The sequence below is a fragment of the Nicotiana tabacum genome, chromosome 1 (assembly GCF_000715075.1).
Source record: "Nicotiana tabacum cultivar K326 chromosome 1, ASM71507v2, whole genome shotgun sequence".
NCBI classification, from domain to species: domain Eukaryota; kingdom Viridiplantae; phylum Streptophyta; class Magnoliopsida; order Solanales; family Solanaceae; genus Nicotiana; species Nicotiana tabacum.
Window position 1 is genome coordinate 129961592 of NC_134080.1, and position 72089 is coordinate 130033680.

At 39.5% G+C, this 72089-nt stretch overlaps 2 protein-coding genes across 2 annotated transcripts; one reads left to right on the plus strand and one right to left on the minus strand.

Moving 5' to 3' along the window:
- The first annotated feature begins 28205 nt into the window (after positions 1–28205).
- LOC107793241 (ABC transporter B family member 2) lies at positions 28206–39309 on the plus strand. Its single transcript, XM_016615554.2, has 12 exons — positions 28206–28889; positions 29030–29084; positions 29181–29356; positions 31441–31641; positions 32260–32519; positions 33399–33939; positions 35653–36032; positions 36277–36716; positions 37110–37351; positions 37431–37678; positions 38118–38530; positions 38622–39309. Exons 1-12 carry the CDS (start codon positions 28614–28616, stop codon positions 39170–39172), a joined length of 3783 nt encoding a protein of 1260 aa, XP_016471040.2. The 5' UTR covers positions 28206–28613; the 3' UTR covers positions 39173–39309.
- Positions 39310–54005: 14696 nt separating this feature from the next.
- LOC142164007 (uncharacterized) lies at positions 54006–56554 on the minus strand. The gene is made up of 3 exons (XM_075221171.1): positions 55669–56554; positions 55051–55390; positions 54006–54606 (listed from the first exon to the last, which is right to left on the minus strand). The coding sequence occupies exons 1-3, from the start codon at positions 56552–56554 to the stop codon at positions 54006–54008; spliced, it is 1827 nt and encodes a 608-aa protein (XP_075077272.1).
- Positions 56555–72089: the final 15535 nt, after the last annotated feature.

Sequence of the window (72089 nt, forward strand, 5' to 3'; positions counted from 1 at the left end):
TAGGGGATAATACTGGTTGTCCTGAGTTTGGAACACAGGTTCACTCGGGGATCTATAGAGTGCAGCTGGTAGAGATGCCACAAAGACAGGGGTGACTGGCGGAGGAGGGTATGAAATTGATTTTGGTGGTGGAGCTTGTGGCATATGAGAAGTAGTGCCATGGTAGTGTTTATAAATGGGAAAACTTAGATCGGTGGCGGGATGATCCTGAGACTGAGCTAATGGTGGGGTAAAAGCCGGGTTGGCTGGGTAAGACGGCGGTGATTGCCCTTTGGACCAGTCTTGGTACATTTCGGTCATCTGTTGCTTAATTTTGAGCATCTCCTCTTTCATTTTATTGACGTCCAACTCCTCTACCTCAACACTAATGTCGACATCCGGGATAGACATGATTTCTGGTATTGGTCCCTTTGATCTGGTTTGGTAATGATAATGTGCCAGTATCCTCTAAATAAACTAACTGCTTTAATTCTCTGGAAAACAACAAACTTGTTAGTTCTTAGAGTTTAACACATAAGCAATTACGCGTTGGGATGCAATGCACCTAGGAAATTAACCATTTTCTATCATGCATTTGCTTCGGTTGCGTGCGTCATTCCGGCCTCTCATAATTGTGCCCCTTCTTTTAAGCTTCATTTATTCTATCCTTCTTTATTTCCCCTTTTTCTTTTTAGTAGTGATCGAATCCTATAGAGATTGCCTACGTATCATGTCCCCGCATGAATCAGATCGCGCGTAGTTCTATCAGATAACTGTGAAAGTAAATAAAATATTTTTGGGATTTTCAGCTTTTATAAAAACAGATGCTTTGATCACAAAGACTCAATACTAACAAATTTCAAAAGACTAACAGACTCTGATGCAAAGACAAAATACAGACTCTGAAATTAAGCTATCATACTTTAAAGAAATACAGACTTAAAATAGAGAGAAAATATAAACCCAACATGCCTTACAGACTCTGACAGAAAAGGAAATACAGACTCAAACTAAAAATCATGAGTACATCAATGCTCCTGGTGTCCATGGGACATCATTCGGTCTCGCCACGGGCCTATGTGCAAGATCCCTTTGAAGTCGGTCCAAGCTGTACATTATTTGTTTAACAAAGGTCATCACCGCTGCAAAGAATGTAGTGCGAGTCATATCCTCACAAATGTGGCACTTCATAATGATGTAGTCAGCGATGTTTCTAATTCTCTCTCTTATGACGCCCTTTTCTTGTAACAAACGCCCAATCTGTTGGGCCCTGGCCTCCAAAATTTGCTTGGCTGCATAGTTTTGTTCCTGAAGTTGTTGCAAGTCTATTTCTAACTGCGCCAATGTCGTGTAACAGTGTTCCCTTTCAACCTTGAAGTCTTTTGCCTGCTTGATCATTTTGTTTCTCGTGGCGATGACCCTTTTCTTCAACCCCGCGACCTCATCGTCGTACCTTTCTCTCAACTGCTTAACCAGGCATACCCGTTCATCTGCAATTTTAGCCAATTGTTTTTTATCCCCGACTAGTTCACTTTCTGCTTTGTTCAAATAGAAACTATAGTTACTCACTTTCTACCTTAAGTTAGCTACGAGCTTTTCATCTCTGTTACTTTGGACTAGATTTTCTGCTGCTACTTTTAGTTTCTGAATTTGGGCTCGAAGGGCCTCATTTTCTTTGGCTAGCCTTTTCTTTTCACCCTCATCCGCCGCTGCTTGTAAGCCATTCTCAAATTGAAGGTCTTTGACTTGCTTCTCCAGCTTTCCTATCGCGGCCCTATACTCGTTTTCTTTGGCCAACCAAGCCCATGGTTCTTGCGATTCCTCGACGAATTCCTGAATGTGCTGTTTTTTGGCCGATCTTTCTGATTCGGCCCTTGCAGTATTCTTCTTTCTATACCAGGCAAGGTAGGCGGGTGAGACCTCTCCTTTATATAGGTTCCGCACTCGGGTGCTTGCCGTCAAATATTGGCACTCATTCCAAATAGAACGAACTGTTTCTTCGTGAAATTGGCCGTCGGAGCTAATCTCAACTACGTGGATACTGAGATCTTCATCTGGATGCATCACCTGACACCTTCCTAATTGTCTTATCACTCGGTAGGGAGCGTAAGGCTGAATACCTCGAAGACCCATTTGGAGGAAGTAAGGACCTGTGGCGGGTATATACACAATTTCTTCAACAGGAAGCCAACCTAGTGTCCATTCTATTTGTCCCGTAGTGATGACGCGAAGGCGGGCTATCCATTCTCCAAACCCCTCCGGTAACTTGAACCCTGAAACCTTTGTGTTGAATTCTTCAATGCATCTTTTCTCTGCGGATCTATAACTCATATACTGAGGGTGGTGGCACAAGTGTTCGATCATCCACATTTGTAGTAGCAAATTGCATCCCTCGAAGAAGTCTGCCCCAGCTTTACAAGCTGTGAGAGCTCGGTATATCTCAGACACTATCATAGGGGCGAGAGTGCTCTTGGCATTGGTAACCAGGACCTTGATGACTCCAGCCACCCGCAAATCGATATTCCCGTCTTTTCGGGGAAACACCACAAGGCCTAAGAATGCTACCATGAAAGCGAAACACCTATGCTCGTCCCATTTTGTTTGGTTCCCTTTACTGCAAACCCCGCTTTCCGGATCATTGAACCCTCCTACATGCCCGTCCTTCTGGTATATAAAACGTAGAGTGGAAAAACCCCCTTCCAACTCGGAATATAGGATTCCCTTGTTTATCTTTAGCAAATCCATGAATTTGTGAGAGTTAACGGCCCTTGGAGCGATCAGATACTTATGCCTCAAACCTGCAGTACTTTTCATATAACCTGCTATCTCTTCCAAGGTCGGGGTGAGTTCAAAATCCGAGAAGTAAAATACGTTATGGGCCGGGTCCCAGAACGTAACCAAAGCCTTTATGATGTCTCCTCTAGGTCTGATCTTTAATAACCCGGTGAGACCCCCCAAATGTAGATTGACCTTATCTTGCTCTGACTTGCCCAGATCTTCCCACCACATACGCAACTCCAAAGGGATCTTGCTCATAACTGCTATCGGCAAACTTTGACTTGTGCTCATTCTGCACATTTATTAGGGTGATTAAGCAAAAATCAAGACTCATTTGACTCGAAGACAAAATTGACACACTTTTTCTTTTCCCTTTTTTCCAAAAAATAAAATCCGATTTTGCAAATACAGCCTTTCAGCACCTCGAAGACAGATTTTAAGGTTGTGTTTGCTAATCAGTGAAAACCTTGAAAAATGACCATAGGCAGCTATTTTTTGTAAAAACAACCTTCCGGCGCCCTTTTAGGGCCATTCGGCTATTTCTGACAAGAATGGAATCACCCTAACTATTTTCAAATAAAAAGTAAAATTTTTGTTCTTTTGGATTATTTTTGCAAAAAAGAAGTTGGACCCGATGGGGGTTGCCTACGTATCTCACACCCTGTGAAAATCAAACTAGCGTAGTTCGGGCAGATAAAACAAAACTATTTTTGAAAAACAAGCCCCATTTTTTCTTCGTTTTTCATTTCATAAAACAAACTATTTTTGAGAGCAAACCCCCCCTCCTTTTTCAAAAATTCGGCAGAGTTTTGGCACTATTTGGACATTCAGAATAGGCGATTAACTCTCTTTAACCCTCATACTGCTATTTCTCTTTCCAAACTCTTTTCTTTTATTCAAAAGCCGGTCAACATGCAAATCCGAAGCAAATAAATGCACAAGTAGCAAGTAAGATGAATCAGGATGGTCTTTTCACTTTTTGTACACCTGTCCTAGACAGACCCAACCCCTGTGTTGAGTCTCCAAAGTCAAAATGCACGTGATGCAGACAAACATTCCTACTAGGGATCCGGCATGAGGTCTTGTTATACTAGGTTAAAAACCTGGGTTTATTTGTTCTAGACCTGGCTTACCCGAGCGGAAAAAAGATCTTTTGGCTTACCGATAACCAAAAGATCATCCGGCTTTGCAACTTGTCCGAACCTCATTCTATTTGGGATATGACACTAACAGAAAAAAGTCACGACCAGCGTGCACTCCTCGGGAGAGAAAAGAGAGGGGTTTCGTAGCCGTTTTATATATACAGTTCAGACAATATCAAAGCGGTAAAAAGCAACATTTAGCACATTAGGCTCAAACATGTAATAAAATCAAATAACAGATAAAACCAAATATAACAATTCATCTAAGCTCGAATTCTTGAACCCTGAACCAGAGATTCTGGGTTCGGTCCCCAGCAGAGTCACAAGAGCTGTCACAACTCCTTTTTACCTACACCCCCGGAAGGAGGGTATAAGGGAGTTTATCCAATTAAAGGACAATCGAAATAGGATTATTATTAAAGATTCAAAGTCGCTACTTGGGAGATTTATGGTGTCCCAAGACACCGGTTGAATCCCCAAACGAGGAAAATATTGACTCCGTTTAACAGTCCGCGAACCAAAAGTCTGGGTAAGGAATTCTGTTAACCCGGGAGAAGGTGTTAGGCATTCCTGGGTTCCGTGGTTCTAGTGCGGTCACTCAACTGTTATATTCGGCTTTAATTATCTGATTTTAAATAATTATGAACCTATGTGCAAATTTTAACTTTAACCGCTTTTATTCATTTTTAAGAGAATTGCAACGCCATCAAAACACGTCTCGAACCACGTCATATAAATGCACCCGTGATTCTTGACGTATTTCAACATCATTGAGATCTTGATTTGGGTCACATAAATGCGCACCCGAGTTTAGGAAAGTAATATTATTAAATGGCGTGCCTAAAGCAACTACGCATTTTTTAACTTTGCGAGGGCTGTGGAAATTTAACTAAATGGCATGCCTTGGTTTCTAAGGATTAAAATTAATTACACAAGGGCCATGGATTATTTAATAAAAATGGCGCACTTCAAGTTTTCTATAAAAAAAACTAACTAGCTTTGCGAGGGCCATTGATTATGGAAGGTCAATATGGATAAATGTATAAAGATTAGTTTCTGACATGTACATCAAATGGATTCTACCAACATGGATCCTGAATTCCAAAAATCCTTATACACTTTGTATTTTTTTTAAAATCAAAATAAAAAGAAACTGATGATATCATGAAACAATTGTATAGCAATATTACATGAGCCAGAATATACAAATAACTTGTACAAGAACTAATACCCAGTTCAACATTTGTTAGGTGCGTGAATAGTCGACTTAAATGATTATACTGCCAATTCACGCAATACACTTTCAATGCTTGAAATTAAAAAAAAACTCATGTGCTATTGACACATACAACTTCAATTGACTTTTCGCTAGAATTCCAATTTTTATACACTACCTACCAGTTATACGAGAACTCATGTAAATCTTTGAATACAAATGAGATCGCAGATAATCATGAGAAGCCTATCAAACATTCGTACATGGAAACAAGAATAGGAAAACAAACCATCGGACAATTTGAATCACTTAGCATGAGTACATGCTTGTCAATTTACAACTGTGACCAACTAGTGATTACAACTGCTAAATGATCAGTCCCCTGCAATGACTAAACTCCACAATGCCATACAAATACACTTCTATTCTGATTAGCATGACTCAATTTTAAAGAATTAACTGACAGCAGGATTCAATGAACTAAGATTCAATTCCAGCATCAAAACAAACCATATCATCATAAAAGTCCATACATTTCAGAAACTCATACGAGAGTAGGAAGCAAAATACTTATTTCCTTCGACAAATAAACCTTGGAACAATCTTAACTAGTACATATTTATCAATCCAAAAGATCCTGAGTTAGCTATATTCAACCAGGCTCAAATCCAGACATTAAAGCAAAAACAAGCAACCAACCGGATATATTTAAAAAGGCTTCAACTAAAAGAGATACCCATCAAAACTATCATGTAATCTACAATATTCAGAAAGTTATTCTCTTGATCACATATTCAGGGGTGGAGGGGTGACGATCAAAACTACCTAAATGAAACAGAAACAAACAAGTAAACTAACACAACAAAAATCCTATTCAAAGCTCCATAAATCCATCTTTTATATATTCCAAGCCAAGCTTTACATTAGGTGAAAATAGAAGAAAATACCTGGAAAAGAGGGTAAACAATGAAGAAATGAGATTCAGCAAGCTCAAACAATCAGCAGTACAACAGATAACCTCAGATTCAAACCAACAGGTGTCGAGATCGACCCCAGAAACCCGTATAGTATCTACTTGTTCAACCAACTTCACATCCCACTCAAAACGAAATCCATTCTACTTTAAACACTCGAATGAACTAAACTAGACTGGACAAATTGAAAATTTGAGAAAGAAAAATCGAAACAAGAGAGATTAATGAAACAGTGAACTAGGATTCATTTCAGGAATTCGAAATCTAAGAAATTACAAAGATAACTTAATGAAACAATAGTTTTCTACAGCTGCCTGGTATTTTCAGAATTTCTCCTCTCAGTATTTTTAGAGTATCCGGATCTCCCTCCCTCCTATTTTAGAATATCCAATTGTTGTGTATATCTTAATGCTTATCTCTCTCTATCTCTGCCTCTCTCTCCTCCAATGTTCTCCTTTTCCTACAAAGTCAGTCCTTGCTTCTTATATATCAGTGAGTATCCCCCTTTTAAGGTGTATTCTATCCTTTTTCTTATGTTCCCCTCCCTTTCCAGAATGTATCCCCTTTTACACCTGTATTTCTAGTCTTTAATGATATCCCCCATGTTCTCTGATTCCCAGCTCCTACAAGGGCATTAAGCCAGCCACTTCCAGTCCCCTTTTCATTCTTAATTCATTCCACTACTTAGTGCTTATAATTAATTCAGTAGTGCATTTCCTAGACCCTACCACTATTGAGAAGCCCTCTAATTAATTATTGACAGGTTTCCCTGCCTTAATTACTCTCAAGGCTTCTGTTATTCATACCCCCTAAGTTCCAAAGTACTACAATTATAGTAAACAAAAGACTAAAACCTTTAACTAGATTGAAAAATCAAAATCGCTATTAAATTACTTAACGACATACATGAATATGCATCAAAGGTAATCGAATGGATAATTCACAATTTTAAACCTAATTCAAACCTAAGAAGAGAAGAAGACGGGGCAGAAGTGGAATAATAACAAGAAAAGAAAAGAAGTAGTGTTAGATACTCACCAACTAAACTCGAAGTTAGAATCTTATAACTTGATTCATACAAAACTAATACCAATTGCTTTTTTTTCTGTCGAGAAAGAGCGAATGGCATCAATTTTGTAACGAATCAGCCTTCCCGAGTCGATGCATGCCACCAGTTTTGACAGTATCGAGTTGTGAGTTTTTAGAGCTTAAATTTGGATCTAATATTCGAGGAGTTCTAGAAAGATTCGAAGGAAACCATTCTGGGATTTGTAAAGAGGGGGTCAAGGTGGTCATATGGTATTAGTTTGGGGTTGATTGGGTAACCTAGGGTTCGGGTCTGATCTTCAATCTGAAATTCGAGGGATTTAGCTAAGATTTGAAGGCAATGGTTCGGGGATTTGAGGTGATGGGGTGAAGGAGAATCAGTGGTGTTAATTTGGGGTTGTTTGGGCCACCGGAATCGCCGTGAGGCGATTTCCGGTGGGCGGAGGGCGGTGGTGTGAGGCGGTGAGAGACATGGGTGCCTCTGAAGAGACGAAGGAGACTGGGTAGGGGCTTTAGGGGGGGCGAGTGTGTTACACATATATATACAGGTTGTGGAATTGAATCCAAACCGTTGGATCAATTGAGATCAACGGCGTGGATCAATCCACTTATGTAAAACGGAGTCATTTTGGCCGGTTGGGGGATTGGGTCGGTTAGTGGGGTGGACGGGTCGGGTTGCAAGGATAATACTGGACCGTTCGATCGAATGAAATAAATGGTTCAGATCAACAAACATGAAACAACGTCGTTTAATCGATGCTAGAGACAGACCGGGTTTGGGCTGGTTTTGGGCTGGATTGAGGTGGGTTTCCAGTGCATTTTATTTGGGCCTCTTGAATTAAATTGAATTTGGCCCAAATTTGACTTCCTTCTCTTTCATTAATTCTTTTTCTTTTCTTTTCTTCTTTTTCTTTCAAAAATTAAACTTAAAAATCCTAAATTAAACTATAGAAGACCTAAATTAGCTTTAAAATATTAATTAACTTTAAATAACACCTATAACAAATAATTAAACACTTAAATTAAAAGAAAATCACACAATTTGACCAAAATACAAAAATATGTTTGTATTTTTTTTTTGAATTTTCATTTTTGTAAAACACCTAATTATTAATTAATTCTAAAAAATATAAAAATCAAATCTTAAATGCAAATGCTATATTTTTGTATTTTTGATGCATTAATAAAATTAAACATGGACACAAATACATGCGAACAATTAGGAAAATCACACAATAATTCCTAAATTAATACATAATCAAAGCCAAAACCTAATTTTGGGAATTATTTTGGAGTAATTCGTATGAGGCAAAACTCACGTGCTCACAATTATCTGTATATGGTCGAAATCAGGTATGCCTGATTTTTCGAGCTCGAGGGGTCGCCTTAAGCCCGAATTCAGGATAGATCGAGTTTGAGTTTGATGGACCAGGTTCGAGCTCGATGATAGAGTACAAGACTCGAAGAATTAAGTATTCGAGGAATGTCAGGGCCTAATATGACTGGCCTCGAGATAATGCCGTTATGGATTTGTAACAGACTGAACAAGATTCCTGCCACGTCCCCAAGATCATAACGTAAATCCCGGAATAGATTTGTACGAATACTAGGCGGTTACAAAGCTGTCCCAATAAGATTCTTTACTGTAAATAGAAATGTACCTTATTTACGGTTCCCCTATTATATAAAGGGGACCCCAATCATTTGTAGACATTGTCCTTTTTTTTTAGCAAACAGGAATAATATATATTAATAACTAGTTGTTGCGTACATAGCCTTCATAGTTTGTGTCATTAAGTACACTTTGATTTCCTAAGCTTGCTAGGATATTACAAGCATCATAAGATAAAGACTTAATACAAACATATAGTTCTTTTTTGTCACTTTCTACTAGAGAGTTTACATAGCATGGTGGTAATACAAAAACTTGTTTTCCTTTCTGCCTTGCCTTCTTTGCCAAGTGATGTGCAATCCTATTCCCTTGCCTGAAGGTGTGCTGGAGGATCACCTTCTGTTGGTGCATGAACAACCTGCATTTATCAATAATGTTATTATATAGCCTGTTCCCTTGATGTAGTTAATGAATAACCTCCATGAAGTCCGTCTCTATTTCCAACGGGAACATTCCCCATCTTGTGCTGTTTTTAACCCCTCCATGAGTGCTTTTATTTCTGCATGTAGTGATCCATTAGCTAGGGTAGTCTTAGCAAATCCAACTATCAAATTCCCATAGGTATCTCTGATTATTCCTCCAATGCCAGTTCTATCATTGTGATTTTTAAAACTAGCATCGATATTTAGTTTAAACCACCCTCTAGGTGGCTTGTTCCATTTAATCTGAATGGGAATTTTTGTACGAGTGTTAGGGCCTTTTTTAGTGAGGAAAATAAATTCAATTGCTTTTTGGATGATGTGGTTAATATTGATAGGAAAGTCTGTGTTATTTTGATTGTTATTATTTCTATTGATCCAAATCTGCCAAATGGCAAAAGGGAAAAAGAAATTCTAGTTTAGAAAGTTATTGGAGAGGGTGAAGGCTAAGCTTTTTATTTGAAGGAGCCAATGCTTAGTGGACTTATTTTCCAAATCATCCCACCCTAGTTTTTCCCAAAAATATTTAACCGCCTGACAGTGAAGAAAAATGTGGCTTATAGTCTCTTCTTCGGGCACTTACAGATAGGGTACAAAGGGTCAATATTCATGCCAATTTGTGAGAGGTATTTCCGGCATGGAAGTCTATTATGGAGACATTTCCACATGAAGAATTTAATTTTATTAGGGCAATTTAGGTTCCAGATCCATGAGAAATCAAGTTCATTGGGTAAAGGAGGTTCTATTAAGGCATAACACGATTTAGAGGTAAAAAAACCTTTTGTGGTTAAGGACATATGGGGATATCTTTGTTAGGTCCTTTCTTACGAATTTTTGTATTAAAGATATTATCTTTGATATTGTCAGGAAGGTCTAGGCTTATCTTATCAAAATACCAAGATTTTTTGTCCCAAATATCTCTTATTTTTATTGAAAGATCAATTGTGGATAGAGGATACGTTACTTCCCTTCTAAGGTTTCCCATATTAGTAATCCAGTTAGTTTCCCAAATATTCATGTTGTTGAGATAGTGAGGGGACCAAGTGATACCTTTAGAGCATATATCCCAGCCTTTTGGATACTTTTCCAGATGAAGGATTTTATATTATTGGTTTTGTTTAGACAGTAGGAGGATATGATTAGTCGGGCCCAAGGGGTTATAGAATTTGTTAGAAGTCTCCATGAAAGACTTGCTAATGTACATAAATTCTTTGATCTGGCACTGTGAATGCCTAAGCCGCCATTATTTTTTAGGTTGACACACAGTAGACCAATTTATAAGGTGAATTTTTATTTTTTTTCAATCGTACTACCCCATATAAAGTCCCTCTGAGTTTTGTCAATCTTATTGAGGGTAATTTTTGGGAGAAGGGTGTACTGCATATAATGATTGGGAATAGAGTTAAGGCACGAGTTAGCTAGGGCAGCTCTGCCTGCCATACTAATGAATTTTAATTTCCACGAAGCTGGCTTAGATCTTATTTTGTCAATAATAAATTTGAAATCTCTAGGTCTTGGACAATTATTAAGAATTGGGAAACCTAGGTAAGTACCGAAATTATCACAAATCTTCATTCCTAGTGTATTAGTAGTAGATTTGATAAGGGAAGGGGTGCAACTTTTAGAAAAGACAATTTTTGATTTGGTGTTGTTACTACATTGCCCAGAAAGGCTACAAAAAAGGTCTAGGCCATTTTTAACAGCATGACATGATTTGTTATTTACCTTGGCCATTAGAGTAAGATCGTCAACAAAAAAAGGTGTGAAAACTTGGGTTGTTCTTCCCTAAGGTAATTGGATCCCAATTTCTAATGTCAACTTGGTGATTGATATATCTAGTTAGCACTTCTAGGCATAGAATGAAAATATAAGGTGAAATGGGATCACCTTGCCTGATGCCACTACTAGGCTCAAAGAACCTTGTGATAGATCCATTTATTAGAATAGATATACTACTTGTTGAGATGCAATTAAGTAAAATCTTAAAGAATTTAGGAGGGAAGTTGAAATATTTCAGAGTGTGGTGAACAAATGACCATTCCAAACGGTCAAAGGCCTTTTCTAGGTCAATTTTTAGAATCATTTGGCCTTGTTTCCCCTTTATTTTTTTAAATTTTGAAACTATTTCTTGTATGATGACTGCATTATCATCAGCTCTTCTATATTTCATAAAGCTAGTTTGGTAGGGGCTTATTAAAAGATCCAGGAAAGGCTTTAGTCTATTAGAAAGAACTTTTGTAAGAATTTTGTAGATGGTGTTACATAGACCAATTGGTCGAAAATTCCTAATATTATTGGCATTAGGAATTTTTGGTATAAGGCATAGGTAGGTCTTGTTGATCTCTTTTGGGACTACTTGTGTATTTAATATGTTGTGACAAAAATTTGTTATAGAGTGCCCTACGATTTTCCAATATTTCTGAAAAAAGAATGGATGTAGACCATCCGGTCCTGAGGCCTTAAAAGGTTTGAAAGAGTATATAGCCCTTTGTATTTCAATATCTAGTAAGGGTGCATCTAAGGATATAAGGTCTATCTTTGGATATGAGAAAGTGCTACCTAGAGGGGCATTCCACTTATTAGAAGAGTGGGAGGTTGTGAAGGAATTTGTAAAGTAGTTAAGGACATGAGACATAATATGGTCGTGATCATTAATCCAGTTTCTATTTTCATCTTTAAAGAAATTAATCTTGTTTCTTTTTTTTTTCTATTAGTAGAAGTGATATGGAAAAATCTAGTGTTTGCATCACCTTTGTTTAGCCATAAATCCTAGACCTTAATTTCCAGTAGTCTTCCTTGATTTTTAGGATATCATTATACTCCCTTTTTAAGTCTGGTTTTAATTGTTGAAGAAAAATACTAGTAGTTTAATTGATGAAATTTTGGATCCCTTGAAGTCTAGCCAGTAATTTTCTTTTTTTTCCCCATTATGTTGCCAAAAGTACTATTCTTCCAAGGCTTGATTTTGTCTATAAAATTTTGACTGCCTTTCAAATAGTCATTCCTTAGCCAATTGTTTTCTACAATAGTTTGAAATTCTGGATGCTTGCACCAGAACGTTTCCAATCTAAAGGGTGCATTATGGTGTAACTTATTTTTAGGAATTAATTCAAGAAGTAAGGGGTTATGGTCCGAGTGTATTTTGGGTAGATGAATTATAGAGCTTTTTGGGAATAAATCTATCCAGTCTTCATTTCCTAAAATTTTGTCTAAACGTTCTATGATGAGACCCTTGTTTCTATGCCTAAGGTTCGACCATGTATACGTACACCCTTTGAAACCTAAATCTATTAGATTACAAGAATTTATTTTAGACCAAATAAAATTAGCTCTACTATCTTTGATAGGTCTACCACCAAATTTCTCATTAGAAGCTAAGATATCATTGAAGTCACCTCCAATTATCCAAGGTCCTTTGTAAGTTTTGCTAATGTGCTCTAAGTTATCCCACATCAAATTTCTATTATGAACATTAGTGCTAGCATAAATTGAAGAAAAGAGCCACTTTTCTCGGATAGGAATTACCTCTATTGTTGCATGGATTTCCTGGTTTCTACGAACTGCATTATGGACACTAACCATCTCGTGATTCTACATCATAACCATGCCACCTGACTGGCCCTCCGCTGGAACCTCTATTAATTCCGTAAAACCAAAGTCATTGAGCAACTGTGCATGGTTCACCATTCTTGTTTCAAGAAGAGTTACTAAACAAGGTCTATGGGTATCAACCATCTCCCTGAAATTCCTTCTAAAGTTGTCATTGTTTCCTCCCCTTATATTCCATATAATGATGTTGGTTGGGCGATTCATGGCTTGATTAATGGTTGAGTTTGCTGGTTTCCCGTTCTCCCTGATCCCTCCTGGAAACACAGGATTCCTTCTAAGTGATGGCACTAGGATCATGGCTCTGTTGCCCACTATTGGATCCTGAGGTAATCTGATATCTATCGAGCACTTGAAGAGTGCCAGTGGGCAACTGAGCACATGCCTCTTCTATTGCATCTCCCTGAAGAGAAATACCTTTTTCCCGTCTAGACATGAGAACTCTAGGACTCGCTCTAAGATTAGGTTGATGGGTTCTTCCTCCTCCTCCATTGCTGCTTCTACTTGACCTGGTATTTGGTTTTTTTATTCCTGAGGAGGTGGAGCTTGTTGCTGCATGGGAGGGTGTGGTTGTTCTTGGGGAGCTGGGTTGATCTCCCATGGCAGAAAGATGGGGTTCAGGTGAGTGTACATTTTGCATTGGAAAGAAGGGCATATCCAGTAGAGCATTTTGTGGGTGAATTGGGTTGAACTGTGGAGGCATGTTCCATTGATGCATCATTGCATGAACCATTTAAGGGTTTAAGGAGGGCATCCGTTGTTGAAGGATGTTGTTCAACCACATTTGGTTTAGATAATTATTCATGGAAAGCCTTATTCCCTCTATTACTAGTTGTGCTAGGTATTGAGTGTTATGAAGTATCACAATCGCTTCTTGTCCATTGATTTGAACATTAAAGGAGATTGCATGGCCCGTTAGACCTAGTTCCATTGACGAGGCAGGTTGATAGTCCTGTTCTGTGGGGGTACATACACAATTTGTGGGTTCTCGAGTGGTGGAAAGAGTGGAAGGTTCTCCATGGATTGAATTCTGTGTTGTCGTAGTATTTGGATAGGTTTGTTCCTTCTTCTTAGGGTTGAAGGAAGTCTTGGCATCTTTAATGGTGGATTGAGAGTTTAAGGAAGTGGTAGTAGGCGTGGGGTTTAGGCTACTGTCAGTAGGCAAGTGATTGGGGGTTAAGGGAAAGGTAGGTGATGATTACAAGACCTTTGGTTGCCTAATGCTTTGTTTTATACGGATATATTCCATGGATATAGTATCCGTCTCTTCCTCAAGGTCGTAGGACATTTGTCCATTGTCAATGGTGTGAGTTGCCATTTGGATTGCATGCCCAGGAGTAGATATGTTTCCATATCTAAGGGAAAGATTTTGTTCAATTTTTTTGTCCAAAGAAGGATTATTACTGGAATTGTGGTTTTGTCTCTTAATAGTATTAGTAGGGTTATCATTAGTAAGAGGGTTATTCTCATCCATTTGTGTGTCATTTTGCATGGCCGTTTTTTTAATATTATTTTCGTTAGTGATATTAGTTGCCACGTCTGTATCCAACATGGCTGGGTCCTTGTGCTGAAGGGACAAGTGTTCACAAGTATTTAGATTAATATTTTTTAATTTGTTCTTAATTAGAAGATCAGTGGTATCTCCCAAAATTATTTGCTCTACTTCCAGAAGGGAAAAATGGTTTTCCATAGCCAAGGTGGTTTGATCTGTGTTTGTTATGACCGGATTCTTACTAGGGTGGGGATAGTTAGATGATTCTTTAGGTTTGTAGTGAAGTAATTGAGTATTTAAGAACTTACCTGTATTAGCATTGAAGAGATTTACAGAGATACCTGGGCTCTTGAAATAATTGGTTGGATTTGTGAGAACTGGACGAGTATTTCTTGCACCATGTTTTCTTCCTTTGCTAAATGAGACTGTTTTCCATCCTTCCTCCAGGTTTTCTTCTGTTTGAATAACTTGATCTTCGGATAAAGTTGTATTTTCTGGGGATTTTAGGACATAGCTACAGTGTTCCATTGTGTGACCAGATCTTCCACATTTTTTGCATAAAAAATTTTCTCCTTCGTAGTAAATATATTATTTATGAAGGACAATATAGAGAAAAGGTTGCACTGGTATTTCTAATGGGATTTCTACACAAATTCTTGCATAACGTCCCCTTAGAGTGGTTGATGTACAAACATCAATTTTTAATAAACGTCCAATTGCATTCCAATATTTTCTAGAATTTTTGAATCATAAAATTATGTTGGTAAATTGGGTATCCTAATCCATACTGCTGAGGTGGTTAGTCTCTCTTTTGTAGCCATGAAATTTGGTTTCCATTTAGAAATTGACAGGAAGTGGCCATTGATGAACCAAGGTCCTTGGTTGATGGCTTTCTCCATATTCTCCCTTTTTCTAAATTTGATAATGTAGTAATCTTCTCCAAGATCTATAAGGGAAAGATCTTCTGTTGGATGCCAAAGTTCCTGAATTTTTTTTAAATATTGGTGTAACATTCGATTTCCAACCAATTTAACAATTATCGAGCATTTCCATGGCTCATAAATACGCTGCATGTCTTCTTCCATTAAAGGAATCTGCTTGATGCCTTGTGCAGTAGATCTTGATAAGTGCATGGACGTTTCATCTTATATGGAGATTTTTGTCAGGTCCATGTCGGTCTGTCCTAGGTTTGGGGCGAAGCTCATTGGGTCAGAAGCAACTAGCATGTCCTTGAATGAAGATTTGGCCATTAATTCATTTGAAGTAGTTTTGTCAAGTTTAATGTCTGGGGGTTTTGGTGGTATTGAGGATTGAGATTCATAGGGTTGAGGATCCATGGTGAGTTAGTTTAGAGAGAGAAATAAAGCCAAAGACTCCCAAAATGTAGACATTATCCATCATTGGTAAAGAATATACTCTCTCTTACTTTCTCGCTCATTGTTCATCAGAATTGTCTTTTAGCTTTCTTATCCTTGCTTTGTTGTTCTTGACTCATCTCGAGGCCACTTTGACTCGATGTCGATACTTCCTAGCAATACTGGTTTGATTTTTTACTTATTTCCTTCATTTATACGTTATACTTCTTGGTTATTAATTAGTATTGAACCAAATCACATATCTTTAAAATCACAAATCAAGTTTAATTTTTACTCGTATTTTCGAGGTAAACAATAGGATTATCAAATATTCCACTTGTTTTACTGTAAACTAAAATTTCAACAAAAAATTAATCTAATTAAACTAGAAAGAAATACTAAGCACATGGTTTTCGTAGATCACCTTCGGAGAAAAATCGAAACAGGATGGTTTTCCTCGCTGAAAAACTAATTAAGAGAGGATATACCGTTTAACAATATTGCTATTTATGAAAATTTCAAAACATGATATTACTATTCAACTTTCTATAACTATCAATAATGCTAATTATAATGACCCAACCGGTCATTTTAAGTATTAACACCCCGATCCCCTATTAATTGTTTTTTCCGTATTTATTTCTGCTATTTTGATTTGCCGGGATGTTCGGTTTAGAGTTTTGGAGAGTTATGGGATACTTAGTCCCTAAATGAGAGTTTATGTTTTGGAAATTTGATCGTGGTCGGAACAGTATGAAGACGGCCTCAGAATGGGATTCTAATGGTTCTGTTAGCTCCGTTGGGTGATTTCAGGCTTAGCAGCGTGTTCGGATTTGTGTTTTGGAGGTCCGTAGCTAATTTAGGCTTGAAATGTCGAAAGTCGAATTTTGAAGTTTCCGGTTCGATAGTGAGATTTTGATCCGAGGGTCGGAATGGAATTCCGAAAGTTGGAGTAGCTTCGTAGTGTTGAATGTGACGTGTGTGCAAAATTTTAGGTCATTCGGACAAGGTTTGATAGACTTTTTGATCGAAAGCGTAAATTTAGAATTTGGGAGTTCTTAGTCTTGAATCTGTGGTTGATTCATCATTTCGATATTGTTTTAGGTGTTTTAAGGATTGGTAAAAGTTTGGACAGTGGTACTAGACTCATTTGTGCTTTTGGTTGAGGTCCCGGGGGCCTCGGGATGATTTCAAATGGTTGACGGAAGGATTTGAAATTTAGAGTTGCAGCTGAAGCTGTGACTGATGTCATAACTGCATCTGCGGTTGAGAGGCCATAGGTGCGACTCCCGCAAATGGGGAATCAAGCCTCAAAAGCAGCCAAATGAGGAAGGGCGAGGAACCGCAGAAGCGGAAGATGTATCGCAACTGCGTGACCGCAAATGCGGATTCTGAGTCACAGGTGCAGTGAAGAGGTTTTAAGTGGAATTCACAGGAGCGGTCCCCTTGATCGCAGATGTAGAAGGTGGACCGCAGATGTGGATTTGCTAGGCAGAACATATAAATAGTTTCCTTCGCGAATTTGAGTTAATTTCACCTATTTTCAAACGAGAAGAAGCTTTGGGGAGCATTTTCAAGGGGGATTTTCAGAGGGATTCATTGAGGTAAGGTCTTTGGTCCCTAAACTCGTTATTGAGGTGATTTTTATCATTATAAAGCAGGAAAATTTAAGGAAAATCAATGTAATTTGGGGGTTAGGGCTTGATTAATCAGAGATCTTTGAGTGATGATTTGAGGGACCATTTGAGGTCCGATTTTGGTACTTTTAGTATGACTGAACTCGTGATAGTGTGAGGATTCTGAAAATGTAAATTTTAACCAATTCTGAGACGTGGGCTCGATGGGCGTTTTGGTCATTTTACCTAATTTCGCGTATTAGCTTAGCATTTCTTTGTAGAATCAGTTACTTGAAGTGTTATTTACATTATGCAATTGAATTGAATAGATTTGAGCCATTTGGAGTCGAGTACTCGTGGCAAGAACGTGGTTTCGAGTTGACATTGAGCCGGTTCGAGGTAAGTGGCTTACCTAACCTTGTGTGGGGGACCTTCCCCTTAAGATTTGGTATTATTAATAATTGAAATGCCTTGTACGTGAGGTGACGAGTGCGTACTTGTTCTAATTGTTGAAAATCCGGTTTTCATTAAGTAATTACTAGTATGTTTCCTTTCCTATTTATATTACTTGCAATTTAGGCATGTTGTTAGCTTAGGAAAGCATGTCTAATTGACTTAATTGCCTTACTTGTTCAAACTGCCTTATTTGGATTACGTGCAACATGCTAGGTTAGAAACACCTATTTTACCTTGGTATGGAACTTGAATTGAACTGTGTATTCTTCTTGCTGATGCTGTGTGTTTACTTTGGGACTATGAGACGGTATCCCGAGAGATCCCCCTGTATGTTTACTTGGGACTACGAAACGGTATTCCGGGAGATCCCTTTGCATATTTACAATGGAACTACGGGATTACACCCGGTAGATTCCCCTTGTACCGAGTATTTATATTTAGGACTACGGATCGGTATTTCGGGAGATCCCCTCGCATTATGAGTTGGACTACGGGACAGTATCCCGGGAGATCCACTAGATATTTATATTTGGGACTACAGGACGATATCCTGGGAGATCCCCGGTTGTTATCTTTGTGTTGAGTTGTATTTTCTTTCTATGTTTACTTTGCCTCTGTAGTAGTTGTGGCTATCCTTTATATCCTGTGTTACTTTTATTGTTGTACTGATTTATACTATTTTGTACTATACTATTAAACCTTATATTTCATTTCACCTCAGTAGGGCCCCAACCTTCCTCGTCACTACCCGACCGAGGTTAGGTTTGGCACTTACTGAGTACCGCTGTGGTGTACTCATGCCCTTTCTGCGTATGTTTTTCATGTGCGGATCCGGGTACTTCTGCTCAAACTTATCACGCTTGAGACGAGGCGCTTGAAGAGACTCCGAGGTATATCTACCGCGTCCGCAGACCGAAGAGTCCCTCTCTACTCTCCCTTTTGTATTAGCCCTTCTGTATTTTGTTTCTTTGTTAGACATTCTGGAGTTAGATGCTTGTATACATTCAAAGGCTTGTGATCATGAGATTCTGGGTTTTGGGAAATGCATTAGTCTTTGAGAGTTGATATTGTGTATGTCGAGCGACACTTTTAAATGCTGTTTTATTTTACTATTTCGGTTTTTAATTGTTTTCTTTCGCAAATTGGTTTATCTTCCACATTCTTTTAGGCTTACCTAGTCGTAGAGACTAGGTGCCATCATGATGGTTCACGGAGGGCGAACAGGGGTTTTGACAAGTTGGTATCAGAGCTCTAGGTTCATAGGAGTCATTAATCACAAGTCGGTTTATTAGAGTCTTGCTGATCAGTACGGAGACGTCTGTGCTTATCTACGAGAGGCTATGTAACTGTTAGGAAAATTCCACTTCATTTGATTTCCTTGTCGTACGAGATTTTGACATCACAATTCTAAACTTCTATCTTCTATTCTCTCACAGATGGTGAGGACACGCGCTACCTGAGATGATCAGGCACTCGCACCCCCTACTACAGCCGTCAGAGGCCGGTGTCGGGGTAGAGGCCGAGGATGCGCACGTAATGCATCCAGAGCACCCGCGCGAGCTGTCGTCGAGGTACCACCAGCAGTTCCAACCGGAGTCCAGGCACCTGATTCGCCTACTGCTACTACTACTCCAGCTCTCCAAGAGACTTTTGGGCAGTTCATGAGCATGTACACCGCTTTGGATCAGGCTGGTTGCTCCCCCTTACTGCAGCCATATCTCAGGCCGGGGGAGGAACACAGACTTCTGCCGCCCGCACTCCTTAGCAGCGAGTGCATGTTGATCAGGTCCCAGAGATTATTCTTGTACAACCTGTAGCCCCAGGTCAGCCCGAGGATAGGGCATCGGCTTTAGAGGCTGAGCAGCAGAGACTTGAGAGGTTCAAGAAGTATGATCCTCCTGTATTTAGTGGGTTAGCCTCCAATGATGCCTTGGGATTTCTGGAGGAGTGTCACCGTATCCTCCGCACTATGGGTATATCAGGATCGAGTGGGGTTTCTTTCACTGCCTTCCAACTTCGAGGACCCGGATGGTCGTTTTAAGAATTAAAGCACCAATCCCCTATTAACTGCTTTCCCCATATTTATTTCTGCTATTTTGATTTGCCGGGATATCCGATTTTGTGTTTCGGAGAGTTTTGGGACACTTGGTCCCTAAATGAGATCTTAAGTTTTAGAAATTTGACCGTAGTTAGAACAATGTGAAGACGACCTTGGAATGGAATTTTGATGATTCCGTTAGCTCCGTTGGGTGATTTCGGGATTAGGGGCGTGTTCGGATTTGTATTTTGGAGGTCCGTAGCTAATTTAGGCTTGAAATGCCGAAAGTCGAATTTTGAAGTTTCCAGTTCGATAGTGAGATTTTGATCCGAAGGCCGGGATGGAATTCCGAAAGTTGGAGTAGCTCCGTAGTATTGAATGTGATGTGTGTGCAAAATTTCAGGTCATTCGGACGAGGTTTGATAGACTTTTTGATCGAAAGCGTAAATTTAGAATTTGGGAGTTCTTAGGCTTGAATCCATGTTTGATTCGTCGTTTCGATGTTGTTTTAGGTGTTTTAAGAATTGGTATAAATTTGGACAGTGGTACTAGACTCGTTTGTGCTTTTGGTTGAGGTCCCGGGGGCCTCGGGATGATTTCGGATGGTTGACGGAAGGATTTAGAATTTGGAGTTGCAGCTGAAGTTATGACTGCTGTCATAACCGCATCTGCAGTTGAGAGGCCGTAGGTGCGACTCCCATAGATGTGGAATCAAGCCGCAAAAACGGCCAATTGAGGAAGGGCTAGGAACCGCAGAAGAGGAAGATGTATGGCAAAGAGGTTTTAAGTGGAATTCGCAGGAGCGGTCTCCTTGACCGCAGATGCGGACGGTGGACCACAGATGCGGATTTGCTGGGCAGAACATATAAATAGTTGCCTTCGCGAATTTGAGTTATTTTCACCTATTTTCAAATTGGAAGAAGCTTTGGGGAGCATTTTCAAGGGGGATTTTCAGAGGGATTCGTCGAGGTAAAGTCTTTGGTCCTTAAACTCATTATTGAGGTGGTTTTTATCATTATAAAGCATGAAAATTTAAGAAAAATCAGTAGTAATTTGGGGGTTAGGACTTAATTAATTAGAGACCTTTAAGTGATGATTTGAGGGATCGTTTGAGGTCCGATTTTGGTACTTTTGATATGGCTAAACTCGTGAGAGTGTGAGGATTCTTGAAATATAAATTTTACCCGATTCTGAGATATGGGCCCGAGGGGCGTTTTGATCATTTTACCTAATTTTGCGTATTAGCTTAGAATTGCTTTGTAGAATCAGTTACTTGAAGTGTTATTTACATTATGCAGTTGAATTGAATAGATTTGAGCCATTTGGAGTCAAGTACTCGTGGCAAGAACGTGGTCTCGGGTTGATTATTGAGCCGGTTCGAGGTAAGTGGCTTGTCTAACTTTGTGTGGGGGGGGGAGACCTTCCCCTTAGGATTTGGTATTATTGATAATTGATATGACTTGTACGTGAGATGACGAGTGCGTACTTGTGCTAATTGTTGAAAATCCGGTTTTCATTAAGTAATTACTAGTATGTTTCCTTTCCTATTCATATTACTTGCAATTTAGGCCTGTTGTTAGCTTAGGAAAGCATGTCTAATTGACTTAATTGCCATACTTGTCAAACTGCCTTATTTGGATTACGTGCAACATGCTAGGTTAGAAACACCTATTTTACCTTGGTATGGAACTTGAATTGAACTGTGTATTCTTCTTGCTGATGCTGTGTGTTTACTTTGGGACTATGAGACGGTATCCCGGGAGATCCCCCTGTATGTTTACTTTGGGACTACAGAACGGTATTTCGGTAGATCCCCCTGCACATTTACATTAGAACTACGGGACTGCACCCGGTAGATTCCCCTTGTACTAAGTATTTACATTTGGGACTACAGATCGGTATTCCGGGAGATCCCCTCGCATTTTGAGTTGGATTACGGGACGGTATTCCGGGAGATCCACATGATATTTACATTTGGGACTACAGGACGGTATCCTGGGAGATCCCCGGTTATTATCTTTGTGTTGAGTTGTATTTTCTTTCTATGTTTACTTTGCCTCTGTAGTAGTTGTTGTTGTTCTTTATATCCCGTGTTACTTTTACTGTTGTACTTGTTTATACTGTTTTGTTCTACACTGTTGACCCTTATATTTCATTTAACCTCAGTAGGGCCCTGACTTTCTCGTCACTACCCGACCGAGGTTAGGTTTGACACTTACTGAGTACCGCTGTGGTGTACTCATGCCCTTTCTGCGCATGTTTTTCATGTGCAGATCCAGGTACTTCTACTCAGACTTATCACGCTTGAGACGAGGCGCTTGAAGAGACTCCGAGGTATATCTATCGCGTCCGCAGATCGAAGAGTCCCTCTGTACTCTCCCTTTTGTATTAGCCCTTCTGTATTTTGTTTCTTTGTTAGACATTCTGGAGTTAGATGCTTGTAGACATTCAAAGGCTTGTGATCATGAGATTTCGCGTTTTGGGAAATGCATTAGTCTTTAAGAGTTGATATTGTGTATGTCGAGCGGCACTTTTAAACGCTATTTATTTTACTATTTCGGTTTTTAATTGTTTTCTTCCGCATATTGGTTTATCTTCAGCATTTTTTTGGCTTACCTAGTCGTATAGACTAGGTGATGTCACGATGGTTCACGAAGAGCGAACCGGGGTCGTGACACTAATATAAACGAATCTCAGAAAACTTAAAATACGGGAGGATTCTAGTGAAGGTACATCAATGTTTTGTTTTCTCCTTTTATCATTATTGAGTTTATTATGTTCTACGCACAAACAAAATAAAAAGAATAAGGCAAAATACAAAATGGTCGGTCGATAAAATTAATTGCATTCGCTAGCTAAAAAGTATAAAAAATATGTATATAAGACACATATATATTTACAAAAATTATACATTTCGTCGACTATTATTTTTGGGAGCGATTAAAAATATATATTTCTAAAAAAATAATAATTGATAAATGCATTATATATATACACACACACATATACATACACACACATAATCACCATAGATGATTTGTATATTTGGGCTATCACCTGTAATTATTTGGAGCCGCTGGGCGGACAAACCCCCCCCCCCCCCCCCCAAATACTTTACACAATTAGATTATTTAAAAAGTAATTGTAGGCAGTGGCGGAACTAAGTAGAAGGAAGGAGGTTCAACCCTTTGTCGAAAAATTATAATGTGTAAATAGGGTTAAAATGAACTATTAGTTATATGAAAATTGTTGATTAGTCCCCCTAACAGGAAAAAAATTAATTTTTTAGTGTAGCGGTAAAGATGTTTCAAAAGTAAATTTTTGACTCTGCCGCTTGTGACAGCAAGTAATTTTTTTAAATGTTTTTTGACGTCATAAAAATGAAATAAAGTATCCAAAGCAAGGAAACACCGCTACTTGGGTGAATTAATTCCTCATCGATTTGACAATTGCCAGTTGAAAATCAGGATTAGGATGATATTAACAAAGACTTTTTAAAAATAATAATAATAATAATAAATTAATAATAATAATAATAAAGGAAGCGCGCAATAAATGAAGGAAACCTAATTGTTCCTTGAACCATTTATAACAAGGGGCCAACTGCCAACTCTCTCTTCAACTCATATACGTACGTTTTTTCTCATACATACGTACTCCCAATCTTTCCCCAACTCTCAACCGCATTCCGTTGGGCACTTCTGATCATTCTTTCGGCGTTTTCACATGCACCACCAAATTACTAATCAACTCTCTCGGCTGCTATATGCTGATTTCCTCTTAAATGCTGAGCCCCCGTAAACAAGAGTGTACCATTTTACTTCACTCGTTTTGACTGTCAAATTTTAAATCAATAATTAATTTTTTAGCCATTTAGGATGGTTAATTTTTCTAGCATCTTGTAATCATATAAACGTTTGTAAATTGTGCGTAATAAAATGATACAACATCTTGCTCATATCATGTGTCTTTTAAAGTTTTTGCTTACCCTTTTAAAAGATATTTAATAGTCTTAATTATAAGAATATAGTTATTTAGGAATGTTAATTTCTAGCAACTTGGCATCATATAAGCGGTGCTATAGTTACAAATTACAAAATTATGCGTAATAAAATGATACAACATCATGTTAATCATATCACGTGTCTTTTGAAGTTTTTGTATGCCCTTAAAAGATGTTTAATAGTCTTAATTATAAGTGTATACGGTTAAAATCGGCCACACTCGATTTTACTGGTTTATCGAGACCAGTGTGATAAAGTGGAGTTCCAATCATTTGTAAGGACTTGGAATCTGACATTGTTCTCACGTATCAAAGCAATATAATACTTTCTCTTTAGCTCATATTCTTGTTCATCGACTTGTTATATTTTTAACTGTTCTTGCACCAATCAGTTTGAGGTTACTCAAGCTCGAGGGCTGAATTCCATTCAAACACTGGTTTGCTTTATCTTATCGTCAATTTCCATTAGTAATCTTCATATTCATCAATTGGTATTAGGTAAAATCACGTGTCCTTAAAACTACATTATAAGTTTAATTGTTATCCAATTTTTAGGGTAAACAGTTTGGCGCCCACCGTGGGGCTAAGGATAATACTGATTGCCTGTTATTGATTATCATAACACACACTGCTTTACGCTTGTTCTCGTAAGTGTCTTTGATTTCAGGAATCAATATGTCAAACTCTCAAGTAGCACCCACTCACACAGACAACGACCTTGGTCTTCATGGCTAGAACGAAAACATAGCAGCCTAAGGAAACGGAGTACCCCAGTCAACCCCAATGGAGTTCCGGTCGTGGACCCAATAGACGTTAGCTCCCATATTGCCATTAATGAGAATTTGGGCATCGATCCTGAAAATAGCATCCTTAGAGATGCTCGAACAACTGATCAGAATGCACAGAGCAGTGAAAAAGGCAGGATTAGCCTTCGAATGAGATTCGAAATGTTGCAGACTCAACAAGCTGCAATAGCACAACTCCAAAATCAAAATTGAGCACCAAGTAGGATCGAGCCTGAACCCTCACTAGAAGTTGTTCATAGAGCCGAACCACTTCCAGAGAGGCCAAATGAAAACGAATCGGGGACTGACCCCGCCATTATGAAGATTCTCGAAGAACTCACAAAATGGATCGAATCGGGGGAGAAGAAGATTGAGAAAAACGACAAAAGGGTATAAGCGTACAACTCCCGACTTGATCCAATTCCGGGGGCACCACCGATATTGGAAGGACTAGATTCTAACAAGTTCGTGCAAAGACCCTTCCCCCTAGTGTGGATCCGAAGCTAATCCCCAAGAAGTTCCGTATGCCCGAGATTCCCAAGTATAATGGGACGACCGATCCAAATTAACACGTCACCTCATATATGAAAAGAAATGACTTGGAAGATGATGAAATTGGATCTGTACTGCTGAAGAAGTTCGAGGAGACTCTATCGAAGGGTGCCTTAATATGGTATCATAACTTACCCCTAATTCTATTGATTCGTTTGATATGCTTGCAGATTCTTTTGTTAAGGCACACGTCGGATCCAGTAAAGTTTCAACGAGTAAAGTTTCAAGATGCTCAGAAATTCGTATCTCGGTTCTAAGCAGAGAGAATGGATTTGTCTCCAGTCACCGATGACTGGACTGTTCAAGCTTTCACTCAAGGTCTCAACACTCGGAGTTCCATAGCTTCACAACAGTTGAAGCAAAGTTTAATCGAGTACCCGACTGTCACTTGGGCCGATGTATATAATCGATATCAGTCTAAGATCAAGGTCGAGGATGATCAAATGGGACTCCTTCGGGGTCCGTTTATCTAGCAAGTCCATGGATATGATCAAAAGGGACATCGATCGAGAGCCAATGTCGAAAAGAGATCGGTATCAACCGTACAACATAGACCATAGAGGCAGTGGGTCTGGGCGAAGCTTCGCACGAGATGAGAGGAGAAATGATTGCGGTCAAAATTTACGGGGGCTTGATGCTGAGGAAGATCACGTTAAATATCCAAAATCCGAATGAAGGTATGACCCCATTCCAATTCTTTATATTTCTTTGACTAACACTTGCACGCTATCGACAAGGATCGACACTAAGCTTTGGATCTTAAAACACGCATTGCCCTTTTTTTCCCTTATACCGGGCTTTGTCCCAAATAGGTTTTTCCGGCAAGGTTTTTAACGAGGCAACCATTGTTCGTGCTAACTTAGAGCAATTCAACAGTATTGAGGTTCCCTACAATAAGCCTCGAGTACTGGGTAGAATTACCCTCGAATGTCTACTTTGTTGCAAGGAATTACTTCGTGATAACGGGGTCTCGGTAGGAAAATGTTATAAGGGTCAAACGGTCAAATGAACCGTGCTCATATAGGTTACTCGAGCCCTAACATCAAATATGCACATATGTATAATCATCTATTGAGAGGAGTATTTTTCCTTGCCGATATCTCATGCCTTTAGAAAAATTTCCTACTTCATACTCTTGATCTATTGTGTAAACAGGCTTAAGGGTCGATCATGATGGAAGTTTGAACAACTAAACCTACGCTTGAGGACTACAGCCCGAAAAACAAAAGAAATCGAGTTACTAAATTTCAAGACCATAAGACCTTAAAGGCGACCCTCGATTTTACAGGCCACGGCCATCCCACTCGAGGACTGACACTTCGGGCAAGCTCGAGGTGAAATGGAAAATAAGCTCAAAGGGCAAGTTTCGAACTAAAGAGGCTACGGCCAAATTAACGCGGATCGGAGACGTCCGAAATCCGTATCAAATACAAAGGCCTAAGGGCTACTTCTACTTCGAGTTCGAGCAAATCCTCACTCGATCATAAAATCCCAATGGCTATCTTAACCCGAGTTCGAGCAAACTCTCACTCGGGGACTACATGCAAATCCTAAGGGCTAACTTCACTTCGAGTTCGAGTAAGTCCTCACTTGATCATAAAAACCCAAGGGCTATCTTAACCCGAGTTCGAGCAAACTCTCACTTGGAGACTATCTATAAAGCCTAAGAGCTAACTTTACTACGGTTTCGAGCAAATCCTCACTCGACTATAAAGCCTAAGGGCTAACTTCACTTCGAGTTCAAGCAAGTCCTCACTAGATCATAAAAGCCCAAGGGCTATCTTAACCCGAGTTTGAATAAACTCTCACTCGAGGACTATCTATAAAGCCTAAGGGCTAACTCTACTTCGAGTTTGAGCAAATCCTCACTCGACTATAAAGTCTAAGGGCTAACTTCACTTCGACTTCAAGCAAGTCCTCACTCGATCATAAAAGCCCAAGGGCTATCTTAACTCGAGTTCGAGCAAACTCTCACTCGGGGATTATCTATAAAGCCTAAGGGCTAACTTTACTTCGAGTTCGAGCAAATCCTTACTCGACTATAAAGCCTAAGGGCTAACTTCACTTCGAGTTCGAGCAAGTCCTCACTCGATCATAAAAGCCCAAGGGCTATCTTAACCCGAGTTCGAGCAAACCCTCACTCGGGGACTATCTATAAAGCCTAAGGGTTAACTTTACTTCGAGTTTGAGCAAATCCTCACTCAACTGTCAAGCTTAAGAGATACTCAAACTCTAGTTCAAATGGTTATTCAGAGTCGATTCAAACATTGGTTTGTTTTATCTTATTGTCAATTTCCATTATTAATCTTCATATTCATCAATTGGTATTAGGTGAAATTACGTTTCCTTAAAACCACATTATAAGTTTAATTGTTATCCAGTTTTTAGGGTAAAAATAAAAATATTTTTTAAATTTAACTTTCTTTTAAACGCTTCCAACCGAGAGGTTATGAGTTCGAGTCTCCCCAAGAGCAAGGTGGGAAGTTCTTGGAGGGAAGGATGTCGGATGTCTATTTGGAAACAGTCTCTCTACCCTAGGGTAGGGTAAGGTCTGCGTACACACTACCCTCCCCAGACCCCACCAAGTGGGATTATACTGGGTTGTTGTTGTTGTTGTTTCTTTTAAACGCTTCACTTTATCATTGGAGCATAAAGGTGAAGTGGTAAAAAAAAGCACTTAATAAATGTTTCTTGTTTTTTTAAAACGTCAAATATTTCTAAATAAAATTGATTAATTTGTCAGAACGATATATAATTATGGAAAATTTTCTCCGCAGTATACTTTTAGCTGTATAAATGACCATTTGGTTAGCAATTACGGACACTTACAGTATTTTGTAAACCAGCCTAAAGTATATACTACGTTCTATTATTGTGCCAACTAAGTTTCAAGAGGTGGTGTTTAATGCTTCCAGATAAGTAGATAGAGGGAGTGGATGAAACTTCAATTCCTGCGGCAAAATTCTTGAGAAAAAAGCCCCAATAATTAATTTATTTTCATTTTATACTTTTGTAACAGAGATTCAACTGTATGTCAAGTCCGCTATATATACATACCAAGGAGTCTTAGAGTTTAACTTCAATACATAAAATAATATTTATAGTCATTTAAAAGGTAATTACAAATAATTATTCATGAAAAATAAAAGTAATAAATTAAAAAATAACCTAGCACAACAAGGATAAAAAATTCTTTATTGTTTAGACTGTCAGGCTGTCAATGTATATATATAAGTTAAATCAATAAATTAAATTAAATTAGTGTCTATAAAAATAATAGAATAGAGATTGAGTTTTTCGGAAACTATGGTGGTGGTAGTTGTAGAATTTTTTGCAACATACCACCGTACTGTTTGCTCATTCCTTTGCCTTGTCTATCTCTCTATATTACCTTAACCAGCATAATTATTATTACCTCATCTTTCTTCTCTACTGTTTTGTTTATAAGAAGGAAAACTGTTATTGCTCATAATTAAAAGAAAAATGAGGCAGCAAGGTCATGAAGTATGTGGGGAGGGTGGTGTTTCTTCAAAGATGAAGCAGAAAGAAGAAGATAGCAAAAAGCCTGGAAAAGTTTCATTGTTGAAGCTGTTTTCTTTTGCTGACGTCTATGACTACTTCTTGATGTTTTTTGGATCCATTGGTGCTTGTGTACATGGTGCTTCTGTTCCTGTTTTCTTCATTTTCTTTGGGAAGTTGATAAATATTATTGGTCTCGCTTATCTTTTTCCTGCTGAAACTTCTCACAAAGTTGCCAAGGTATGCATAATTTTAACATTAATTACTCTATTTTCTATGAAGAAAATGCTAGATAATTTCTTAAATTAAGTATTCAAAAGTTAAATCCGATTGAATAGTTAAAGGTTTAATTATGTTCTTTTTGGATTGTTGTTTTGCAGTACGCATTGGATTTTGTGTACCTAAGTGTGGTGGTACTATTTTCATCATGGATAGGTTTGATCAACTTTTGTTTTCTTTTACATACATAAGGACATCTAAATTCTTCTCCTACTAATTAGTTATGTCATAAATATTTTCTTGTAAAAAAAGAGGTGGCTTGTTGGATGCACAGTGGAGAAAGGCAAGCAGCAAAGATGAGAATGGCATACTTGAAGTCCATGTTAAATCAAGATATAAGTTTTTTTGACACTGAAGCTTCCACTGGAGAAGTAATTTCTGCAATTACCAGTGATATTATTATTGTTCAAGATGCTATTTCTGAGAAGGTACCTACTTCCATTTCCCATCATTTTCAAATTCAAATTTTGTTTCTGGACTTATTAATTCACTGTTAAACTATGTTTTCAAAAATCCCTTTTTGGGAATTTATGAAAAAGAATACTATAGAGAAAGGAAAATAAATAAATAAATAAATAAATAAATAAATAAATAAAAAAGAATTTCTATTGTTGGTTAGTAGTTGGGAGCTTCAGGTTACATCATGTTATTCATTACTATATGGAAGGAAAAGTTGGGACATAGGTCTTAAAAGTAGGGAAAGGCTTTAACTTTCCTGTAGCTGATCTGGAGAAAGAGTAAATGCAATTTGGTGGCATTAATTAGTTTTTGAGTTTGTTTCTATTTTTATAAATCAATATTAAATTTTGGAGTTACGGACCAGTAATGATTTTATGTTTTTCTCTGTTGACCAGCTGGATTTCCAAGCAGAATGTGATTAAAATTTATTCTTCTTTTATTTTAATATTTAATACTACTACTTTGGAATGTTTCTCAAATTGAATGTGATAGTCATCAATGCTCGAAGAACAATATATGTAATAGAAAAAGAACTCCATGTGACTCATGTTGGTCATATTAGTAAGTATTAGTTCCCCATACATGCTATTGATGTATCCGCACCATTTACTTTTATGAAACAAATGGATCCCGATTTGAATCAGAACCGATGGTTAGTTAATTTACATACTCCAATATTTTCTATTAGAAATCCAAACCATATAGTCTGAGAAATTCTTCTTCTTAAAGTCAAAAGATAAGAATACTAGGGAAAAAAAGGGAAAGGAAAATAATATGAGGGTTTATGTCTTTTCCATTTTCTTATTTTTACGTAAGGTTATATCTAAGAAAAATATTCATATTCATTGTTTTCGTCAAAACATATTAAATTACTATGATTAAATAATAAATTGAAACTAAAGTAGGATGACTTTTAACTAAAATGCCCTCCCTGTCCAACTAAAAGTTGTTTGGTAATCTGTAAAAAAACTATCTATTTTGAGAAGTATTTTTGTTCAAAAATACTTTTCGAAAAAATACTTTCGGAAAATAGTAGTTTGTGTTTGGCCAATTTATTTTAGTAGTGTTTTTTGCAATATTTGATAAGCAAATTATATTTTGCCAATCTTTCTAAAATACTTTTGAGTATCAAATTACGCAAAGGACAGTAAATATTCAATTTATAACTAGAATTATTTGTTATAGAGAATAGAATTTGTAAAATATAAAATAAAAATATATATTAAAGATTTTAATCAATATAAATATAATTATCCAAAAAAATAATATTGGCAATATTACATTACTTATTGTTTACATGATGATTCAGACATATCAATATGCATCGTTCAATATAAATTGAAAATCAATTCCATAAATCCTATATAAAAGAGGAGATCTATTTATAGTAGAGACTATTTCAAACAAGAATAAAAAAATGATGAAAAAAATAAGAAAAATAAAAAATGAATGGTAGAAACAAAAAAGGAAAAGAAAATTTAAATTAATGAGGATAATTTGAAAAATATAAAATTTTGATAAAGTTATTTTCGTTTTGAAAATATTAATTTTCTTTTTGAAAGAAGCTAGAATCTAAAGCTTATTCTCGAAAGTAGAAAAAATTGCTTCTCGTGGTGCTCAAAAGCACTTATCTATCTTGGCAAAACAATTTTTTTTTTTTTTTTTACCAAAAAATGCTTTTGACTTGGTAGAAACTTAGCCAAATAAGCTCTAAATATGGAATATGGAATTAAAGTTTAAATTTGGCAAATATTAGGCTCGTTTTTTTTTATTTTTCTCAACTTAAATATCGAACTTTTGTTTATGGTTTGAGACGTGTGACATGATAAAAAGTAAAATATATTGGACAGGGGGAGATTGTAAATAAAAAACAAAATCTGGTTAAGAGTTCGTATAGTACTCAAAAACAAGAAAAACGAATTTGTTTTCTTTAATGTTCTATAGTTCATTGATGAGCATATTCGTTTTCTTTAATGTTCTATAGTTCATTGATGAGCATTGACTGTGAATACAAGCATTTTAATGAGCATTGTGGATATGAGTGGCGGTGCAGGTGGGAAATTTCATGCACTATGTCAGCCGTTTCTTTGCTGGTTTTACAATTGGGTTCATAAGGGTGTGGCAAATTAGCTTGGTGACTCTTTCAATTGTGCCTTTGATCGCTCTCGCCGGTGGTATTTATGCCTACATTGCTACTGGTCTCATCGCCCGAGTTCGCAAATCCTATATTAAAGCTGGAGAAATTGCTGAAGAGGTATGCGCTCCAACTGTCTGACAAAAGTCTTTTGCTTAGCATGTCAAACTGATAATGTCAATATGTACTCCAAGCTGCCCTGTATTTATGATGGTATATGACTGGACATATGTTTTAAGGTGGTAGAGTTGACTTAAATTATATATTAGTGATTGTGGAAGAAAAGTATTAAAATAATGGTTGAGGAATTAGCTAAACAACAATAACATACCCAGCCCAGTGTATTCCCACAGTTTATCCTTGGGAGGATAGTGTGTACACAAACGTTACTCCTACCTTGTGGAGGTAACTTGTGGAAGTAGAGGGGTTGTTCCCGATAGACCATTGGCTCAAGAAAAGCAATTCTCAGCTGGTTGAGCAGTTAGCTAGATGGAGAAAATATCACATACTGTTTAAAATTTGAATAATTCAATGAATTTGAATTTTTGAAAGTTGAACAGAAATTGGTGGTGTCAAACCTTTGGAGGTTCCAAAATGAAAAGAGTGTCATATAAATTAGGACGGTAGAGTAATTTATTCAAGAAATGATCATACTTTACGCGTACTCATATAAATAGTACCCTAATTCCACTTTTTAAATCCCCTTGATTGTTGTTAGTGATCGTTTGCAATTATCAGGTTGTAGCTAATGTTAGAACAGTGCAAGCATTTACTGGAGAAGAAAAGGCCGTTAAATCGTATAAAGGTGCCTTGTTGAACACTTATAAGTATGGAAAGAAAGCTGGATTGGCAAAGGGCATGGGTTTGGGCACCTTGCATTGTGTCCTTTTCCTTTCTTGGTCATTGCTTGTGTGGTTCACTAGCATTATCGTGCACAAGAATATTGCAAATGGAGGAGATTCTTTCACCACCATGCTCAATGTTGTCATTGCTGGCCTGTAAGTTCTTTGCTTTTCATGCCTTTTCATACTCAATTTCGAAATGCTTCCACAACATTATCTTAAACAGCTAAACTATTACAAGTATTAGCAGAGACTAGTGCCCTCTTTTCTTGAGAGTACGGTGCTTCTCTGAATCTCATCACTACTTACATATGATATATAACGACTAATCACTTTCATGCCAGTGTAGACATTCTTGATAGATTGAGCTGTCGTGTTAAAGTAATGCTAATTTATAATGCTTGTATGTTGATAAAATTGATCTTTGTACGATAGCTTCAAATTTTTGTAGTTGTTGGATGTGAAGAACACCAAGTGCAGTTTTCGTCTCCCAAGCTAAACTTTTCTGCATTAAACAGAAGATATCAGATTAGTTGTGGCTTGCTGATAAGGCAGGCTATTGTGTTAGGCTCAACCATTTGCACTGAATTGAAACAGCATAGTTTTGCTGTTTTGTAATGCGAGAATCTCAATGACCTGATTTGTGTTTAAAGAAGTTTGTTTGTTCAAGATATCTCTATTGGTTACAGGATAGATATACGTCCATTTATCCTTTTGACGTTTCAAAATTTGGAGCAATTCGCAAGGTTACCCTTTATAGGCAATGCTCTAACAAAAACAAAGTGAGAAAACAGATGCCTCTGACATGGTGTCTCATCCTTATTGATCTAGTCACTTGTTACTTCTATAATTGGTCAAACTTCTTCCGTAGTTTATAGAGGTCTTTTTGTGTCTATGCCACTTGGAAAGTTTTCCAGTGCATATATCTTGGTTTCAGACTTTTAATCGTCATAAAGTAGGTGCTCCGCTAGCTGCCCAGCTTTTGTAGTGTTTATGAGGAATAATGGCTTCAATAAAGCTTTAACTGCTTCTCAGGTCACTGGGGCAGGCAGCGCCAGATATTACAGCATTCCTCAGGGCTAAGTCAGCTGCCTATCCTATTTTTGAGATGATTGAACGAGATACTATCAGTAAAACCAGTTTCAAGAGTGGTCAGCAGCTGAGCAAAGTAGATGGGCACATCCAATTTAGAGATGTATGTTTTAGCTATCCATCTCGTCCCGATGTGGCAATCTTTGACAAGATCTCTCTTGATATTCCATCAGGGAAGATTGTAGCTCTTGTGGGAGGAAGTGGATCAGGGAAAAGTACAGTTATATCTTTGATTGAACGCTTCTATGAACCGCTCTCGGGACATTTACTATTGGATGGAACTGATATTAGGCACCTGGACTTGAAGTGGATGAGACAGCAAATAGGGCTGGTAAATCAAGAACCCGCCCTTTTCGCTACAACCATTAGAGAGAACATTCTCTACGGAAAAGGTGATGCTAGCCTAGAAGATATTGCACGTGCGGCCAAACTTTCAGAAGCAATGACTTTCATCAACAACCTCCCGGATAGGTTCGAAACTCAGGTACATTCTGTCCTTTACATGTACTAGGTGATGTCACACTATAGCAAAGAGAATAAAATGGGTGCTTCTATTTTTTTTTATTTTATTTATTTATTACTTAATAAGTACTTGCTTATGATTGTGCCTTAAATGTTCTCACATAGCTAATTTCAGTGTTTGTGTGGCTGTCTAATAGCAAATAGCAACTACAGCATGGGGTGCTTCGCAAAACTTTCTGCGTCTTTACACGCAAAACTTCCCAAAACTTTTTCTTCTTTCTTCTCACTGTATCAGGGTTTGAGTTTTGAGATATGAGTCTATCTTGCTCAGATCCTTCAAAATCCTTGCCAAACCCATGTCGATCCGACACAATTCAGATGTGGGTGTGGGACTGGATTTGGTCACTAACTTGGGTGTTTTGACTGCACCTATGGCCAAGAAGTATAGGTTGATTGAATTTCCGGTTATTGTTCCAAAAATGACTTTTCCTTCATTGTTGTATTCATGGTAGTATTGTTTGGATATTGAGTTCCTCCTCTAAAAATTGGATTTCTTCGCTTTGTCTTTGTAACTATTTCGGCTACTCTCAGCCAACAAACAAGCTAAATGGTCTTTTGGAGATTTCTGGCACTATACCTCTTTCCAATAGAAGGGTGTAGGCCAAAGAAGTCTTGGGGAGAGGTGATTAGGCGGGACATGGCGCTACTTGAGCTAACCGAGGACATGACTCTAGATAGAAGGGTGTGGAGGTCGAAGATTAGGGTAGAAGGTTAGTAGGTAGTCGTGCATCTCCCTTTGTCTTCTCTAGCTTGATAGTATTAGCGCTAGTATGGTACCCTTTTTTCCTTAGTTTGTTATATTCGCATGTCTCGTTTCGTTGTTACTTGCCATTGGTAATTCCGTAGTTTGCTAGCAGTACTTCGTTCATACTCTCGTTTGCTGCCTTGGAATTAGTTTTCTAAATATGTTATCTTGCTACTACTTGTTATCAGTACCCCTTTCATATTATCTGTTGCTATCTCCGATCTAGTTTTCTAATTATTGTTTTGCTATTGCTTGCTATCAGGGCTTCTCTCACCTTCTTTAGCCGAGGGTTTATCGGAAATAGTCCCTCTACCCTTCCAGGGTAGGGGTAAGGCTGCGTACATCCTACCCTCCCAGACCACACTGGGTTGTTGTTGTTGTTGTTGTTGTTATACCTCTTTCCAATAGCTGAGAATAGATTCTTTTTCCTGCGTGTTACAAGGACTTTCTTTCACAATGCATTACCAGCGGTGTTTTGGGAGAAGAATTCTGGTGCTGCTTTTCTTTTCGTTAAGTGTTCAGTATTCGGAGGCACTATTTAGGCAATTATTAACTATTCTATTGGTTTATTAGTATCACCTTCTTTCTAAAAAAGAACAAACTCAAGTCACTTCACTGTCTCCAGTTGGAATGTTTGTCTTGGAAATCGAGAATTATTGAAAATATTTTGTATATTCCTATCAAATATGCCAACGAAAAGGATATTTTAAAAATTGTGCAGAATATTCTTATTGATTATGACATAATTAAGAATCCCAAGGATTAAGAAACTTTCTTAGCTCAAAACTCCTACTTAAGGAAAAAAATTTCAACTAAAGTTTTTGTGTCTTCACTTTTTTCAGAGAAAATATTCAAGAAAGGCTTCATAAGACTGACTGACTGTTATCTTTAATAAAACATAATAGATATCTGAAGCTGTGTCATTTACAGGTTGGCGAAAGGGGGGTGCAGTTATCTGGGGGACAGAAGCAAAGAATTGCAATTTCTCGTGCTATAGTGAAGAATCCATCAATTCTTCTATTAGATGAAGCTACGAGTGCACTTGATGCTGAGTCTGAAAAAAGTGTACAAGATGCTCTTGATCGTGTGATGGTGGGAAGAACAACTGTAATTGTTGCTCATCGCCTTTCTACCATTAGAAATGCTGATATTATAGCTGTTGTAAACACTGGCAAGATAGTAGAAACTGGAAGTCATGAGGAGCTTATTTCGAAACCAGATGGTGCCTATGCATCACTTGTTCAACTTCAACAAGCAGCTCCTTTGCATCGCCATCCTTCTCAAGGGCCTACCATGGGACGACCACTTAGGTACAAGATTTACCTGCTGATACATTGTCTTCCTAATATATCCAAATATCATGATATCCTCTTTATTGTTGCATTACATTGTCGTACTTTTGACGACTAGTGCTACTGTTCTGGTGATACTTGGAAATTTTCTGCTAATGTAGGCTCAAACAAATTATAAAAGGTGGTAGTTCTTGCTTGTAAGCTGTGAGACCTGATCTTTCAATTATTTTTATGGTTAATTTGCTTGATCTTTTTTCTACAGCATAAGGTATTCACGCGAAAGCAGCATAAGGTATTCCCGCGAGTTATCCCGAACAACAACACGTAGTCATGGAGCTAGCTTTCGATCTGAAAAATCTGCTAGCGGTATTGGCGCTGATGGTGTAGAGGACGTTTACTCACCAAATATTTCCGCGAGGAGATTGTATTCCATGATTCGTCCTGACTGGTATTATGGGGTTATTGGAACTATCTGTGCATTTATTGCTGGAGCTCAGATGCCTCTATTTGCCTTAGGGGTGTCACAAGCCCTTGTGTCTTACTACATGGATTGGGACACAACACGCCATGAAGTGAAGAGGATTTGTTTCCTGTTTTGTGGTGGTGCAGTATTAACCGTCGTTGTTCACGCCATTGCACATACTTGCTTTGGAATCATAGGAGAGCGTCTTACACTTCGCGTGAGAGAAATGATGTTCTCTGGTAATCATATAATAATCAATGTTTTTCTTGTATGAGACGTTGCTTTTCGTGTAAATATGTAGACCTGCAATTGCATAAGTTTGTCGCGTAGTAAAACTTTGGTTCATCGCGTTGATATTATTCATCATATTTAATTTTAGAATATAATTCACTCATCTCTGTTTTTTTTAGTATCATTCCTTTAATCGACAGGTTGCTTATTTATATCTTTAAAGGACTTCCAAATGTAGGAATTTTGTCTTGATTAATGATTTCATATAAATTTGAATCATACCTTTGCTACATCTTGTTGAAACCTCGTGTTGATATCTGCTTTCTTTGTAACTGCCCTTCTTTTTGTCTGTCCTCTATTCAAATAAAAAGTCCCCAACATTTTTCTATATTTGGTTGCAGCTATGCTAAGAAATGAGATAGGATGGTTTGATGAGATGAACAACTCAAGTTCTACACTTGCATCACGATTGGAAAGTGATGCTACTCTATTGCGAACTGTAGTGGTTGATCGCTCTACCATTCTCCTACAGAATGTAGGTTTGGTGGTCACTTCCTTCATCATTGCATTCATCTTGAATTGGAGGCTCACCCTTATTGTCATGGCTATGTATCCACTTATCGTTAGTGGTCACATCAGTGAGGTTCAATCTTTTCCCTTCATCAGCATGTGTCATTATATCTTTCATATCATTCTGTTGATAGGTATTGTTATTCTTGCAGAAACTCTTTATGCAAGGCTTTGGTGGTGACTTGAGCAAAGCCTATCTTAGAGCAAATATGTTTGCCGGTGAGGCTGTAAGTAACATCAGAACTGTTGCAGCATTCTGCGCTGAGGAGAAGGTAACTGATCACTATGCTCGTGAACTTGTTGAACCTGCAAAGCTGTCATTTAGCAGGGGTCAGATTGCCGGTATCTTTTATGGAGTCTCTCAGTTTTTCATCTTCTCCTCTTATGCCCTTGCCTTATGGTATGTTGCTCAAGTTTTTACTTATCTTAATTATTGTTGGGGTTTCCTTTGGGTGGGAATGCAGCTTGTAGTTCAGAGTGAAGTGCTTTGCATACTTGCACCATTACATACTGCAACGATTTTGGGATCTGGATAAATTTATCACCTTCTTTCACATATTTACAAACCATCTAGAAGAGAAAGAAGTACTAGTTTAGTGAAGTAGATAGCCAGTCCCATACATTATAACAGTTGTTTATTTTACTTAGTTCACAACCTTGTACCAATATGGTTTTCCCTTGAGCTCGCAGTAGTTTAACATGTACAACAACAACAACAATAAACCCAGTGTAATCCCATAAGTGGGGTCTGGGAAGGGTAATGTGTACGCACCTTACCCCTACCTTACGAAGATGAGCTCCCAATAGTTTAACATGTATTCTTCCTAAACTTTGTATAGGTATGGTTCTGTTTTGATGGGGAGGGAAATAGCCGGCTTCAAATCTGTTATGAAATCGTTTATGGTTTTGATTGTAACCGCTCTGGCTATGGGAGAGACCCTTGCAATGGCGCCAGATCTTATAAAAGGAAACCAAATGGTAGCATCAGTATTTGAGGTGCTTGATCGAAGGACAGAAATTTTAAGTGACACTGGAGAGGAGATAACTAGGGTTGAGGGCTCAATTGAGTTTAAGGATGTTGAGTTCTGCTATCCTGCAAGACCCGATGTTCACATTTTCAAAGACTTCAATATGAGAGTGCATGCAGGAAAGAGTATGGCGATAGTAGGGCAGAGTGGTTCTGGTAAAAGCTCAGTACTGTCTCTCATTTTACGGTTCTATGATCCAGTATCAGGGAAAGTGATCATTGATGGTAAGTTTATACCTATATTGTTTTGAACTAGAAACGTTCCAACTTTCAGCTGAGATTGTCTTAATCATATTGGTGATGGGAATTTACACAGGCAAAGACATCAAGAAGCTAAAGCTCAAGTCTGTAAGAAAGCACATTAGCCTGGTCCAACAAGAACCAGCACTTTTTGCCACATCAATCTATGAGAACATCCTTTATGGAAAAGAGGGAGCATCTGAGGCAGAAGTGATTCAAGCAGCTAAGCTTGCTAATGCACATAATTTCATTAGTGCACTACCCCATGGCTACTCGACTCAAGTTGGGGAGCGAGGAGTTCAACTATCTGGCGGACAGAAGCAAAGGGTAGCCATTGCCCGAGCTGTTCTAAAGAACCCTGAAATGTTGCTGTTAGACGAAGCTACAAGTGCTCTTGACGTGGAATCTGAGCGTATAGTTCAACAAGCATTAGACAGGTTGATGAAAAACAGGACTACTGTCATTGTGGCACATCGATTATCCACCATAAAAAATGCAGATCAGATATCTGTTTTACAAGATGGGAAAATAGTGGAGCAAGGAACTCACTCTGCACTGGTAGAGAACAAGGATGGAGCCTACTATAAGCTAATCAACTTACAGCAACACCAACATCTACAGCAATAGCATAACCAACATACTTGGAGATATTTTATCATACAAAACTCAATGTGTACAATTCTTTCCCTCATCATGTTTAAAATAGTTGCATTATTTTCTGTTTGATCTATCGTAAATAATATATGGCTCAGCTTCTTTGGCTATTGTGATCCTTAGTATTCAGGTGTTAAGACTATTTTTTAAATGTTCTTCCCCTGGAATATCTTTACCTTTCTTGAAGGCTCCATGTTTATTTCGCTAGTTTGAGGGCGGGGATCATGTTGAAAACTTTAGGGCGTATAATTGGTTAACCACTTTCTGATTAACAAGAAAAAGAAAAAAAAAATAAATTTACAATAATCTCACCAGTGGAGTCTTGGAAGGGAAAAAACAAATTTAATTAAAATCAAAAGTTACTTGCACTTACTAAGGAAAATTCTCCAATGGTTCGAAAATAGGGTTAAATGAATCTGCTTTTCTTGCTTGTAAAATATTGTAAAACTACAGAAGTGCAAAGATTACCCCATCGTTCTCTTTTCTTTGTTTGTGTTTTTTTTCCAAATAGCAAAATTTATTTATAGCAAAATTTGTTTTTTTCCAAACTTATATCACCCGGTAGCCACAAAATGACCCCATATAAGTCATAGCCTAAAAACAATAATAAGGGCTAGTAACTGAAAAACCAAAGCACCGGAGAAGTCTCCTGTTGATACACCGCTTAAGCCTCCGGCTGATTCAACATCAAAGCCAGCTGAAGAACCAGATCAGCCTCCTGCTGAAACTACTCATAAGCCTCAAGCTGGTTCAACATCAAAGCTAGCCGAAGCACCAGAGGAGCAGCCTAAGGAAGAGGAGCATGTTGACGCTGGAGCCACCACAGCTTCCATGGATCATGACGATGCATCTGTATAAGCAAATCTTTGTCGCCAAAAGTTATAAACATCGTCACTGTAGTCAATTACTAAGTTAGGATTCCTAGGGAAAGAGAAGCCTGAGTTGGATGGGGCTCGATAGAAACTTATTCTTGCGGATTCTTCCTTCCCTTATGTTGTTGAAAGCACGAATAGCACAAAGGACTTTTACTAGTGACTCCAGACAGTCAGTAATTAGACTTGTAAAAAATTTAGATCTGCCCATGTAACCTGAACACTAATTCTTATATTTTTGTATCATCATCAGCCGATACTACTCTATTCTTCTTGCTACATGAGTTTTACTTGCGTCTAGATTGAAGCTGCCGATTTCGGGTTTGACATACAAAAAGAAAAGGAGGTTAAGGTAAAAGGCAGATAATCAACGAACGAAGATGAAGACAAGTAGTAAATAAGTAAACAAAACAAACAAGTTTGATCTTTGTCCACATATACACAATAGCCTTTGTACATTTTACTTCTCTCGTTTTTTTTTCTTTTTCAATAGAATTACTTTATTCTTTTTGTGAGGTGGACCTATAGATTTTGTTCATTACCATTCTTTGATTTTTGTTTTAATAGAAATGTCAGCAACTTCTTAGTTATAAACTTCTATACAAAATAGTCTATACACGTTGGATAGATAAGGTTAGGTAAAAGAATAATATATACACTTTTATACATCAGACAACAGTCTATACACGTTAGATAGATAAAAGTACTCGGGATACAAAATATATACAAAATAGAGCGTCACTATACAAAATAGACTGTCACTATAGAAAAAAATATACAAAATAGTCTGTCACTATACAATTTATATACAATAGACTGTCAGTATACAAAATATATACAATAGACTGTCACTATACAAAATATATACAAAATAAATTGTTATTATAAAAATAATATACTAAATAGACTGTCACTATACAAAATATTATACTAAATAGACTACACTATACAATTTATATACAAGAGACTGTCATTATACAAAAAATATACAAAATAGACTGTCACTATACAAAATATATACTAAATTTTTGTTTTAATAGAAATGTCAGCAACTTCTTAATTATAAACTTCTATACAAAATAGTCAATACACATTGGATAGATAAGGTTAGGTAAAAGAATAATATATACACTTTTATACATCAGACAACAGTCTATACACGTTGGATAGATAAAAGTACTCGGGACGGTTATAACATATTCCCCAATCATGTCAATCGTGTCTTGGACGCAATTACCCGTCAATTGGCCACCTAGGTGAAAGTCATTACCCTAGTGTCTTTTAGAATATTTGAACAACTTGTAGCATTTTACTCTTAGCTTAATCTATTTGCAATTATAATTTGTAGTTTGATAATAGTAGAATTATAAAATAAAACCCAAAAATGAATAGAAGTGCAATTTGGAACCAATACGCAATCCCAACCTAAATAGATACTCAACTCCCTTTCTAGCTCTCTGTGGAAATCAATCCCGACCCAAAAATGGGTAAAAGCTATTGCGACCCTCTCTGGCTACTTATTAGTGGTGCGGAGTAGGTTGCGATCACTTTTTGGCGCCATTACCGGGGAGCTAACGGTTTTGGCTATCTATTTAGTTAGTTTTGTGTATTGTTCTTCTTTCTTTCTTTGTTACTTACTTGTTTGTGTCACTACTCAGGTACCAATATGGCTTTGAATAATGCTAATGACCCTCTTGGAAACGTGATTGCGGGGGAGGAGGTAGATGATGCTGAGCAAGATGAGGTGCCTCTTGTACCTCAAGGACAACGTAGAGGCCGCAATGCCAATGCTAATCCAAATGACAATATTCCTGACCCTCCTCTGCCACCTCCAAGAGTGGCTCCCAGAGTACTTTCGAACCAGGGTTATGTAAGTGCTATTGTCCCACCCAGAATCCGGGCGTACAACTTTCAGATAACCAATGTGATATTGACCTTACTTGAGCAGTGTGGATACTTCACGGGCGCTGTGGATCAAAATGCCTACAAACATTTCAAGGGGTTCGTGGTGCTGGGGGAGCAAATAGACGAATGTGTCCGAGGATGCTCTTAGGTTGAGACTTTTCCCATTCTCACTTCGGGGGAAGGCATTAGATTGGCTCGAGAAACTCCCCAACCATTCCATCACAACTTGGGATGAGTTGGCGGATAAATTCATTTCTAAATTCTTTTCACCCGGGCATATGGCGGCACTTCGAGATGAGATATTGGCTTTCAAGCAAGAGCCCACGGAACCTTTGCATGATATTTGGGAGCGGTATAGAACGATGGTGAAGGAATTCCCCAATAATGATATGACCGATGCTATGATCCAACAAACTTTCTACCGGGGCATCAGTACAACAAATCAATGCATAGTGAGCCAATTTTCCGGGGGCAACGTTATGAAGCTGTCATATGATGAGGCATGTGATGTACTTGATGAGATGACGGACACTTCTTCTGCATGGCAAAGTAGAGCTAATGTACCTCAAGGTGACCCTACAGTTATTCATTTGCATAAGGAATTACATGACCATGGACAAGCTATAGCGGAGTTGACAACTACTATGATTCAATTGGCTAAGGCACAGTTACAACAAGTCCAAAATTCTCGCCAAGTGAATGCCATGGAGGGTGTTAATATGCTTGTCAACAAGAAAAGGCAAAGAAGGCAACAAAACCAAGGGAATTCTGAGAAATTTGATGATGCATGTGATGGTTTTCAAAATGATGGTTATGATGACCAAAGTGAAGAGGTTCAATATGTAAACAATTATCAAGGCCAACGGGGCAACTATTCCAACCAACAACAGTGGCGACCTCAAGGCAATTGGGGCAACCAACAACAAAACAGTGGTAATTGGGGGAACAACAACCAAAACAACAACTGGGACAATCAGAACAACAATCAAGGCAACCAAGGGAATTGGAATGGTAATAACAATAATTGGGGTGGCAATAATAATCAAGGAGGATAGAACAATGGAAACCAAGGAAACTGGGGGCAAGGCTTTCAAAGGCCCCCAATGTACCAACAACCGAACAATCCACCACCATTTCTATCTCAAGGTCCTAGTTCTTCGAGTAATGATATGGGTCGAATTGAAATGATGTTCGAGCAGATGATGAAGAGGAATGCGGATTCTGATGCACAGTTAGCTTCTCACAATACCTCTATCCGAAAGTTGGAGGTGTATTTAGGCCAAATCTCTCAGTCATTGAATACTCGCTCGAAGGGTGCTCTACCAAGTTATACGGTAGTAAACCCAAAGGGTGGGAACAATCATGTTATGGAGGTTACAACAAGAAGTGGGAGAGGCGGTGATGTGAATGCCTCTAAGCAAAAACAAGTCGTAGATGATGAAGTTGAGTTGTAAGATGACGAAGTCATTTTGGTAGGTGAAGATGTGGTTGATGAAAATGTGAACAATGAAGTGAGGATTGATATTCAAAAAGTCGAGGTGAAAACTCAAAATGATGTGAACCCGCCTAGGGAACACATAATTGACATGCCGGAGCCGGTTGTGACAAAAGCCAAGGCTCCTTTGCCAAGGCCACCTCCACCTTATCCTCAAAGCCTCGCGAAGCAGAAGAATGATAATCAGTTTAAAAAGTTCATTGACATGATGAAGAGCTTATCTATTAATGTGCCTTTGGTGGAGGCACTTGAACAAATATCGGGTTATGCAAAATTCATGAAAGACTTGGTTGCAAAGAAGCGTTTTATGGATTGTGAAACTATAAAGATGACTCACCAAGTTAGTGCTATAGTGCATTCAATGGCCCCGAAGCTTGAAGATCCCGGTGCTTTCACCATTCCTTGCACTATTGGGAGTGTAGATTTTGCCAAGGCTCTATGTGACTTGGGAGCTAGTATCAATTTGATGCCCTACTCGGTTTTCAAAACTTTGGGTATCAGGCAACCTAGGCCAACCTCAATGAGACTTCAAATGGCGGATCGATCGATGAAGTGACCTTTGGGCATTATTGATGACGTGCTTATCCGAGTGGACAAATTCATATTGCCGACCGACTTTGTGATTCTGGATTGTGAGGTGGACTATGAGGTTCCTATTATCTTGGGAAGGCCTTTCCTTGCAACGGGGAAGGCATTGGTTGATGTTGAAGCGGGTGAGCTCACTTTCCGAGTGGGAGATGAAAAGGTCGTCTTCATGTGTACAAATCTATGAAGCAGCCCAATAGTACCGAGGTGTGCTCTTTTGTTGACATCATCACAATAGTGATAATTGATGACACCAGTGCAATGATCAATGTGGAGGACCCATTGGAAGCTGTATTGTTAAATCTTGATGTCAATGAGGATGCAAGCCGAGTGGAGTGCGATAATGCTTTACATGGAATGGGCTCTTATTCTTATGAGCCTAGAAAATTGTCTTTGGATGTTGAAAACCGGAAAACTCCATCAACAAAACCATCAATTGAGGAGCCACCGGTGTTGGAGTTGAAACCACTTCCTCCATACCTCAGGTATGAGTTCTTGGGCTCAAATTCTACTTTACTAGTTATTCTTTCTTCTTGCCTTACTAACATGCAGGTTGAGGCCACTTTGGCGGTGCTTCAAAAGCAGAAAAGGGTAGTTGGATGGACTTTGGCTGACATTCGGGGAATAAGCCCCACATTCTATATGCACAAAATTATATTGGAGGATGATGCAAAGCCTTCCTTAGAGCATCAAAGAAGATTGAACAAGGCAATACAAGAAATGGTGAAGAAAGAAGTGATCAAGTGGTTGGATGCCGGTGTTGTGTACCCCATTTCCGATAGCTCATGGACTTCTCCGGTGCAATGTGTACCGAAAAAGGGTGGTATGACTGTGGCAAAAAATGAAAACAATGAACTTATTTCCACTCGGACAGTTACCAGATGAAGGGTATGTATGGACTACCGGAAGCTAAACAAGGTGACCCGAAAGGATCATTTCCCATTTCCATTCCTTGACCAAATGCTTGATCGTCTTGCGGGGCATGCTTTTTATTGCTTTTTGGATGGATACTCGGGGTATAATCAAATCTTGATTGCTCTGGAAGATCAGAAAAAGACCACATTCACTTGTCCGTATGGCACATTTGCTTTCTCTAGGATGCTATTCGGTTTGTGTAATGCTCCGGCGACCTTCCTACGATGCATGATGGCTATTTTCACCAACATGGTGGAAGATATCTTTGAGGTCTTCATGGATGATTTCAGTGTGGTTGGTGATTCCTTTGAAGAGTGTTTGAGAAATTTGGATAGAGTATTAGCCCGATATGAAGACACCAATCTCGTGCTTAATTGGGAAAAATGCTACTTCATGGTGGAGGAAGGCATAGTGTTGGGCCACAAGATTTCAAAGCATGGAATTGAAGTTGACAAAGCCAAGATAGAGTTGATTTCAAGGCTTCCTCCCCCCATTTCCGTCAAGGGGGTGAGGAGTTTTCTTGGGCACGCGGGTTTCTACCGGAGGTTTATAAAAGATTTTTGAAAGGTGGTAAACCCCTTGTGCAAGCTACTAGAAAAGGATGTAAAGTTTGTGTTCGATGAGGGATGTATGCAAGCATTTGAGCTTCTTAAGCTTAAGTTGACCACTACCCCAATCATTACCGTACCAAATTGGAGCTTGCCTTTCGAGCTCATGTGTGATGCAAGTGACATTGCGGTTGGGGCTATCTTGGGTCAAAAGGTTAACAAGATGTTTCATCTAGTGTACTACACAATCAAGACCATGAATGAGGCTCAAAGAAACTACACGGTTACCGAAAAAGAGTTGTTGGCTATAGTATTTGCAATGGAAAGGTTTTGGTCATATCTTATAAGGGCCAAGGTCATAGTGCACACCGATCATGCCACCCTTAGGTACTTGATGACAAAGAAAGACTCCAAGGCAAGATTGATGCGATGGGTGTTACTACTTCAAGAGTTTGATCTAGAAATTGTGGACCGGAAAGGTAGTGAGAACCAAGTGGCTGACCACTTGTCCCGTTTGGAAGAGGAGGGGAGGCCTTGTGATGGCCTTGAGATCAATGATTCATTTCCCGACGAACAACTCCTTGCGGTGTCAATGAATGATATGCCATGGTTTGCCGATGTTGCCAATTACCTTGTGACTAGAGTAATCCCATGTGAGCTCTCTTCTAACCAAAGGAAGAAGCTCAAGAGGGATAGTTTGGATTTCTATTGGGATGAGCCATACTTGTTCAAGATTTGCACGGATGGAGTGATTCGTAGATGTGTCTCGGAGGAAGAACAATTGAGTATCTTAGAGGCTTGTCATTCTTCAACCTATGGTGGCCATCACGGTGGGGTGAGGACCGTCTCGAAAGTTCTTAGTTGTGGATTCTATTGGCCAACCTTGTTCAAAGATGCGGGTGATTTTGTGAAGAGGTATGACGATTGCCAAAGAGCGGGTGGAATTTCAAAAAGGGATGAGATGCCTCTCAATACCATTCTTGAAGTGGATATCTTTGATGTTTGGGGAATCGATTTCATGGGTCCATTTGTTAGCTCTTGTGGGAATACTTACATTCTCATGGCGGTTGACTATGTCTCAAAATTGGTTGAAGCTGTGGCTTTGCCTAACAATGAAGCCCGAAGTGTTGTTGCATTTCTTAAGAAGAGCATTTTCACAAGGTTTGGCACTCCCCGTGTGATTATTAGTGACGGGGGATCTCATTTTTACAATAAAGCTTTCGACACGTTGCTTTCTAAGTATGGTGTCAATCACAAAGTTTCTACCCCCTATCACCCTCAAGCAAGTGGTCAAGTGGAAGTCTCTAACCGGGAAATCAAAAGCATATTGTCAAAGACGGTCAATGCAAATAGGACTGATTGGTCAAAGAAGTTGGATGACGCTCTATAGGCTTATCGGAGGGATTACAAAACTCCAATTGGTATGTCTCTGTATCGGTTGGTGTTTGGAAAAGCTTGCCATCTTCCGGTTGAGTTAGAGCACAAGGCCATGTGGGCTTTGAGGAAGTTGAATCTTGAATGGGATGTTGCAGCCAATCTTCGTATAGAGCAGCTCAATGAACTCGATGAATTTAGATTCCATGCCTACTCCAGTTCGTCCTTGTATAAGGACAAGATGGAGTACCTTCATGACAAATATGCTCGTGAAAAGGAGTTCAAAGTAGGTGATTTGGTTCTCTTGTTCAACTCCCGGTTACGTCTGTTTTCGGGAAAGCTCAAATCCAAATGGAGTGGACCATTTGAAGTTGTGTTTGTGACCCCTTTTGGTGCTCTTGATTTGAAAAATAAAAATGGTGAAGTCTTCAGAGTTAACGGGCACCGGGTCAAGAATTATCTTGGGAAAATTGATGACATCCACGTGGTGGCACTTCTTCACTTCAAATGATGTGATGGTAACCTGCGTCGTGCCGCGACGTTAAATTAGGCGCTTCTTGGGAGGCAACCCATGTGTTTTTTTTTCTTGTTTTCTTTGATTTTCTTTGTAGTATAGGACTGATTTTTGGACTAACTAATATGCTCAAATTACACTTTAATAAATAGTGTAAGACGGTCGGCGTCAAATATAATAACCCAACAAGGTTGGGGTCGAATCCCACAGGGAATAGGTGTGAAAAGGTTACTCTTATAGTATGTTGCTCGATTAAAGTCGTATCTCTATTCTGTTAACAATAACAAGAGAATGGTTTTATAGTAACAAGAGTATGAATTGAGTTTGGTTGGAAGTATCAACTAATTGGAATATTTATAGACTAATTAATTGGATTAAAAAAACCAAGGTTGTGTCCCCTTTAATGGAGTGTAATACTTATCGGTGTTAATATGATATATTTCTAATGGAAGGTTCTTTTGATATGCAAATGATGTCTAAGTGACTACCCAATATTTCCCAATAGTTGAGTAGTATTTTCTCTTTATAATTTTCCCAAATATAAAAGAGTTGCAATTTAGAACCATCAATATATGCCAAGTAAAACCCACTTATTCCTAAGCGATAGCCTTGAGTCATTGATATTTACTTCTACCAAATTCTAACCCACTTTCCCAAGCAAAGCAAGAATTTAATGGCACTTGTTAATGTTTGCAACCACCAACAATAAATGAAGAATGAGAAGTAAACAAATATCAACCAGCCATTATATATATATTCAATGTTAAACACCCATTAGCATAACACCCATTTAGGGTCCATAACCTTAGTATTTAAAGTTAGCTACTCATACTACAATACAAAAACCAAAGAGTATTTAATGTCATAAAAGATTACAAAATAGAGAATCTTCACCCAAAAGCTTCCAAAAGTGAGGTATATTAATGTTTTGGAATGTGGTTCAAAGACTAGACAAGATGAGCCCACAAAGACATCATAAAACTATTTATAGTGGACTCAAAATCGGGACAGAAAACGGACAAAAATGCCCTTTCAGGTCTGATATGCGATCGCATTCTTGTCGCAGAGCACATATGCGGTCCGCATCTTGAACATCCTCATCGCTGACTGGAACCCTAGTTTACAAGTCTTCTTCGCATTCCAATTATGCGGATCGCATGCAAAAATGCGATCGCATCTTCGTCCTTCAGTGACCTTCATGGTTGGTTTGCGGTTCACTCTGCGGCTCGCATGTTGGTTCTGCGGTCGCATAATGGACCGCATTCTTGACTTGAGATTTAACCCAGATCTCTGCTTTTGTCTGCGATTTGACGTGCATTCTGCGGCTCGCATGTCTGATCTGCGATCGCATAGTGTATCGCAGACCAACATTTTTGCTACATTTTGCTCTTTTCTTGTCTTTTTGCTTCCATTTCCATGTTCTTGGGTTCTCAGTCCTTATGTACTGTAGAAACAACAAAAATACATAAGTAACAGAGATAATTGCATTAAAACAAGCTAAAATCTAAGCAATTAGTATTGAAATGTGCCGAATTTGTCCGGCACATCAACACCCCCAACTTAAACTCTTGCTTGTCCTCAAGCAACTAAAACAAACTTAGCCTATTCTAGACTTTATTACAAAACATGAAACGATAATGACTACGGGTGGTGTTCATTGCTAGTACTTCAAGCATGCATCTATAATTGTTTTACCCTTCCTGAACTGATAGTATATACAAGGAAAACTAATCAACTTGTGAACCTTGAGCCTCAGACATTGCGACAAAATGTTACCCTCAGCTGAGTGCAATTGCATTTGACTCAAAAGCTCAACTTTTGTTTAACTCCACAGTTCATGTACCCTCACTAGAAAGAAGGTCCCAAAATCACAATATTTACAAGGACAACAAAAAGGGACAATTTACAAATACACTCACTCTCATAAAGAACTTCAAGTGTTACAACATTTCATACCATAAGCTTGCCCTTATTTTAATTCACCGCTTATTCAAGAATGTTCGGTTGGAGGTTTCATAAGGACTTTTTAAGCTTGTAATGTAGGTTTCGGGAAGGGTTGGATAGACATTTGGGTACAAGTGACTTCACCCTCCTTGAACACTACTCACAATTTTCCATTTTTTTTTACTTTGCTTCTTTTCAAACCCTCATAGCCTCATTTGCGTCTAGTTTCCAATATAGAACCACCTTACATACCTCTTCTAATTTTATTCAAGGCTCCATACTTTATATACATACACATATTTTCTCTCTCTTTTTTATTTTTTTTTTATTTTTTTTACACAAATCTTTCTCTTGTTTTTTTCTCTTTTGGAGCTTGAATAATCTAAAACAAACACTTTTGAGGCATGTGGTCCTAACTCAACGTACAACCTTACCAATCTCCACTGCGACACCACCCCCAACTTAGGCTTTTAGCCTCGTTCTCAATGTTCAAGGAGGGACGGGTTCAAGAGAGGGGATTATTTTACAAAAAAAGGAGAGGTTTGTAATGAGTTGGCCAAAGAAAAGGCTTAAAGGCTCAAATTGGGTACTAGTGATATTATTTATGTACAGGTCGGCTTGAAAGGCTACAGAGGTCTAGCAAATAAGACAAAGAATGCCTAAGATCATCCCTCCAACCAAACATACTATCATTAGCATTGAAAAACCAACCGGGCAAGTTCTAGATGATAGAAGTAAACACGAGAGTTATATACACACAGAGAACTCACACACACATGGTACACGAACTGTTTCATTCACATAATTTGATGCTTTCGAGTTAACACTTGGAAACTCAAGGCTTTTATCATAGACACATATATAACTCTAGGCCGCCATAGAGTCACAGAGCGAGCCTCAAGTTCACAAAGTTGATCACAAAGACTAATTCCCTTAAGAAAATTATCAATCCATCCATCATCGGGAAAAGTCGACAAAAACAATATTTTTTTATATGTGGAAGGGTATATGCTATGTACAGACACACATGCTTGATACTAGGCAATTACACCAAACCGGTCGAAATGATTCATTCTACGATCCTGGTTCTACTATTACACCCTTGGAAAAGAACCGGGAGAGGTACCGAAGTCTTTTATATGGACAACGGTATCATATTTACACAACGCTATTCTGAGCACAAAACAAACACTAATATTAACATCATCACGAATTTAATAACACAACTCATGTACCGAAGTCATACTAATATATACAGAACACAAAATACACATAAGTACAAGAGTCTGATTGTAACATAAAGATATGCATATGTACAACAGTTTCCAATATCACAAAAATATCTACAATGCTACCCTCCACCCCCAACTAAAAGCATGCATTGTCCCCAATGCATAAAAACAGAGAGATGAGTTTGAGGGGGGCTCCCTGAGGCACACTAAGTGCTATGGGAGTCAGTAGCTGGCTGAGTATTGGAGGGGTCACCCTCGGATGTGGAAGTTGGGACCGATGTGAGCTCGGTCTGAGGAGTGACCTCTCCTGATAGAGTAATGCTCTCAGTCTGGTCCAAAGCAGGAGTTGGAGCTGGAGCTGGAGCTGGTGCTAGAGCCTGTGAGCTGCTACTCTCGCCCACTGATGGCGGGGTGACTAATGGAGCTATAGGGCTGGCCATGTCTACTAGAGACCGCTGGATCGCTGTCTGCATATCTACTAGTTCCACTTCTGCAATAGCAGCCTCCTCAATAATAGCATCCTCGATAGAGGCATCCGCAATCTGCTTTCCTTTATCCTGAGGGCCATCATCGCTTGAATATCCAGAACTTTCCTCATCCTCACTCCTATCTTCATCCTCATCTTCTGACTTACCAGAACCTCCAAACTCCTCCCAGAATGGATCACAATATGAGATAGAGGGGCTTTAGGCTAGGAAGCTCCGACAATAGGAGGGGCAGTATCAGTCATCAATGCAGTGAAGTCAAGACCTAAGTCCGGAGGTGCTGTGCCTGTCACCTGATCACCATCTGTGGGAAGGAGGGATGATAGATCGAACTCCAAGTTCTGCATCTTTTGGAGCTCAGTCTTTATAGAAGAAACCTCCTTCTTGAGTCCAGGAAACCCACTAACTTTACCCCGCTCTATCTTCTCCACCCTCAACTCAAGTTGCCGTAGACGATCCTCATATTTTGACTGTTGCTGTTGGAGGGCCGTCACTGAGGATTGCATGGGCGTCAGGGCTTGTTTGATTAGATTTGGCAATGTCTTCAAAAGCTGACCTACTTTGTCATTGGCATGCTGAGCCAGTAGACCAAGCTTCGAGACAACAGGAATGGTGATAGCAGGCTGGACAGTGGTGGACTGAGAAGCAGTCTCAGAAGTGGAAGTGGGGGCCACTGTAACCTGAGGAGTCACTGGTGTCTGGGAGTCACTGTGCTCTAGATCAATCGGATCTTGGACCTGAACCTGTGATGGGGTAGCAGCAATAGTGATACGAGAGATATCCATGATACGTGTGATATCAATATCCCTCGTTTCCTTTCCAGTTTTATCAGTTGGCAGGATGGGAACTTTCACAGCTTTACACAGAGCTGTGATCAGGCAAGGGAAAGGAAGTGAAGTTGCATGCTGCATTGCTCAGATCCCTATTTCTTGAAATATCAATGCTCCCACATCTATCTTGATACCAGTCATGATGCAAGCAATCAGAAGGGCCTTCTCGATGGCTATTTCAGTTTCATTTTGAGTTGGTACCAACCGAGAAGTGACAAAACTGAGCCAGTAGCGACCCTCTCTCGTGAGATCTTCCTTATATATCTTGTGCTGAGGATCGACCCAAGCGGGAGTCCCTTTTGCTATTACTGAGGCAATCCATCCACATTCATTCTCCTTATTTTTGAATTTTTTAGTGTACTCAGCTATGCTTGCTCTCCATCCTTTGACGTAGAACTCATTAAGGGACTCAATGTTGCAGAAAATAGTCTTTCCCCGGACAAGCACTTGGTCGGTGAAAACTTTGTTGCGTTTGTGGTATTTCGTCCTGCAGGCCCCATATGATGCATAGAATTCCCTTACAAGGGTCTCATTGTACTCCGTGGGTGGCTCAGTGAAGTTCTCCCATCTCCGTGTTTTTATGTTTTCCAAGATATGGGGGTATTTGTCTTTGAGCCCGTTCAAGCTCAATTGTTTCTCGCCCAGGATTTTGCGCTTTGTGAGCCCTTTTCTAAATACCTCCCTGGACCCATCAACCCCAAATCGGAGCTGGAAATCTTTACCTCGTTTCCTTCTCTCTTCAGCATCTATATTGATTGAGGGCCTGAGCTCCTCCGCCTCAGACTGGTAGGGGCTCGGCATGTTGTCCTCTATCCGCGATAGCTTACTAGTGGAAGCCCGCTTTGATGAGTGTCTCTTTTGACCCATATCTACACAATGGTGAAGAGTGAGTGACATCATTAATAATATGGAGAAGATACAGACGAATGAAAAGAAAGAAAGAAAATGCGATCTGGTCTGCGATCGCAAAACCATAATGTGGACCGCAGACTTGTCGCAGATCTTGTAGTCTCAACTGGTGGTCTCATTCTACGGTGAGTTATGCGGTCGCATAACTACTATGCGGACCGCATAACCATCGCAGAATTGACATGGCTATATGGTTCAAAACTGAAATCTCTGTATCACTCTGTGGTGAATTTGCGGTCCGCATGTCAAATCTGCGATCGCAAAGACACCGCATTTCATCATCTTCTTCAGAATATTTAGGGTTTAGTTGTGCGGCCAAAATGCGGACCACATTTTCACAATGCGGGCCACAAATGCCTTCTTCTACACATGTCACCCAAGCTTTCAACAATGGAGGTGCTATTTCATTCTATCCCGTACCCCAAATTATTTTTAACCCAAAAGCATCTACACTATAGACAAGCAACTACACAAGCATCTAAACACATTTTTGCACAGGATTTAAACGAAAAATCTCTAAACCCACAGTGGAAATCAAAGATAAAACGAGGGAGAAACGGGTACATACCAGCAGAGTTTGATGATTGGGACAATGAGTGTGACAAATGGAGTCATTTGGTTGCACACAATTTGAGCTTGATTTGGTTCAAAGTCCGTTTGTGTTCTTCCCCTTTTTTTGTTTTGTTTTAAGTGAGTGAGAGACGAGAGGGTTATGCGGACTTACCTTGTCGATTCTGCGATGGATAGGACACCGCAAAACACACAGTACGACCGCATGTGTGTTATGCGATGAGGTTAAGGACCAAGCTGAAGGGAGGCAAATGCGGTGCAAAATGCGGTCGCATAAATTAAATGCGGACCGCATAATGCACCACCTCACCGCATTTTCAACCACAATTTTAACCCAAATCTCTGCTTAGGTTTGCGGTCAGAGTTCGGCCCGCATAGCTAAAATGCGATCGCATTTGTGCAGCAGAATTCACCTAGTGGTTTCTCTTCCACTTTTTATGCATTCATACCAATTGTTGTGATCTTTTGAACCCCCTGCACTCTGACACACACTTTAAATTGCTCAAATAAATCTATCTATCAAAAACTAAAAATTCATAGAACAAAAGAGTGTTACCACACATGGGTTGCCTCCCATGAAGCGCTTGATTTAACGTCGCGGAACGACGAAGTTGATGTTCCTTTGGTTTCACTCAATGGTTGGGCATGGACCATCTTTGAGAGCCAGCTGCTCCACCAAATATTTTTCCCCATCAGTGCCCAAGTAGTGCTTGATGCGTTGGCCATTTACCTTGAATGTCTGGGACCCATCTGTTGATTCTAATTCCACCGCTCCATAAGGAGAGGCATTGACCACTTTGAATGGACCGGACCATTTTGATTTAATCTTGCCCGGAAACAATTTGAGCCTTGAGTTAAAGAGCAAGACCAAATCACCCGTCTTGAACTCTCTTTTCAAGATCTTCTTGTCATGGACAAACTTCATCCGTTCTTTGTACACAGCTGCACTTTCATAAGCATGGAACCGGAATTCCTCCATTTTATTGAGTTGTGTTAACCTCAAATTTGCAGCTTCAGCCCAATCTAAGTTCAGCCTTTTCAACGCCCACATAGCTTTGTGTTCCAATTCCACGGGTAGATGACATGCTTTACCAAAGACTAGCCGATAAGGAGAAGTACCAATAGGGGTGTTATAGGCCATGCGGTATGCCCACAATGCATCATCTAGCTTCCTTGACCAGTCGCTCCTATTTGCATTCACAGTTTTTGCTAGAATGCTCTTGATCTCCCTGTTGGAAACCTCAACTTGACCACTTGACTGCGGATGATAAGGTGTGGCCACCTTGTGCTTTACATCATACTTCTCAAGCAGCCCCGAGAATGCCTTGTTACAAAAATGAGATCCACCGTCACTAAGGATGGCTCTAGGAGTGCTAAACCGAGTGAATATGTTTTTCTTCAAGAAGGAGGTCACACTCCTTGCCTCATTGTTTGGTAAGGCAACTGCTTCAACCCATTTGGACATGTAGTCCACAACTACCAAGATGTATTTCATCCCGCAAGAACATACAAAGGGGCCCATGAAGTCGATTCCCCACACGTCAAAGATCTCTATCTCCATCACAAAGTGCATTGGCATTTCATGCCTCTTGGAGATTTAACCTTGTCGTTGACATTGGTCGCAAGCCTTGACCATTTGATTGGAATCATGGTAGATGGAAGGCCAATAATACCCACATTCAAGAACTTTAGCCGCCGTCCGATTTCCTCCATGATGACCCCCAACCGGTGAGTCATGGCATGCCTTGAGAATTGACATAACCTCTTCTTCGGGAACACACCTTCTGATAATATTATCAACACAAACACGGAACAAGTATTGTTCCTCCCAATAGTATTGCCGGCAGTATCTCAAAAACTTCTTTCTTTGATAAGATTCCAATCCATCCGAGATAAGGCCACTAACCAAGTAGTTAGCAATATTGGCATACCAAGGAGCAAAAGTGCTAGATAATGCCAATATGTGCTCATCAGGGAATGCATCGTTGATTTCAAGATCTCCCTGTGGTCTCCCTGCTTACTCAAGCCTTGACAAATGATCCGCCACTTGATTTTGAGTTCCCTTGCGATCTTTGACTTCGAAGTCAAATTCTTGCAACAACAAGACCCATTAAATTAATCGAGGCTTTGCATCCTTCTTTGCCATGAGATATCGAAGAGCCACATGATCAGTGATACCACCACCTTGGACCCTAACAAATAAGCCCGGAATTTTTCAAAAGCATACACAATAGCAAGAAGCTCTTGCTCAGTTACCGTTTAGTCCATTTGTACCCCATTGAGAGTTTTACTTGCATAGTACACCGGGTGGAGAACTTTGTTGTGACGTTGGCCAAGCATTTCTCCAATGGATACACCACTGGCGTCACACATGAGCTTGAAAGGAAGTGACCAATCGGGCATGACAATAATGGGTGCTGTGGTGAGCCTTTGCTTTAATTCCTCAAAATCTTTAAGACAGTTCTCATCAAACACAAACTTGGCATCCTTTTCGAGGAGTTTGCACATGGGGTTAGCAATCTTGGAGAAGTCCTTGATGAAGCGCCTGTAAAACCCGGCATGCCCTAGAAAACTTCTAACACCTTTCACGGAGGTCGGTGGAGGAAGCTTAGAAATAATCTCAATCTTTGCCCGATCGACTTCAATACCATGCTTTGAAATTTTGTGCCCAAGCACAATGCCTTTGTCAACCATGAAGTGACACTCCTCCCAATTTAGCACAAGGTTGGTCCCTTCGCATCGCTTAAGCACTTGTCTAAGATTGTTAAGACAGTGCTCAAACGAATCACCAACCACCGAGAAATCATCCATGAAGACTTCAAGAAAGTACTCAACCATGTCAGAGAAGATGGACATCATACACCTTTGGAAAGTGGCCGGAGCATTGCACAAGCCAAATGGCATTCGGCTAAAAGCAAAAGTGCCATACGGGCAAGTGAACGTAGTTTTCTCTTGATCTTCCAAAGTGATGTTGATTTGATTGTAGCCGGAGTAACCATCAAGGAAACAATAAAATGACCTCCCCGCTAGACAATCAAGCATTTGATCAATAAAAGGCATAGGGAAGTGGTCCTTGCAAGTAGCACTGTTAAGTTTCCGATAGTCCATACAAACTCGCCATCCGGTCACAATTCGCGTTGGAATGAGCTCATTCTTCTCATTTTCGATCACGGTCATGCCACCTTTTTTGGCACACATTGTACTGGGCTCACCCACAAACTGTCGGCAATGGGGTAAACTACCCCGGCATCCAACCACTTGATAATCTCCTTCTTTACTACCTCTTGCACTGACGGGTTCAACCGCCTTTGATGTTCCACACTTGGCTTTGTTTCGCTCTCCAATTGGATTTTATGTTCACAAATTCCCACGGGGATTCCATGAATGTCTGTAATGGTCCATCCAATGGCTTGCCTATGTTCTTTCAAGACTTCCAACAATTGGTTTACCTGCACATCATTTAGCAAAGACGAAATGATTACGGGTAAAGTATCATTAGAGACAAAAAATTTATACCTTAAGTGCGGCGGGAGAGGCTTGAGCTCTAGTTGTGGTGGCTCAATGATTGATGGCTTGGCGGGAGGTGTGGCCCTATTCTCCAAGTCAAGAGAAAGCTTTGCCGGAGTGTAAGTATAAGATCCAAGACCCTCCAATGCATTTACCGACTCCATGTACCCATCCATATCCTCACCATCAAAGTTTACCAAGATAGCCGCCAATGCCTCACCAAGGCATTGTTCTTCCATTTTCAATTTGACGGCATCTTCAACCTCATCAACCACATCTATCACTGAAATGCTCTCATACTCATGGGGTAATTTCATACCCTTGCTCGCTTGAAATGTGACTTCTTCATCATTCACTCGGAACTTAATTTCATTTCGCTCTGAATCCATGAGTGCTCTTCCCGTGGCTAGGAATGGTCTCCCCAAGATGATAGGGATCTCTTTATCAACATCACAGTCAAGAATTACAAAGTCAGCGGGAAAATGGAATTTTCCAACTTTCACAATCACATCATCAACAATTCCTACCGGTCGCTTAATAGATCGATCGGCCATTTGTAACCTCATGCTTGTTGGCCTCGGCATCCCTAATCCCGCTTGCTTGTAGATGGCAAGTGGAATCAAGTTGATGCTAGCCCCATTGTCACAAAGGGCTTTTGCAAAGTCACGCTTCCCGATAGTGCATGGAATAGTAAATGCTCCCGGGTCCTCTTTCTTTTGGACAGGGCTTGTGGCAATAATAGAGCTAACCCGGTGAGGTATGTTGACCACCTCATTCTTTGTGGTCCTCTTTTTGGTGATCAAATCCTTCAAATATTTAGCAAACCCCGGCATTTCTTGAAAAGCCTCCAAGAATGGAATGTTCACCGACAATTGCTTTAGAATATCATAGAATTTCTCAAGCTTGCTATCATCAACCCTTCTAATAAGTCTTTGAGGAAAAGGCGGAGGAGGTCTAGGAATAGGAGGTGGAGCTTTTGATGTCTCCTTCTCCTTTTCCTTCACCGCTTCTTGGTTCACTTCTTGCACCTTCTCTTTTTCCGGCACCCTTTCAACTTCAACAACCCCTTGCTCTTCTGCTTCAACTTCTTGTTCGGCTTCTTCCCCAACAACCTCTTGCTCAATGTCACCTTGTAAAACCTTCCCACTTCTAGTAGTTATTGCCATGACGTGAGAAGTTGAGCCACTTCCACCACTCTTCGGGTTCGCAATGGTATCACTAGGAAGTTGCCCTTTTTGCTTTGGATTTTGCTCTCTTGAAAGGTCTCTTATCTGCATCTCTAACTTTTGGATAGATGCGGTGTGAGAGCCAACAACTTTGGTCATGTTTCTCATGGACGCGTCAGACTTTTCTTGGTTTTGCAATACTCTTTCAAGCATGCTTTCTAACTTTGACTCACTTGACGACCCTTGATTTGCATAATGACCTTTTGGGGGAACATACGGGTTGGAGCTCCGGTTTGCAAAGTTGTTGTTGTTGTTACAATTTCCTTGATGCGAGTTACCTTGATCATTTCTCCATTGTTGGTTGCCTTGCCCTTGCGGGTTTGGCCTCTACTGGCTTTGTTGCCCTTGACCATGGTAGGGTTGCCTTTAATACCCTCCTTGAGGGTTGTTGATATAATTTGCTTCCTCAAAATTTTCATCTAAGATGGGTTGGACATCTTCCACTGCATTCACTTTCTTGTCTGATTCTCGGTAAACATCTTTGTCAGCACATTTACATTTGTTGCAAGCCTGACAATCACTTGATCCCTCTCTTGATTTTCCTTGATTAAGTTGCTCAAGGAAGGAGAGCCATATGAGATTCCTCCGGTAGTATCCTCTGAATGCCATGCTTGGTTGTGCTTTGCCATTTTGTCCAGGATTTGTGTCACTCTTGCAAATGATTTGTCCTTGAAAGATCCGTCAGCTGCATTCTTGGCGATGGCTTGGTTCATGGGATCCAAACCCATATAAAAATTTTCCAACAACATGGAATCCAGAAAACCATGGTTTGGAGACCTCACCAAGTATAATTTGAAGCTATCCCATGCCTCATGCAACTGCTCTCCCTGTATCTGCTTGAAGAAGAAAATCTTATCCCGCAACTCAGACTTTTTGCTATACGGGAACCACTTGGACAAAAACGCCCGAACAAGTTTGGGCCAAGAATGGATAGAGTTGGGCGGCAGATTCTGTAGCCGTTTCCTCGCATCCCCAGCTAGAGAATACTTGAAGCATCTCAACCTCAGGGCATCGTCAAGACATTGTTTTGTTTGTGCATTGCACACACACCTAAGAAATTCCTAAGGTGTTATGTTGGATCATCATCTGTGGAGTTTCTGAAAAATCCTTCTACCTTGAGCATCAGAATTAGACCGTGTTCCACTTTAAATGTTGCATCTCCAACAGCTGGCGGTACAATGGCGTTAGTATCCTCAATGTACTCCTCGATGTCTGCAAAAGGATTCTCTCCCATTTCTGTCTCCGCATCATCACCATATTCAGACATGTTTTCCTATCAACACCAAGCAAAGCAAGCAAAGTGTGATGGAATAGAAATAGATGTTAAGTAAAGTACACACTAAATAGTAATTTCAAAACCATATTCCCCGGCAACGGTGCCAAAATTTGATACGCTCAAATTACACTTTAATAAATAGTGTAAGGCGGTCAGTGTCAAATATAATAACCCAACAAGGTTGGGGTCGAATCCCACAGGGAATAGGTGTGAAAAGGTTACTCTTATAGTGTGTTGCTTGACTAAAGTCGTATCTCTATTCGGTTAACAATAACAAGAGAATGGTTTTATAGTAACAAGAGTATGAATTGAGTTTGGTTGGAAGTATCAACTAATTGGAATATTTATAGAGTAATTAATTGGATTAAAGAAACCAAGGTTGTTTCCCCTTTAATGGAGTGTAATGCTTATCGGTTTTAATATGATATATTTCTAATGGAAGGTTCTTTGATATGCAAATGATGTCTAAGTGACTACCCAATATTTCCCAATAGTTGAGTAGTATTTCCTCTTTATAATTTTCCCAAATATAAAAGAGTTGCAATTTAGAACCATCAATATATGCCAAGTAAAACCCACTTATTCCTAAGCGATTCTATTAAACAAGGTTTAAAGCCTTGAGTCATTGATATTTACTTCTACCAAATTCTAACCCACTTTCCCAAGCAAAGCAAGAATTTAATGACACTTGTTAATGTTTGCAACCACCAACAATAAATGAAGAATGAGAAGTTAACAAATATCAACCAACCATTATATATATATTCAATGTTAAAAACCCATTAGCATAATACCCATTTAGGGTCCACAACCTTAGTATTTAAAGTTAGCTACTCATACTACAATACAAAAACCAAAGAGTATTTAATGTCATAAAAGCTTACAAAGTAAAGAATCTTCACCCAAAAGCTTCCAAAAGTGAGTATTAATGTCTTGGAATGTGGTTCAAAGACTAGAGAAGATGAGCCCACAAAGACATCATAAAACTATTTATAGTGGACTCAAAATCGGGACAGAAAACGGACAAAAATGCCCTTTCAGGTCTGATATGCGATCGCATTCTTGTCGCAGAGCACGTATGCAGTCCGCATCTTGAACATCCTCATCGCAGACTAGAACCCTAGTTTACAGGTCTTCTTCGCATTCTAATTATGCGGATCGCATTGCAAAAATGCGATCGCATCTTCGTCCTTCAGTGACCTTCATGGTTGGTTTGCGGTTCACTCTGGGGCTTGCATGTTGGTTCTGTGGTCGCATAATGGACCGCATTCTTGACTTGAGATTTAACCCAGATCTCTTCTTTTGTCTGCGATTTGACGTGCATTCTGTGGCTCGCATGTCTGATCTACGATCACATAGGGTATCGCAGACCAACATTTTTGCTACATTTTGCTCTTTTCTTGTCTTTTTGATTCCATTTCCATGTTCTTGGGTTCTCAGTCCTTATGTACTGTAGAAATAACAAAACTACATAAGTAACAGAAGTAATTGCATTAAAACAAGCTAAAATCTAAGCAATTAGTATTGAAATGTGCCGAAATTTTCCGGCACATCACTAACTGGTTGTGAGATGTTATAGGGTTGTGTTGATGAAGTGTAAGACAAGGTGGAAATATGCACAGGTCTCTAAAGTTGCCAGTGCGACCGCACTACATTTTGTGCGGTCCGCACTGGTGAAGGGTGAATCGAGACCTCTCTTGCCAGTGCGGCCACACTATATTTTGTGCGGCCCGCACTGGTGAAGGGTGAATCGAGACCTCTCTGAAGTTTGTCAGTGCGGCCGCACTACGTTTTGTGCGGTCCGCACTGGACCTTTGCGGCCGCAGTCCATTCTGTGCGGCCCGCAGAGCATTGCCTTCTCAGGTTTGAACATAACTGTGCAGTGCGGACCGCGGTCCATTTTGTGCGGTCCGCACTGGTTGGTGAGAATGGCCCCCAAGTGCTTTTCTATAAATAGACCCTGAGGGCTCCCTTTTACACTTTTCGCAAATTTGAAATCTCAGAGAGTATAATCACTGTTCACTACTCTTACTTGCTCGTAATTACTTGTTGGAACTTATTTGCTTCAATTCATCTCATAATCTGGTACCATAATCTTATTTTTACTTGTTTAATTTTGCCAATTTCATTTAATTTTCATTTTCTTAGCTGCTATTTCTTCTTCCTTTCATTTTTTCTTAACTGCTAAGTTAGGTTAGTTTAAATTTTGATTCATGTGGAATTAGTTAGGTTAATGGATTGGGTAATCAATTAGCAACACCTATTAGGTGCAAAAATTGGACTTAAAAGAAAAATTTCATTAACCCTAGCTTAGTGCCACATCTGGGCACTCAGTGCGGACCGCAGTCGTTTTAGTGTGGTCCGCAGTACCATTTTATGCGGACCGCACTGAAGAACTTCTAGGAAGATGAACTTTGGGCAATGCGGCCACACTCTATTTTGTGCGATCCGCACTGGCCCCTGTGCGGCCGCACTACTATTTTGTGCAATCCGCACTGTCACGATATAGAGGGTGGGTATTCTGAACCCCACCCCTATGCGGACCGCAATCAATTTTGTGTGGTTCGCACTAACCCCTGTGCGGCCGCACTCCATTTTGTGCGGTCCGCACTGGGCCGTTTTCTGCAACTGTCTGCAATTCTTCATGCCTGATCTGCAACTCATTCTGTAACACTGCTTTCAACTACTGCAATGATATTAACGAGTTCATTTGATTATGCTTGCAGGCTATGGTTAAACAAGGAGGAAAAGGCTCGAAACAACCCGGTAGAGGTGAATCCTCCCGGGGTGGGAAATAGAAAATGGTCAAACTCACTCCCCAAGCTAGGCAAAACATCAAGAACATTAGGAAGGCTATAAAAACGGCTAATAGATCCATTGACATGTCGGGGAGTGAGTACGAGCCCTCTCAGGAGATCTCTTCGGACTCAGTCCCAGAATACATCCCGTATCCCGAGAGGGCCAGACATAGAGACACTCCTCCCTCTTCCCCCGCTGCCCAAGCATCAGTGAACATTTCTTCTGGGTCATCTGAGGGCTCAGGTGAAGGTAGTGGGGAATACTCCACCTCTCCCACAGCTTCATTATCCGGGGAGGGTGCATGAGGAGGTGAGGAGGATATATTGGGAGAAGAGGGAGTAACTGAAGGTGGTAAGCCTCAAGTGGGAGGCATTGCTAGAACTAGGAAACCCGAAGCTTGGGAAGATAGATTTGTAAGTGAGGTAGCATACCATAATTTTCGGGAGTGGTGGCCGGTGAGAAAATTGATTCCAGAGAGGAACTTCATAGATAGAGACCTACTACCCTATAACCCCGACGTGTAGAGACAATTTAGAACTAGAGTGGGTTGGGAGCACTTCCTAGATGCTTGTGTGGACTCCAACGAACACTTGGTCAAGGAGTTTTATTGCAATGTAGAACACATCAAAAAGGGCTCCAAAGTGACCAAGGTTTGGAACCTCAAGGTGTTATTTGATGGGAAGTCGATTAATGAATATCTGGGCTTCAATGAGGAAGATGAGACTCTGTATATGGAGAAGATGGAGATGGGCAAGGAAGTCCGTCCATGGCAAGCACAGTACCTGGCAATCCCAGGTACCGTCCCCGATTGGTTGACTACTGGGGTCAAAATATTGAGGAGGACCTTGAACTTTGAAGCGAGGGGATGGGAGACTTTTGTTTGCAGCCGGTTGGACCCGACCACTCATGACAACACCCTTACTCCCCACTGGGCTGTGTTGGTTGCTTCGATTATGGTGGGGGTACCCCATAGATATGGGGAATGTGATGTCCCAGATTATCACTATTGTGGGCGCGGAGCATGATTAGAACTATCCTTTCCCCAGTTTCCTCACAATGTACTTTCGGAACCTAAATGTGGACATAAGGCCCTATGACACCAAGGTCAAGGCGACAACCCCATTTTCCTGGTATAGCATGAAGGGGGATGACAACCCCAAGAGCAAGAACTACAAAGTACCAACTACTGCTTCAACTGGCCAGTCTGAGGAGCCGGTTGAGGTAGTGGCTTTTGCTGAGCATACCTCCACATCTCTAGATATCCCTCCCGGTCCATCCACATCAGCAGGCTCGGAGATCCCATCTACCCGGGCCTATCCTATTACTACCCACCGTCTGAGCCAGGCACTTTTGAGTATCAACAACTAGATGCAGACTGCCTCATCCAAGTTGTCCATTTTGACTACCATTGTAGAGGCTCAGTCGGTTCCCCCATCTCTACAGGTGCCACAGTCGATAGAGGATGCGCTCAAGGAGATACTTGACAACCAGAAGAAGATCCTCGATACTCAAGCTGTGCTCTCAAAGGTAGTCGATTCACATAGCAAGGCTCTCAAGGAGCTTGCTAAGGAGCATAAGAAACTGCGGAAGACACGGGCCTCCAAAGAGTCCGTATAGGTGCTACGGGCAGATGTTGATAGACTAAAGGAAGACCAACTGCCTTTAGACTTGTTGCTTGATGACGTAGTGCCAGCAGCTCACCCACAGCCGGAGCAGACATAGAGGCCTCCGAAGAGGAGGAGGAGGATTCCTAGATCTGATGATGCTATCATCCAGTTGGCGGACCCACCAGAGACTTCCTCCAGCCAGCCACAGGATGTACCAGTTCCAGAGCCTGTCGAGGTCCAGGCCTAAGACCCAGTAGTAGAGGAGTAGACCATCGGGAACCAGTTTGAGGTTCCCGAGCACACAGAGGACTCAGGGACCACCCATGATCCTATGCAGACAGACATGGCTTAGGGAGTCTTCTATATCCTTTTCTCTATTTTTTTGGTGCTTATTTAGACTAGTTGGCATTGGGGACAATGCTAGCTTTCATTTGAGGGGTAGACCCTACTATTCATTTGATGGATGACTGTATATATATTGATACATTTTTATGCTTTCTTGATTTTTCATCTTTGGTCTGTATATAATTTGATATTTAGTTATATTTATTGCACTTTTATTTTACTTTGGGTCTGTATATAAAGTTATATCACATTGTATATATTCATCCCATCCGTTGTATATTCAAATCCCCTCTTGTATATATTCATTCTGTTTTCCCCAATTTTTTCGTTTTTAGCTTCTTATTTATGTTCGTAGTTTTTTGTTTTGTTTTGGACGTTTTCAATAAGCCTTTGGTTTTCTTAATGCCACGGTTCTTTCCAAAGGTGGAGTGTTGTGTGAACCGGATGGCTCTTCCCAATGATGGATGGCGTGACAACCTTCTTAAGGGTTTGAGTCCATTTTTCTTTTTGTTTTTAGTAGTTTGTAGTTAAGAATACCTTAAACAAAGCTTCACTTGGGCCTAGCACATTTGCTTTTTATCTCATGATCAAAAAAAAGTTGTTGTGTTTAGGATGGTGAAAGTCGTGACCTAGAGACTCTTGTGTTGACCAATAATCATCAAGTGGTTTTTCGGGACCATTGTGTGCTCAAATCGTATCTAAGGTCGTTGTGGGCCCCCGACTCTATGTCTTTAGCAATCCCTTAGATTGTGTGGTGAGTAATTAAATTGCAAGTCCAAGTCCCGAGCCATTGGTCTAGAACTTGTCCTGAATGTTTGTTGAGATGAAATCCTAAGTGAAATTTAACTTGAGATGTGATTATAGGCTCTCGTTGATCCAAATTATAGTTTGAACAATTCCATAGCCTACCAATGATATGATCTCTAGTTACCCCTTTTGAGCCTTAGACCTTTTTCTTTCAAGAACCATGATATAAGCCAATATCGGTTTTAAAAGATACCCTCTCTTGGTACCCGATCTTTCCTTTAGCGCATGGCAAAAGTATAAGTTTGGGGGGAGAGAAGAAGATGGCAACAAAGTGGTAAAAAGGAACGAAAATGAAAAAAAAAATAAAAGGGAAAGGCAATGAAAAAGAAAGAAAAGCAAAAAGACAAAAAAAATGTTCAAAGTGAAAAAGAATAAAAAGGGATTCAAGAAAAAACAAAGAATGAAAAGTATGGAAAGTTGAGAAAGGAGAAAAAGGGTTGAAATGCATGAGATAGAGTGACAATATGTCTCTCTAACCCCTTAGAAAGAAGTGAAATGATTCAAAGAGTCAAGAGAATATTTGTCAAATGAATCAAAAAAAGTGCTTAAATGAAGATGGAACCTACTGTGAGCACGTGATTTTTGCCCAAAGCAAATTATTCCCAGAAATTCAAACAAAATAATTTCTTTATTATTTTACAATTTTGTGAATTTTGGTGTCATTTTCCGTTAATTGTTGCATTGTGTCTGTGCATTTTAATTCATATAAAAAATACAAAAATATGCATTTGCATTTAGGATTTAATTCCATATTTTTAGTATTAATTAGGGGTTAGTTTGTTTTAGAACAAAATATGAAGAAAATAACAAAAATAGTTCACTTTTTGCATTTTTAATTGTTTAATTGTGAATTCGTCCCAAAATGTTTTTAAAATAATTTTAGAAATCAATTAGTGAGATATATTAGGACTTTATTTTAATTGTTGCAATTTTATAAAATCAGAAGAATATACAAAAAATAGATAAAAGAAACAAATGAAAAAAAAAAGAAAATAAAAAGAAAGAGAGAAAGGGCTGCCCACGATTTGGGCCATGCCCAATTCATTTCACCTGGGCCCAACATTTTTCTTCCTTCCCACGCCCAAGCCCAATCCAACACAGACCAGGTCCGGATCTTCAAAAAATCCAAACGGCGTCGTTTCCCTTCCCCATTTGATCTGAGCCGTCCGTTCATCATAATCATATGGTCCACAATCATTTCCCTATCTCCTTATAAATGTCTGAAGCCAAGACAAACCCTAGAGAGAGACAGCTTCTTCCTCGTACTATCTCTAAGCCCCGCCGGCGAACACAACCTATGCCATTGACCACCAAAATTTCACCGTAAATTCTCCTTCCCCTCCTCTTTCCCACCCCATCGTCATCTCCCTCGAATCTTTCCCTATCTCCTCGAATCTTCGATGGAAGATTCTCCGGCCACGACGAGACCTACCCCAAATAACCCCAAATTAACACCATGTGACCGCCTGGACTTCCTCTACCCAACCTCCAGGGCCTTGTCTCTCGAATCTGCCTGGAAAATCTCGAATATCAAATCGAAGGTTTTCGACCAAACCCTAAGTCAAGATCTCCATGATTTCGGACCCTAACAATCCTAACCAGGTGTTTTCTTATGAAAACATATGGTTAGGGATGTTACAGGTCAGAAATATCGGGGGATTTGGAGGAAAAGGTTACTGGCTGGATCTTAGTGAGTCCTTTTTTTTTGTGTGTTTTGTTATTTAGTTTTGTTTTGCATGTAATTAAAGAAGGTTTACAAGTTAATTTCCGTTTCTTGCTTAGTTTTAATTGTTTCCGAATCCTTTCTGCTTTTTAGTTATCGACGGCGTTTAGTTAAAATCAGTTGATTCCTGTTCGTTATCTGTTATTTGGGTTCATATATTCAATGGTGGGATTGCTAGTTGTTAATTGCAAATGCTTGATTAGTTTTTCTTCATTGCTTTCATTAGTTTATAACTTTGGTTCAGTTAAGAATATCAGGCAGAGTTTAATGTTCAGGTCAAGCTTAGTTAAGTTGTAAAAATTAGTATAGTATAGGGTTAGTTTAGGGATTTCAATAATATAGAATCCCCTAGGAACTTCTAGATAGGGGGCTGCTAAGTAATTTGTAAAGAATAGTAGTGTTTACTTGGGTAACACGTTAGAAAATAAGGGACTAATTAAATAAATAGGTAAGGGACTGACATTGAAAAATCTGAGGGCTGCCCTCAGCTCTGCCTATAAAAGGCATGCCAAAATGCCTTAAGGAGGAGGATTTTTTTGAGCCCCAGTATTCCAAAAATGTCCCCAGTCCAGATCTGAAACTAAAACTTCAGATTCAAATTTTCTCCTAAGTTCTTAGTGTTAAAAGAAATGCAATAAAAAAAAATCATCAGCAAGAGTATTGCTACATTGAGCTTTTGGCTCAATCTCGAAAATTTCAATAGTTGCTCTTGGTCTCATGGCTTGATCCTAATGTGCTGAAGTTCTTCTAAGGTCTATTAGTTCAATTTGAGTTAATTCAAGTTCAGTTTCGATTCATTTGGGTGCATTCAGTTGATTTGTGGTCTATATCTCATTTTAATCTGATTTCGAGTTCACTCTGGGTTGTGATTTCATTTTTTCTGGGCTGTGCATTTGTGTTTGGTTGATCAACCGTTGGTTTGCTGCATTTGAGTTGATGCTGACTAACCATTCCTCTGTTCTATTTCATAAAACAGGTACTCACCATGAAACTCAGTACTATGTAGATTGTGAATCTCATTTCATAAAACTGAAGCTTCAGCTATAGACATGCAATTTGTGAATCTCATTATATTTTTACAGTTTTATGTGATTTGGTTGCTGTACGATACAATCAATTTGAATGTATAGCTGGACTGGCAGAACTGTGTTATTGAGATCGCTGGACTGTTGATTTGTAGTTACTTAGATTTAGCTTTGTTTAGCTTAGCGATTTTCTGTTAAAAATGCAAAAGCATAAACAGTTCGAGTTTGCGGTGAAGCTTGAAGTGGTATGTTGTCATGTTGAGTTCTATTCTAATTGCTAAACATGTGTCCTAAATAATTTCGTAATGCAGTGGCTTTGACAATTATGAGTCAGTAGTCAGAGTTAGTATTTCATTTTAGTCTTAGTTGTTTTTCTCGTCAGTTGGTTCATAAATTGGTTTAAAGACAACACAAATTAGGATACATAACATTTGTCTTGTAATTGCCAGCGTGAGCAAATTTATCAGTACGTTTGTTCATTTTTAGAATCAGAACGACATAATTACTCCCTTGAACAATTTGAGAATCAGTATCTAATTGATCTAGGTAAATGCATATTTACTTCTTTTGTCCGAAGAGTGGAGCCCATTCACGAGAATTTGGGCTTGATTGATTTTGGCTAACTCTAGGCCCAATGCCCGTGACTGCGGGAAATTTCGGTCGGTGTAACACTTTCAAAATGCTGTTTTATTAATACTAATAATTGGCTAGGACCTTTTCTTGATTAGTGGAGACCAATAAAGAATATAAATTCTAATAGCTTTAGGGTCTGCCTTTTAAAATAAAATGAGACGAGCCTCGCTGGACAAAACACATAAACTGTGGGGCCCTCAATAAATGGCTATAATAAGACTACGTAGAATACGGGAGGGCCGTTTAGCGAAATTCACGGCTTTTTCCCAAAAAAATAATATGCGTTTGACTCTTTAGGCACGATTTTAATAAAATTACCTTCTTAAACCCGGGTGTGCATTGATGCGACTCAAATCCAAATCTCAACGGAGTCAAAAATGTGTTAACAACCACAAGTGCATTGATGGCAACGTGGTTCGAGACGCATTTTCGCGACGTTGCAATTCTTTTAAAATAATGATAAAAGCGGTTTGTAAATAAAAGACACATAATCTAGCATGTATTAAAATCAGATACAATAATAAGCGACCGTGCTAGAACCACGGAACCTGGGAATGCCTAACACCTTCTCCCGGGTTAATAGAATTCCTTATCCGGATTTCTGGTTCGCGGACTGTTAACAGAGTCATATCTTTCCTCGGTTCGGGATGCAACCGGTGACTTGGGACACCATTAATCTCCCAAGTGGCGAATCTGAATAATAATAATGAATCCCGTTCTGATTGTCCTTTAATTGGGAAAAACTCCTTTACGCCTTTGTGGGTGTAGGTGAAAAAGGAGGTGTGACAGCTCTGGCGACTCTGCTGGGGACTTTTACCCAGAACTTCGGTTCAGGGTTTAAGAATTCGAGCTTAGAATAATTGTTGTGTTGGCTTTATCTGATCTCCTTACATGTTTTATGCTAAATGTGCTAAATGCTTTACCGCTTTGATATTATCTGAACTGTATATAAACTGTGCCGAAACCCTTCTCTTCTCACCTCCGGGGATGTGCTTACTGGTTGAGACTCCCTATTCTGTTAGTGTCATACCCTGAAATAAAAAAGAGGCTCAGATAAGTTGCAAAGCCGGACGATCTCGCGGGTCCCCGGTACGCTGCCCCCTCCTCGACTCGAGTTGTCCGCTCGGGTGCACTGTTTAGAACACATACCCAGGTTTTGAACCTAGAATAACTTGACTTCATGCCGGATCCCTAGTAGGAGCGCTTAATTGCATCATGCTGCATTTGACTTAGGGGACTCAACACAGGGGTTGGGTCCGTCTAGGGCTAGCAACCTGAAATGAAAAGACCATCCTGATGCATCCTACTTGTACATATATTTGTTCCGAATCGGCATGTTGACCGACTTTTGAATCTCAGGAATGTTGGAAAATTGAAAAAAAAAGGAAAAGAGAAAAAGAGAGAAATAGCAATTAGGGAGTTAATTGATTATTTTAGAAAAACCAATGACCAAATACTGTCGAAACTCGGCCGAAATTTTGAGAAAATGGAAAAAGAAAAATGTTTTATTTTTAATAGTTTGTTTTACTAAAAAGAAAAGGAAAAATAGAAAAAGAGTCTTTTATTTTTGGAAAGTTGTTTGTTGAAAAAGAAAAGAAAAAGAGTCTTTGTTTTAGTTTGGAAAAAAAAATATAGGTTGTTTATTGTTTGTTGAAAAAGAAAACGAAAAAGGAGAGTCGTTATTTTGTTTTGTTTTCAAAAAAATAGAAAAGGAAAAATAGTTTGTCTTGCCATGGAAAATGAAAAGAAAGAGCCTTGTTTTCAAAAATATAGTTAGTTTCTTGGCCCGAACTATGTAGGTTTGATTCTTACAGGGCGTGAGATACGTAGGCAACCCTCGTCGGGTCCAACCTCTCCTTTGCAAAAAATAGCAAAAAAAAAATAAAAAATAAGTATATCAAATTTTTAATTTGTCATAAATAAGTTAGGTGATGCCGGTTTTGTCAAAAATAGCCGAATGTTCCCTAAAGGGACGCCAGAAGGCTGACTTTGCAAAGACAACCATTTTTGGTCATTTTGATTTTTGACTGGTTGACTCTCACAGCCTTAAAATCTTCGTTCTTGGGAGTGCTGAAAGGCCGTGTTTGAAAACCGAGTTTGTCATTTTAAGTTTGGAAAACGGAAATAATTAATTTTTTTTTGAGTCAAATAAAAGTTTTTGCTTAAATCACCTTAATAAATGTGCAGGATGAGCACGATACAAAATGAACCTTTCTCAATAATGACTAAAATCCCTTTCGAGTTGCGGCTATGGTGGAACGATTTAGGCAAAGCAGGACAAGACGAAGTCAAAAAATATCTAAAAGGTCTTACGGGTTTGTTGGAAATCAAGCCTCGGGGTGATATTATAAGAGCGTTGGTCACTTGCTGGGACCTGGCGCACAATGTCTTCCACTTCTCAGATTTTGAGCTCACCCCAACTTTGGAGGAAATATCCAGGTACATTGGAAATGCTGAGGTTCCGTTAAGAGGAAAATATCTGGTTGCTCCTAGAGCCATCACGGTGCATCGGTTTTTAGATTCATTAAAGATACCCAAGACAGTCCGTAATCCAGGTTTGGCAAACGGTTTCTGTACTCTGCGCTTCATATATGACAGGTACGACCACATGGGAGGGTTTAACAAGACGGACATCAAGCTATGCAGTAAAAATAACCGTCAAAAATGGGATGAGCACAGAAGGGTGGCTTTCATGATAACCTTTTTGGGCCTCCTGGTGTTCCTAAGGAAAGATGAGAATATTGATATAAAAGTAGCCGGGGTCGTCAGTACCTTGCTTACTCAAGATGAAAGCACTATTGCGCCTATGATCGTGTCTGACATTTTTCGAGCTCTCACTGCCTGCAAAGCTGGAGGCAACTATTTTGAGGGGTGTAACTTGTTGCTACAAATGTGGATGACCAAACATCTATGCCGCTGTTCCCAGCTCTTAAGTTATGGTTCGTCTGACAAAACATGTATAGGAGAGTTTTACACAAGGATTGACGGGGTGAGTCTGCCTGAAGGAGTAACAACATGGATATCATACTTTCGCACTCTTACGGATAGTCAGATACAGTGGACGTTGGGATGGTTGCCTGTTGAAGAAATCATATACATGCCAGCAGCTAGGTCGCATTTTCTTTTGATGGGACTTAAGAGCATCCAGCCTTATGCTCCATGTAGGGTTCTGAGACAACTCGGGAGATGCCAAACAGTGCAACGGGAGGAAGATCTTAGTGCTCAAGTAATTGAGATTAGCCCTGATGGACAGTTTCCCGAAGCAAAAGTTCGCAAGATTTGGAATAAATGTCAATATCTACAAGCAGATACTTGTGTGCAGGATCGGGCCAAAGGAGAAATGTCGCCAAAATACCTCGCATGGTACAGAAGAGAACTTGAGCATCAGAGGCCAGCTAAAAGACCCCACATCCAGGATTTCCCTGAATAATCACAAGAACAATGTGGTTGGTTAGCAAAAGAAGAAGGCTATCAGGCCGAGATTAGCAAACTGAAACAATAGATTGGAGCTCTGAAATTTGAGAACAGTATGCAAGCTGCTGCTGATCAAGGAGAGAAGAACAGGTTGGCCCAAGAAAATGAGGCGCTTAGGGCCCAAGTCTAGCAAATGAGGATAGCTACCAATAACTAACAAAGGAGCCGGTCGGACGAGCAGTTGATAAAGGGGCTGAAAAAGGAAATTAGTGAGTGTCGGGATGAGCTGAAAATATCCGAAGGCACCATAGCGGAACTCCGGGCATGGTGGGTAAAAAGAACAGAAGAAT

Excerpts from the sequence above, each read along its gene's own strand:
- LOC107793241 (XM_016615554.2), top strand. The coding sequence starts at position 28,614 with ATGAGGCAGCAAGGTCATGAAGTATGTGGGGAGGGTGGTGTTTCTTCA. Across the intron at positions 31,642-32,259 it reads CTGGAGAAATTGCTGAAGAG|GTTGTAGCTAATGTTAGAAC; the intron begins GTATGCGCTCCA and ends TGCAATTATCAG. Across the intron at positions 36,033-36,276 it reads ACCATGGGACGACCACTTAG|CATAAGGTATTCACGCGAAA; the intron begins GTACAAGATTTA and ends TTTTTTCTACAG.
- LOC142164007 (XM_075221171.1), bottom strand. The coding sequence starts at position 56,554 with ATGACCGTGATCGAAAATGAGAAGAATGAGCTCATTCCAACGCGAATT. Across the intron at positions 55,391-55,668 it reads CCACCCGGTGTACTATGCAA|GGAGACCACAGGGAGATCTT; the intron begins GTAAAACTCTCA and ends TTGAGTAAGCAG. Across the intron at positions 54,607-55,050 it reads GCTAAAGTTCTTGAATGTGG|GGAGATCAAGAGCATTCTAG; the intron begins GTATTATTGGCC and ends GGTTTCCAACAG.